Raw genomic sequence first — 72089 nt, forward strand, 5'->3', positions numbered from 1 at the left:
CCATCGACCTCATTCAGTCATCAATCTCTCCAGTCTCTCGGGCTCTCAATGTCATAAAAAATCAGTCCAAAAATAAAGATGTGATGTATCAATAAATGGTAGTAGAGACTGAGATATGATATGCATATGAATGCGTATAACTGAGTATGTAATGCAATGAAAGCAGATAACTCAACAGTAGAAATGACCTCAGTGGGTCCCAACAGGATAAGCATGTAGCCTAGACATGGATTCTAATATGGATCACAACTCAATAGCTCAAGTACGTAGAAATTTTATGGTTACATATAGGATCAGGTAACTACACAGTATCACAGAAATAACGGAGTCACAATTCATATGGACGCCCGTCACCTAACATGTCCGTCACCTCAACACCAATTACATAATAAGTAATTCGGGGTTTCATACCCTCAGCGCCACGTTTAGAAGTGTTACTTACCTCGAACAAGCCAATTCCAATACCGAGCAAGCCAAATGATGCTTCAAAATGCCATCACGTGCGTACCGGCCTCTGAACGAATCAAAATTAGCCAAAAGCAACTCAAATATATCAAATAACGCTCAAGGAAACAATTCCAAATGATAACGATTGAATCCTTAAACAAAAGCCCAAAATCGGCCAAACAGTCAAAACCCGGATCTGCACCTCGGAACCCAACAAAACTCACAAAATTCGACAACACATTCAATTACGAGTCCAACCATACTAGTTTCACTCAAATCCGACATCGATTCGATATTCAAAACTTAAAAATTAACATTATGAAACTTTAGCCTAAAACTCCAAATTTTCTCTTTAAAATTCATCAACCAATTGTCAAAATGAAGATAGATTCATGAAATAAGATCAAAACCAAGTGTAGAATACTTACCCCAATCCATGTGATGAAAATTACTTCAAAAGTCGCCTCAATCCGAGTCCCACATCTCAAAATATGAAGAAAGAACCAAAACTCTCGATTTATAGCTTCTGCCCAGCAGTTTCCGCATTTGCGGACAAATGAGCCACTTCTGCGACAAGACTTCTACTTCTGCGGAGAGGCACTGGAGAAATGGACCTCGCACCTGCGGTAAAATATCCGCTCCTATGACATCGCAGATGCGACACAAGGACTCACATCTGCGTTAACGCCCGCTCTAGCACTCAAATTCCGCATATGCGCGCACGCAGGTGCGCTACAAAAATCCGCTTTTGCGGTCTTCCTCACCCAGATCTCACCTCTCATCTGCGATGACACTGCCTCTTTTGTGGCTCCGCACCTCCGTCCGTGACTCCGCAGGTGCGGTTACACCAGAACTTCTGCCAACCAGCCTTAGCCAAAATTTCCAAAATGCTTCGAACCTCGTCTGAAACTCACCCGAGCCCCTCGGGACCCTGTCCAGATATATCAACAAGTCCCATAACATAACACGGACCTACTCGAGGCCTCAAATCACACTTAATAACATCGAAACGACGAATCGCTCCTCAATTCAAACTTGATGAACTTTTTACTTTTCAACTTCCATAGCTCGTGCCAAAACATAGCAAACCAACCATGAATTAACCCAAATTTTGCACACAAGTTCGAAATGACATAACGAAGCTATTCCAATTCCTAGAACCATAATCCAAATCTGATATCAAAACTCCACTCCCGGTCCAACTTTCCAAAAATCCAACTTCCGCCATTTCAAGCCAAATTCAACTACGGACCTCCAAATCACAATCCAAACACGCTCCTAAGTCCAAAATCACCCAACGGAGGTAACGGAACCATCAAAACTTCAATGTGAGGTCATATACTAAAAAGTCAAACTTGGTCAACTCTTCCAATTTAAAACTTCCTAGTTGAGAATCATTCTTCCAAATCAATTCCGAATAACCTGAAAATAAAAACCGACGATTCATACAAGTCATAATACATCATACGGAGCTACTCATGTCCGTAAACTACCGAGCAAAGTGCAAATGCTCAAAACGACCGGTCGGGTCGTTACACTTCAGCTGGCCTTTCGCTCATCTTCTCAGTGAGGGTAAATATAGTCTAGTGATATTTTTTTCACCTGCATACTTTTCTACATTAATTTTTACTTTCTGAAGCATCTGGATATTTCTAAGAACAAGCTTCCCTTTAACTTCTTCTTTAATTAGTCGCTGCATAGCATCCTACTGTATAAGTCAGATAAATTAGTCAAAAGTGGAATAAGAAGGGGGTTTCTAAATATTCCAACATGTTAAAGTGCTGCTTCTACAACAAACAACTAAAAATATTATCCTTTGTAATTGCTTCAATACCATTATATGACATATTAGGTGAACATCTTGAGGTATATAATTTAACAGAATTGATCCATCTCACCCAAGTGTCGCCATAGCAATCTCTAGTCCAATTGGAGTACTTGAAGTGCCGTTTCCAAGACCTAAAGGGTAGGTACCACATAAGAGAATTTGTTGAAATAGTGACTTACTTGCTTAAGACAAGAAGTACATAAAGGTTTTAAGTAGAAAACACCCTATAGAGGAAATATTCCTAAGAAAAAAATTCGCACTACAATCACAGAGTACTTAACATGAAAAAGGTAAATAGATGCAAAAAACAATTATAAATCTGAAAAATCATTTATATCTAATCGTGTTATCATAAAGCTAGACTAATAGGAACTACTCTAACAAAAATACATATGAAAACAAATGGCAAACATTTGAAGCATACTTTTGTAACACAAATATAAAGAACAGAGATATGATGTTTACTAACATTGTCCAGTAGAAGTAAATAATGTACCTTTTGTGGGGTTGTAATGATGGATCAGAACGTTGTGAAAAATCTGTTGAAAAAGAAATACAACAAAATACTGTAAATGGTTTCAGGGCATATGATCAAGGTAATAACTTTGCCCATATATACTTGGTGTTTACATCAAATCATACTAATTTACCATGATTGAATCATAAATCAAGGTAAAAATGTGTATCAAGTAGCTAAAATTACGGTATGGCAGTATTAAAAGTCATTTATATGAACCTCATATTGTATAAGTACATAAAAAAAGTATAACAGCATATACAAAGGAAACAACCAATACCACGAAAAAAGTCCTACTGCGTATGTCAATGCATGCGTTAATAAAGTTATCCCCGTAACTACCAAAAGTAAACTCAATTATAGGTCACTTTGGAGATAATCTAACCTAGATTATAATGTTAGCATTACAGGAAATACAAATTGTGTTGTTGATAAACAGATTTATCATATTTCCAACAAAACATAATTAAAAACAGAGAAAACAAAATTCTAAGAGGGCGCTGGGCTTCCACTCCGCAAGCATATGGAAACAAAAATTCTTATATTTTCTCCTTGAACATTTTACTACATCTTTTACAAAAATCTCCTGCCAACCAATGAAATGGAAAAGTGCATCTGAGAATAAGGTTCATCATCAGCTTCAACTATACATGTGCGTGTTTGGGTATATTTATCATCTAAATAGCTCTTTGTATTGACATTTAACTACCATATTTTACATTAATTTTAATAGTTATTCAGCTGTAGTGACATTATGCTAAGGTATGTATATATGAGCACAAAATATTAGTGGGTTGAAGTAGTAACTAAACCAAATTCAATATAGTTTCAGAATCTAGAAGATAAATGCCATCAGTCAGAGATTTTGGGATGCTTTTCTTAATGTTGTTGAGTACAATGATGTAGATAGATAATTTTAGTTTCAACGATTTCACTCTCTAGAAGAGGTATGAAAGTTTCACGGATACTTGCCTGGGAGAAAAGGAAATGGAAATCTTACCCAATTTACGTCAAGAGCTTCTTTTAGCACCTTCAAGTTACTTCTTTTCCACTAATAGTGGGGTTTAGCCGCAAAAATAAAATAAATTCAACCATAATACGCCAAAGTATATAGCTAACAATTGCTTGTTCCCTTTCTGTAATGATGTGAAAATTTAACATGGCTTCCTGGAAATTAAAATAGCACATTCACTAAATTCGTATGAATGCATACATAAGGCAAGACTTTTATATCAGCAATCTAGATTATGCAATAACTTTATAGTGAACTCCACACTATGACCTCATAAGAGACGGCACATATATCACCCAACGAACAGATTCAAGAATTGAGTAGAGGACAAAAACTATATTCATACCTAAAACTTGTACATTCTTTGTTATGAGAAAAAGAATAGCATTTTCATACACAAAGTTGCAGTTGTGTACTAATTGACATGCATCGTGGCTAACTTCTTCTCAAACTGATCAGATGTCCATTCTGCAACAATAAGTTGCAAAAACATTCTGAGTCATGATTGATATAGAAATGGACTCTTAGAAAATAAGAAGAAAGATATGGAAGACAAAAATCTTTGCTTCTAGATAATTGAAAAGTGTTAAGGAGCTTCAGCTATGGCAGAAGAAGATTCTAGAAGAAGAGAAATAGAGAGAGAAATCAATAGCATTTCCGTGTATTAAGGAGAAATGAACTGAAAACTAATAATCTCTCTACACAACTATTAACATATCTATTATATATATACTACAACTAACCACTAACTAACTTCCAACTAATCTGACAGTTGCTCTGTTGTTCCAATGTATTAAGTCTATATGACTCCTTGTAAGATCTTCTCCATCACAAAATGGCAATCGATGTTTATGTGTTTGGTTCTTTCATGAAAAATAGGATGAGCTGCAATTTGGATAGCAGCCTTACTGTCACAGAATAGTCGAGTAGGCAGTGAAACTTCAACTCCTAGTTCTTTAAAAAGTCCAGTCAGCCATACAACCTCAGCTACAGTGGCTGCCATGCTTCGAAATTCTGCTTCAGCAGAACTTCTGGAGATTGTTCTCTGTTTTTTGGATTTCCGGGAAATCAAGGCTTCTCCAAACTTCACCAGATATCATATCCTGTGACAGACCTTCTTGTCTCTACACAGGATCCCCAGTCTGAGTCAGGGGCGGCCCAACCTCATCGGAGGCCTAAAGCAAAATCTTAATAAGAGGCCTTAATATATATATATATATATATATATATATATAATGAACATCGTTTTTAAAAAAATTAGACAAGTGAGGATGTAGAATTAAAAAAAATGAGAACTTAGTTTTATAAAATACAGAAAATTAAATGAATTTAATGTTGATTGTATCACAACTGAAATGGGAGAACCCAGAAAACATAAGTGACTCCTTTTTTTTAGTAAGTCCCTTTCTATATTTGGTAACAATTCAACTTTAGATTTTTCTTTTTACCATTAATGAGATGATTTCTAGCCCAAAAACTTCTATGATTTGTTTAAGATTACAAGTTTCAAAAGCCTTCCTTTATTTTATAAAATCCATGTCCAGTCAAACACTTTCATATAAATTGGGACGGAGAGAGTATAATTTATGTAAGAAAAATAAATAATAAGTTAGATTATTAGATATAGTTACGTGACCAACTAATGAATAGAGAAATATAATTAAGTAAAAAAGTAAAATAAGATTGACGAAAAACTATTTTAGTTATATTAATTAGAGGAAGAAATTGAGTTATTAAAAATTAATATGACAATAAAGAAATAAATTTATCAATAATAAAAGATAATTATATAAATAATATACTACTATATATAAAGAATACTAGTAATTTTGGGGCCCTTAAATTTTTGGGGCCTAAAGCAAGTGTTTTCACTTGCTTTAGGGTTTGGCCGCCCCTGGTCTGAGTCACAGTAGGCAACTAACTGTTGACACTTCCCTGCTGGCACAAACAAACCAATTCCTGGTGCTGTTTTGATGTACCTAATTACTCTCAAGGCAACTACCATATGCGATACTTTTGGTGCATGCATATGTTGACTGAGTACTTGTACTACAAAGGCTATATCAGGCCTTGTAGAGTCAAGTATAGTAACCTTCCAACTAGTCTCTGAAACTTTCCTTTGTCATCAAGTTCTGCATCATCAGTAGCACTCTTACCACCATGTATCAGCTGATCAAACTCAACATAGATGAGTTTGTGATTGAATTCTAAAGGTGTAGTTGTTGGCTTGCCTCCTGCTAAGCCTGATTCAGACACCAATTCTAGAGCAAACTTCCTTTGACACATAATTATGCCCTTCTGAGATCTAGAAAATTCAATGACCAGAAAGTATTTTAACTGTCCTAGGTCCTTCATCTTGAACCTATCTTCCAAATCTTTCCTAATTTGCTTAATAAGGGATAAATTGCTTCCAGTCACCAATAGACCATCAACATATACTAATATGATCAGCAACTCATGTCCAACCTTTTGTGTAAACAAAGAGTAGTCAAAGTGGCTTTGCACACCCATATCTACTAGTGCTTCAGTCAATTTCAGGTTCCAATGTCTAGGTGCCCGTTTCAAGCCATATAAGGACTTGTGCAGTCTGCAAACCTTAGTACACTCCCCTAGCTTGAAAAACCATCAGGCACTGTCATGTAGACTTCTTCCAACAAATCACCTTGAAAAAAGGATTATGAACATCCATCTGAAATATAAACCAATCTGATGCAACAGCTAGTGCAATGAAAGCCCTCACAGTGACCATTTTGGAAACTGGTGAGAAAGTTTCAGTGTAGTCTAGCCCCTCCTGCTGACTATATCCTTTTACAACTAATCTAGCTTTGTACCTCTCCACTTCTCATGTGGACTTGTACTTGACTTTGAACACCTACTTGCAGCCTATAAGAGTCTTTTCTGGTGGAAGATCTACCACTGACCATGTGTTATTTTCCTCAAGAGCTGCAATTTCAGTCTGCATTTCATCAATCCACTTAGGATATCTACTGGTTTCAGAGAAAGACCTAGGCTCCAAAATAGCAGAATAGGCAGCAATAGAAGCCTGATAAGTTGGGAAAAGATTGTTGTAGCCTACATAGTTGGCAATTGGATATTGACAGGCACCCTTCTGAGGTTGAACTACAAAGTATTTCAGCCACACATGTGGCTTTGTGGTTCTTGAAGTCTTCCTAAGTTCCACCACGGAAGTAGATGGCAAGGTAGATGGAGAGACTTGTGAAGGTGACAAGTCAGTAGTTGAGTGATCTTCAGAATAGTTGAATATAGGATCTTCAACAGAAGCTAAAGTAGGAGAGTTGATTGCAGAAGTAGGAGTTGTATCTTGATGTAAAGGTTGAGATGAAGTCTCAACAAATTTCAGCATAGGAAATAGAATGGAAGAATCAGAAGTCATGTGTTTGAAGGGGAATACCTCCTTCTTAAATACAACATGCTTACTGACAAAGAAAACCTTAGAATGTAGATCATAAAGAATATACCCTGTTTGGGAGGAGGAATACCGCATATGAACTGATGGTATAGCTCTAGGACTGAATTTGTTACATTTCTTCACATTGGTTGCATAGCACAGGCTACCAAAGACCTTGAGATGTTGTAGAGAAGGTGACCTGTGAAATAGCTGTTTAAATAGAGATTTACCTTGTAACACCACAGTGGGCAATTTGTTCAAGAGATAGACAACAGTGGATACGTAGGCCCCCCCAGAATTTTAAGGGCACAAAAGCCTGAAATCTCAAAGCCTTTGCCATGTCTAAAATGGATTTGTGCCTCCTTTCAACAACCCCATTCTGTTGGGGTGTATAGATACAAGAGCTTTGATGCATAATTCCTTGTTCCTTCAACAAGATGAATATTTGTTCATTGAAAAACTCTATTCCATTATCAGTTCTAAGGCATTTTACTCCACTACCAAATTAAGTTTTGACCAGTATTAGGAAGTCTTTTATCACAACTAGAGAATCAGCTTTAGTGTGCATAAGATAGATCCAAGTGTATCTAGAATGATCATAAACTAGGGTTAAGAAATACCTTTTACCATCATAATTTGGTATCCTATAAGGCCCCCACACATTAGCATGTACAATATCAAATGCAGCACTAGAACAAGTCAGACTATGAGAGAAAGGTAGCCTTGATTGTTTAGCAATAGGACAAACAGTACAGTGATGACCTTCTAGTTTTAGACTAGGAACACCATCTAGCTTTTGCAAGACTTTTAATGGAGCATGTCCTAATCTTCTGTGCCACAAAGAGGACACAGAGCAAGACTGTTCAGTAGCTAGACTACCACATTTATTGAATGCATCAGAAGTGATATTTACAGTTGGAAAAGAAGTAAAAATTTGCTTATGAAGCACTTGCTGTCCAGACACTGGTCTTCCATTTGCCTTCAGAATATAGAGTCCAAATTCTTCTTTACCAATCCCCAATACCTTCTCACTTGAGAGATCCTGAACGATACAAAAATAAGGATAGAAAGCTACTAAACATTGTAACTCATTTGTGATCTTTGAAATTGAGAGTAAATTATATTTGAAATCTGGAATATGAAGGATATTCTGAACTGGATTATCCTTGAAAAATGATGCAACTCCTTTATGTGTAATAGCTACTTGCTTTCTAGTAGGTAAGTGTACCTTGTTCTTATCATTCCAGTTAACTCCTCATAATAATCTAATAAATCCAGACTATGGACCATATGATTAGAAGCATATGTATCTACTATCCAATTCTGGTCTATAAGATATGACACAAGTGCATAAGCAATACATGTTGTCCCTGCAGTTGCAGCATTTGCTACAAGTTCAGCCTCTTGTCCTTTGTTTAGTAGCTGAAGGATATGATTGTACTGCTCCTGAGTGAAGAAGTGAGCTGGTGAAGCATGTGGATCTGATTGATTGTGTGACTGAGGAATTTGATTTCCAGCAATTGTAACACTATTTTCATGAGTATTGGAAGGACCTTCTCTCTTTCTATTTTTGAAATCTGGAAGATAACCATGCAGTTTGTAACAGTTGTCTTTGGTATGCCCTTTGCCTTTGCAGTACTCACAGTAAATCCCAGATTTTCCAAATGAATTCCTAGGCTTAAAACCTCTATTGTAGTTATTAGTATTGAATCCTCCATTGTTGTTGTAACCTCCATTATAGTTACTATTGTATGGCTTATTGCTCATCATTGATGCAGCTTCATTATTATCAGTTAAGGAAGAAGCACCTTTCCCATGCATTCTTTGACTCTCCACATTGATAATCATGGCATTGGCTTGATTTATGTTAGGCAATGTCCTAGTCATTAAAACCTTATTCTTAGCATTCTCATAGGACTCATCCAAACCAGTCAAAAATTGATATAGTTTCTACAGCTGATAACGTTCAGTATGCCTCTTAGATTCAGGACATCCACAAGTAGGTGGAGGATCTAGAGTTTCATACTCATCCCACAACTCTCTAAGTCTAGAGAAATATACAGAAACATAAGAGATTCCCTGAGTTAAGGTGGCAATCTCTTTATGCAGATAGCAGGCCCTAGAAGTAGGGTTGCTTATCGGGCAGATCGGGTGGTTATTTACTCTTAACAGTTCGGCTTATTAATTATCGGTATTTAAATGTATTAATCCGCTAGCTACCCAATAAGATATCAGGCGGATTGGTATCGGTTTAGCTATTATCGGGCAGTTATCGAGCGGTTTATCGGCCTATTTAAATCTGTATTACATAGGCCTATTTTGGTCCTTCGTGTTAGTAGTAAATACCATCAAAAAGCCAGTTTACTTGCGCATTTCGTCATTCTTTAGTTTTCTCTCAAGGCACCTGGTTCTAGTGATTGGATTTTCTACATTACATTATTTTGGCTTGTGCATTTTGTAGGTTGCCTTCAAAACCAAAGTATTCCACCCAAACATCAACAGTAATGGTAGTATTTGTCTTGACATCCTAAAAGAATAATGGAGTCCCGCCCTTGCTATATCCAAGGTAAAGTATTGCATATGGATAAGTGGAAGGAATATTTAATATACATATGGATCAAAATATATAAATATAAAAATTCTTAACGGGCTAACGGGTTAACCGATAAGAAAATTGAATAATTCGCCCCCAAACCGATAAGCCGTTAATAATAAAATTTTAATTTGTTCACCACTCGTTAATCCGATAACCCGATACCAATAAGTCATTAAGCTACTTTTGCGATTCGATTTTCGGTTTCGGTTTGGTTTTGAACACTCCTACCTAGAAGCGTTGACCTTATCAAACCTTTCTCTAAGATCCTCCCACACTCTGTGAGCATCGGATGCATAGATCACTATACTAATTAGACTAGGCGATACTGTATTCATTATCCAAGCTAAAACAATAGCATTGCACCTGTCCCACAGCTCATGTAGGCTAGAATCATACATCTCCCTACGACATGTACCCAGCACAAAACCTAGCTTATTTTTACCATGCAATACAATTTTCAATGATCGACTCCAAACTGAATAGTTCTCAGAACCTTGAAGTTGAACAGAGATGAGTACTAAACCTTGAGTGCCAGACGTATGGATGTAGAGAGGATGATTGTGATCAACTTGATCAACAGACTGAGGAATCGACTGAGTATCAGCTATCTCTTCATTAATCGATATTTTGCAGCTGGAAATTTCCTTCAAACTTCTCAAATTAAAGGTGTATACTCAGAGAAATCAGTAAAATCAACAATTGAGGTGAAATCTCAAAATTAACACTAGCTTGCTGAAAGTACTTTGAATTGAGCAATTGACTCAGAAATTGACTCTAACTCGTGCTTAACAGAAGAATTCCGTCACAGCTGAGCTAAACGAGACCGGAAACCAGAGCTCTGATACCATGTTAAGGAGCTTCAGCTATGGCGAAAGAAGATTCTAGAAGAAGAGAAACACACAGAGAGAAAGCAATAGCATTTCTGTGAATTAAGGAGAAATGAACTTAAAACTAATAATCTCTCTATACTACTACTAACATATCTACTGTATATATATACTACAACTAACCACTAACTAACTGTATTTACATATATAGCTGGGACCCACTTCTCTTAACAAAAAGAAAATACATGATTCCAAATAAAATAGATATGACTCTAGCTGATGAAATGCGTAGCTATTTGCAGCCTGATGAACACCTTCATTACTATTTTATTTCTTAGTTAACAGTGAAAACTCTCAAATCGATACAAGTTTCATTTTTTCCAACTTCCTTAAAAAGCCCTTGAATCCTCTTGCATAGAATATAGGTGCATCTCTCAGACCATCAATGACAACTTCACGAACCCAAGAACCAACAGAACCTTCGTTATTATAACAATAACCATCCTAAGCTTAAAAAGATGTCTAGATAACCTCATTGTCAATGAAAAGAAATAGAGATATATATGCATTTTCAATAATTTTCTGACACGAATAAAACTTCACACACTGATGCAAATGCTTTTGACAGCAAGCATCCGCGTTGTGGCATCTCTACACTATAAAGCATAATTGTCCATCAAAGAAGAAATATGCAGCTTCATTCCTCATCAGAATGTAGTCAAAGTAGAAGAGGCACCTCTTAAAACCTCAATTCCAAGCTTCAGAAAAATATGTGAACGATCATTTAGCTAGAAACTTAAGTCGTTGCTCCCCTTAGCCACAAGATGAGTAGGAGTAAAGCACTTTACAACTCACTATTCAATTTATTAACATTGAGTAAGTGCCAATATCAATAGGTTAACATGATTTTATATCACCTCTTCCACTCCCTGCGACCTTATATTCCCAATGATTGCACTAAAGAAAAAGGTTAAATAAGATGTTTCATTATTTAGAGATTGTTATAAAGATAATTCAATTTCTACATTAATGATATTAAAGTAACTACTCATGTAAGGCCCTCGGTGCATCAGTTTGCAAATATTATAACAGTTACCACCATGCATGTGAAAATCCAGTAATAAAATGTCCAAGCGAGCAGAGAAGCCACCATATACCCACCAAAGGGTGCAACTAAAAAAAAGCAAGAACTATAGAAAAACTCCTTCTTAAGTTCCAGCAGAAATATTGAAACCAAAATTTTGCACTTTCTAACTTGACGATTACATCTTATTATTCATTTCCTTTTTATTTTACTGGCTGATACAAAAGAGTCTAAAGATAGGTGAAGGTATGTCACGACCCAAAACTCGACTTGTCATTATGGCACCTGTCATAGTACTAGGCAAGTCGATATCTCACACATACCAATATTTTTAAAGCTCAAATATGCAGAAATAAGTTTAAATAATTAAGAATTTCATAAAAACCGGATATGAACCTCGAAACTCAATACAAAATTCTCCCAAAAGATCTGGGTGTCACGGAGTACATGAGCATCTACATATCAACACAGTCTAACCAATAGGACACTGCCTAGGAAAGTAGAACAGTAAAAACAAGACTAAAAGATATAGGATGAGAGTCAAGGTATGCGGACGCCAAGGCAGCTATCTCGATGATCTCCGAACTGATGTGTAACGATCCGACCGGTCGCTTTGCATTTTAGATCCCCGTTCCTCTAAATAAGACTCCCCGTATATACTTTTACTGTTTTATAACTTGTCGGGATGGTTAGTTCGGGTTTGAAAGGGTTCGGGTTGTAATCGGAACACTTAGTTCTATTGGCTTAAAAAGGGTTAAGCGTGACTTGGGTCAACATTTTTAGTAAACGACATCGAAACTGTGATTTGACGGTCCCAATAGATTTGTATGATGATTTTGGACTTGGGCATATGTTCGGATCGGGTTTTAGATGACCCGGGAGCATTTCGACGCATAAAGTTAAAAGTTGGCGCATTGAAGGTTTTAAAGTTCTTTAAATTTGTTTTGAAGTAGTTTTTGGTGTTATTGAGGTCCGCTTGGGATTCCAAGCCTGGAAATAGCTCCGTATGGTGATTAAAACTTGCACGCAAAATTTGGTATCATTCCGAGTAGTTTAAGTATGATTCGGCGCCTTCGGGGTGAGTTGGAAGAACTTGAAATTCATAAGTTGATTCTATTTGGTTTTGGGTTGTGATTCTTAGTTTTGATGTTGTTTTCAATGTTTTGAGAGGTCGAGCAAGTTTGTTTTATGTTTATAAACTTGCTGGTATGTTTGGGCGAGGTCCTAGGGCCTCGGGTGCTATTCGGACGATGCGTGGATCAAGTTTGGACTTGAAAGAACTACTGGTGCACCAGTTCTGGTGCGTCCGCACCTATGAGATTTTGGCCGCATGTGCGAGCTTTTGACTGCAGAAGCGGCCTGGCGTGGACTGCCCAGTAGCCGCAGAAGAGAAGCAGGAACTGCACCTGCGAAGGCGCATGTGCGAGGAAGTGGATCGCAGAAGCGGGGAGGGTTGCAGGTGCGACGCGTGTGCCGCAGAAGCGAGGCTTTGCCCGTAGAAGCGACGGAGGCAGACCTAGGTGTGGTCCACACCTACGAGGTTTTTTCCAAAGAAGCAGAGTCGCAGGTGCGATAGTGGAATCGCAGGTGCGAAAACCGCTGGGCAGTGAAGTTCATTTAAGTCGAGGACTTATGCTACTTTGGCTCATTTCTTTCATCTCTTGGGCGATTTTTGAGCTCTTTGAAGAGGAGTTTTCACCTAGCTATTGGAGGTAAGTAATTTCTACCAAATGTAAGCTAAATATATAGATTATGGGTAAATGTTAACATGTAAAATTATGAAAACTATAGGTTTAGTTGAAAAACCTAGGTTTTGATAAAAATGAGATTTAACCACGAAAATGATTATGGAATTGGCTGAAAATTATATATTTGAGTTCTTGAGGTTATGGGTAATATTTATCTTTAAATATTTTTGAAATCCGGGCACGTGGGCCCGGGGCGAATTTTAGGAATCTTCCAATTTGAGTTGGGTAATTACCCCAATAGTTAAATTATGAACTTTTGAGTATATATTGATTTATTTATATAATATTTGGCTAGTTTCGGGTTGTTTCGCACCAAGTTGAGGATTTAGAGCAGATTTGTGAACCGAAAGTGAGCTTGAGAACGAGTTAAGTCTCTTCCCTAACCTTGTAAGAGGGAACTCATACCCTTAGGTGTATTTTTGTTGTGAATTACTTGTGTGTGGAGTTACGTACGCACTAGTTGACGAGGGTCCGTGCGTATTTATATTCCATGAGATGTCCGGACAGTTTTAGATTTACATCATGCTTTAATTGTACTGTCATGTTTGTTATGCATATTAATTATTTTAAATGGAGCTGAGACTGGATATTTTAAAAAGTTGAAAACTTCCAAGTTAAATTTCTTATTTTGGGGAAAGAATTGAAGAATACTTAATAACTCTGAGAAATCCATGTCCTCTCGCGTCGCAAATACTTCCGCGAGCGAGGTAAACTTCACTATTCTCAGGGGAGTGGGTCGTTCGCCTCGGCAGTATAATAGATGATCTATGGTTCATGCCGTTCGACCCTCGGTAGTGCACACAGTGTTTTGGATCGGGGTGTACGACTTCGGCATAAATCGTGCGTGATAATACTCGAAACCCGGTTACATTTGATATTATGTTATGGCTTGAGAGGTATAATTTATTTAATGACCGAAAGTGATTTGGAATTAGTATGTGTTAGATGGAGATTTTGGAATTTATTATCAGTTAAAGAATCATTTATTCCCTGCTTGCTATTGTGTTATTATTATTATTTCTATATTCCATGTATATTTAGAACTTCTGGATTTTATTATTGTCCCATAGTAAATGTCAATGTCGACCCCTCGTCATTACTTCTTCGAGGTTAGACTGAATACTTACTGGGTATATGTTATTTATGTACTCACGCTACACTTCTGCACTAATCATGCAGGATCTAAGGCAGGTGCATCTGGCAATCATTCCAGCGCGCACCCTCGATACCCCGAGGTGTAGTGGTGAGCTGCTTTCCCAGTCCGTTCTGCAGCACTGATGGTAGGCTATAATCTCATGTTTTAGTCGATTATTACATTCCAATTTACCGCATTTTAGTTGAGTTTGAGCTTTAATCGCTAGTGGTTTGCACTAATGGTGTATTTTATGCCTTCTAGGAGTAATTCCGAGCTATGTAGATATTATAGAATGAATTCAAGTAATTTGGAGCTTTGAAGTCTGAGTAAAAGCCCAAGGAATTAAGCTGGAATCGTGTTCGGGGATCAACAGATGATAGTGCAACGAAACGAAGAATCGAGCAGGCATATTGTGCACTGTCTAGTAAACTACACATAACCTTTCTCTCAGAACTCCATTTGGTCTCCACAATATATTGCTGGAAAGCTAATTCAAAGGGCTACAACTTTCATGTTTTACGTGTTTTCAAATTCCCAATAGAACAGGGTGAAACGGGCGCAGCACGTGCGCGGCCGCGCACTGACCGCGCATATGGGGCAAAAAGTGTGAAAAGTGTGCGGCCAAGTGCGCGGGCACCCTTCCAGGTGCGCGGCCGCACACGTCCTGTCCGGGAAAAGTGTCCTTTTTCGCGTAGGAGAATGTTTAATTGTTTGGCCCCGACCCTACTTGGTATATATACATAGAAAAATGGTATTTTGAGGACTTTTGACATAATTTAGACCTAAGGAGTCTAAGGAGAAGTTGGAGAAGGAAGAGCATGAGGAATCCATCGTTCAATCCCAACTCAAGACAAGGGTTTGGATAGTTTTATGTTTTTCTTTACTTTATACTTAATTGTGATGAATTACTCCATGTCTATGGAGTAGTTCTCTTTAGGGTTTGATGGATTTGGTGTTTTGAGAATTGTTTGTGGATATTAACTCTAGTTTTTATGTATTGAATTGTTTTGGGTAATTTTATTGTTGCATATATATTCACTTGTTTATGTAATCGAAAGGAGAATAATTTGTCATGTTTTGCATTATCTTATTGGTTGAATTCATTGATTCTTGTTAATAATTGAAAGAGGCTAGTTGAATTAATGTTTAGACCTAGTTAGGAGGATAATCGAAAGAGGTTCTCCTAAGGATCAATCCACTACGAATTCTTGCATATCTTCACCAAGATTAACTTAGTTCATATCGTAAGGTTGATATTTAATCGAAAGAAGAGTTTCTACTGAACGTTCGAACTAATAATAGAGTGAATTCGAGAGACTCACTTGAACCATAGAGTTAAGTAACTAGAGTTAATTCCCGAACAAGTATCTTACACCTATCCAATCAACCTATGTTTTCTCCCATTGATATCGTCTTTGCTTACTTTTGTTGCGATTGTCATTAGCCAATAATTTAGACTTTTAGTTAATTTTAGTTTTAATCGCACAAATCTAAATTAGCGATCATCTTGGATAGCAATTAAACTAGAAGCTACGAAAACACTATTGAAATCCAATCCCTGTGGATATGATATTTTCTATACTATATTCGACTAGCGAGTATAATTTTGTGTTGTGTTTTTAACTCGTCAAGCACCCGGAGTCTCTCTTTTGCATTTACTTTCGGTCAACTATATTTCAGACAGTAGTTTAGTATTTTGTATATTCTACTAGTGGCTCATACACTTATGACACCAGGTCTTGAAAATATGCTAGTAGACATTTAATGGCTTTTGAGTATTTATTTGACCACACTTGTTCTTTTATTTGTCTACGCTTTATTTTATTATAAATTTTACCTCTTACTTACTTAGTAAATAAAAAAAATCAACTATTTCAAAATTATTAAAAAGAATAAATACATGGCTAGTTCATTGTTGGCTTGCCTAGCGGCGACGTTGGGCGTAATCATGACCTATAGGAAAAATTGGGTCGTGACACTGATGAAATGTCACGAATCAGCAACCGTTGTGCCCTAGATCTGCACATAAAGTATAGGGTATAGCGTGAGTACAACCAACTCAATAAGTAACAAGTTTAAGATGTGGTCTGAAAGCAGTGACGAGCTGAAAAACATACTGTAAAAATACTGAATTTAGCAATGCAGAAAAATAGACACACTTCCAAGTTCAACAGTTAAGTTCAGCACCGGTAAAATAGGCCAAATGTGACTGATAATAAGAATATGACATCTCCATATCTACATGCCAAGGTGAATGCCGTATGTGATGCAACACAATGTAATCCCAAGTGGTCACTCTCTCAGAGCGCTCAATCTGACCAACTCAATACTCGCTCACCACACTTAGTCACTCAGCACTATATATAGCCATAAGGCTCGTTGCGGCACGCAACCCGATCCACACATGTATAGCCCTAAAGCTCATTGCGGTGTGTAACCCGATCCACACACACACACACACACACACACACACACACACACACACACACACACACACACACACACACATATATATATATATATATATATATATATATATATATATATATCACAGACGACGCTCAGGCCCCAACTCAGTCACTTAATCTCTCCAGTCTCTCAGGCTCATATATATATATATATATATATATATATATATATATATATATATATATATATATATATATATATATATATATATATATATCACAGACGACGCTCAGGCCCCAACTCAGTCACTTAATCTCTCCAGTCTCTCAGGCTCATAACGCTCATAGTAAGCATCCCTAATCAATGATTCGAGATGTGTCAATATACAATAACAGAGACTGAGATATTATATGAAATGATGAATGCGACGGAGTACATAACTGCAATTAAACAAATAACTCAACAGCAAGGAACGACCACTGTGGGTCCCAATAGTACCCGCATATAGCCTAAACATGATTCCTAGCATGAATCACAGCTCAAGTCCTCTAACACATAGAGTACAACAAAATGTTCAGATAAGATGGCTACGCAGTTCTAGGAAAATGACTAAATCACAATTTCTGCGGGGCACGCCCATACGCCCGTAACCTAGCATGCGCGTCAGCTCAACATCAATCACATAGCACGTAATTCGGGATTTCATGTCCTCATAACCAACTTTAGAAGTGTTACTTACCTCAAATCGTGTAAATATCTACTCCAACACGCCCTTGCCTCGCGAAACGGCCTCCGAATTCCCCAAATCTAGCCATAAACAGTTCGATACAATCAACACGAGCTAAAGGAATCAGGTTCATAAGAAAACACTAAGTTCTGAATCAAATTCAAAAAGTCAATTCAAAAATAGGCCCCGAGGCCCACGTCTCAGAATCCAATAAAAGTCACAAAATCTGAAAGCTCATTCAACCATGAGTCCAACCATAACAAATTCACTAAAATACAACACCAAATCGACACCCAAATCCCCAATTTAAACTCTCCAAATCCCTAACCTCAAACTCCAAAATTACACCTCAAAACCACACAAATCTAGGTGGGAAAATCAACGGGGAAATATAATTATTGAATAAATTTAAACACAAGTGACTTACCTTAAGAAACCCCTAGAAAATCCCGAGCTTGAAATGTTCAAAATGATGAAAATTATGGAACCCTCGTTTTAATATGCACTGCCAGTGGTTTCGCTTCTGCGGTCCATTTAGCCGCATCTGTGGCACCGCTTTTGTGGTTACAAATTAATCTGCATCTGCGGAGGTCACTTAAGGTCCATACATCCCGCTTCTGCGGTCCCAAATCCCGCTCCTGCGGGTGCGCTTCTGCGGACCAACCTCCCCAAGTCTTTTTCCGCTTCTGCGATAAGCCACCCGCATCTGCGTGATCGCAGGTGCGGTATTTTCCCTCGCACCGGCACAACTACCTCCACTCACCCAAAAACGCATCTGTGACCCCATGGCCGCTTCTGCATCTCCGCACCTGCGGCCTATCCCTCGAAGGTGCGGTTGCACCAGACCTGACCACACTAGCTCCTCCAAAACTCCGAAATCCAATCCGATTTCGATCTGAATCACCCCCGAGGCCACCGGGATTTCAACCAAACATATCAACAAGTCCTAAAACACGATATGAACTTGGTCGAGCCTTCAAATCATATCAAACAACACTAAAATCATGAATCGCGCATCTATTCAAGTCTAATGAACTTTTAAACTTCTAATTTTTACATTCGATACCAAAACCTATCAAATCACGTCTGATTGACTCCAAATTTTGCACGCAAGTCACAAATAACACCACGGACCTACTCCAACTCCCGAAACTCCAATCCATGCCCGGTAACCACAAAGTTCACTCTCGGTCAAACTTATAAATTTTCAACTTTCGCCATTTCAAGCCTAATTTAACTACGGACCTCCAAATCACAATCCGAACACGCTCCAAAGTCCAAAATCACCCAACGGAGCTAACGAAACCATCAAAACTCCATTCTAGAGTCGTTTACACATAATTTAAAATTACCCTCAAATTGGAGTTGCATTAGAGCTCAAGAGCAAAAACAAAACAGAATGAATTTCGTAACGAGGGGGTAAGTTATACCAAAAATCTCAGAGGACAAAATTACTTAATTTTCAATAACATAGGAGCAAATTTGACCATTTTCCCAATATATCACATGCGATTGGGGTGTTCAAATTAAATGAGAGATGAATGGACTATAGATGGGAGTAGGGAGTTGTAAGATTATATTTTTGTTTAGCCGGGGAAGCTGTAAAAGCTGAGAAGTTGTAGTTAGTATTCTTCCAATTTATGTGAACCTATTTCCATTTTTATTCGTTTAAAAAAGAATAACCCCTTTCTAAATTTGAAAATAATTTAACTTAAACTTTCAATTCTACCCTTAGTAAGAAGTTTTTATAATCCCGTACTCTGGCATATTTAAAACCACAAATTTTAAAAGAAGTAGTATAACTTATTTAGGACTACAAGTTTTAAAAATTTTTATTTTTTTCTTAAATTCCATAGTCCATATCTAGTCAAATGAGATTACATAAATTGAAACAGAAGGAGTATTATTTAGTGAGAAAATTGGTTTCTTCTCGTTTTTCACTCAATGGAGAAATCAATAAAATTTAAAGATGTTCCTTCTTTCCTTCCCAATTTTTAAGGATTTTTTTCACTTTTAGCCCGTGCTAGAACTATTTATATTCGGTAGCAGAAAACATATATAAAATATTAGAATAATTTTTGTATATAATATACATAACATGTGTGTATATATATAAAATAAATATATATATCTATATTTTTGTTTATTATTTTGAGAGCGATACAGTGTCATTTTAATATACTTACTTCCTCTACACCTTTTTCGTGCTGTTTCTGTCCTTTACACGCTTTTAGTTACTCTCTGCTGCTGCAGCTGTTGCTGCTGCATATTTCTTGTATTTTTGCACTACCAAAAGATCACTGAAACAAAATCACCATCTTTCTGTCTTAAAATCTTTGCTTAATAGACAAAGAAAACCTTTCTCTCTAGCTGCTAGCACCATTTTTTCTGTCTAGCAAGATCATTCAAAACCACAATTATTTTGAATCCTTGTCAATCCTCACACATAGGAAGAAACAAAGGAGAAAATTAGAGGTTTGAAGAAAAAAGTGAAAACAATATAGTATCTACAAGGTTAAGCTTGGCTCGAAGAAGATCTCTTCTACAACCAGCAGCAGCAGCTAGCACTTCATCTCCAACACAAGAATATTCTTTCAAGAAGAAAAAAAGGACTTCTATGAAAGTTTGTGGCCTTTGCAGTAAGTTTTTTTTACTACTACTTCCATTATAAATTTTATGTATATGCAAAGATATGTACTTTCGATTTTAGTGGAAGTAAATATCGGTTCTTTGTCCTTCATTTTTGAGAAAGGAACTGAAAAAAGGGGGAGCAAAATTGGTTCTTTATCCTTCATTTTGTTTACCCTTAAATCGGATAACAATTAAATTTTTACGCGATTTTAAGGATATGCGGTTTGATTCAACATAAATAATCAAGAATATTAGATAAACGAGTTAAAGACAAAATAAACGATCAAACCAGTTGTAATATTATGGCCTAGACCGAAAGATTGAATAGTGACCTCGTCCTAGATTGGACCCTTGGTTCGAGCCCAGTTTTGAATGAAGAACAAAACAGTTAAATAAGAACTTTAGCAATAATTAAAAGGCAGAAAAATAAACTTGTATTACTTTGATTTGCGTATTAGACTGTGTTATAAAAGAAAAACTTTTTCTTTATATAATGAGTTTCATCATCCCTAGTATAAATCTAAAAAAGGTAAAAATATTTCTTTCTCCTTAATTACTGATCTATAACCGAGATCGAGCGAGATCCGTGTCATGATATCTGGTTAGGTGCGAATATCACGGCCTTCTATCCGTCATGTGTAACCGTTTACCGTGTTTCCCGAGGTCTTAGAACTTGTTCTGGGTTCGGGACGCGTTGCTTTATCATACCCGATGATGAACACATCGTTCACTTTTAAGGGATCTCGATACGAAGGGCTCCCAGGTTCGATTTCAATCTCGTACGTCCATGCCCTTCTTATGTTTTCTTCACCGGGAAATCGGGGTATGCATTATACCCGATTTTACCCGTATACACATTTCACAGATTACTGAGAACTTAGGAGTTAAGTATTCTTTCTTAGATAAAGTGTTGGATGAAGAAAATTAATTATACTAAGATATATGCAAATTCTTGGTTGTAATAGGAAGGTACGATAAGTGGAGTTTGATTAAGCTTTTACAATTTGGCATTGAATCAAAGAGGATCCGTATATGCTGGAAAATGATAAGCGTATATTTGGAAAAGGAGAAAGTTGAGGCAATAACTCTACCTCTTTTTTGCTAACAGTATGTTCAGTCTGTTTTTTTAACTAATTTTTGTTAGGTTTCGTGAATGGGCGTGAATGGGAAATGAAAGAGGCACCTTTTGAATTGCACCTCTTCATCTCACCCTTTCATTGTCTATAAATTTTAGAGACTTAGCCTCATTTTCATACAAGGAAAAAACCCAGAAATTCTCCCTGTCTTCTTTGCATTATTTTTCCAAAACAAAATATAAGTGTCATGTGTGATTTGTTCCATCTTATTGCGTTCGCTGAAACACTGGGGTTTGAGATACCGCTACACCAGTGTGGATAATCTGTTCTATCCTGGGAGGAAATAATCCTAAACCTCGGGTACTAGAAAAGGATTAAATTCCTTAAGGACACACTGTGTATTCAGTGAGCTCGGATTTAATTTTGTTCTTCCCACGCGTTTTTGTTTCTTTTTATTTTACAAAGTTTTCTGGTTTCGAACACAAATTACAAACAATCTTAAGGAACTTAACAATTTATTTTCTGTGTTTATCTTAACATCTGACTTTTGAAAATGAGAAAGAGAATTCTTATTGCAAAAAGGTGACTGATCGAGAGTAAAATTGAAGAAATACGTATGCCTACTTTGTCGAAACAACGGAACGAGTTGGTCCAGAAAATATGGGAGACTCAGGTTCGACTGCATCATGAGAATATTTTCTTTTAATTTTGCATTATGAAATATGTATTAAGAGATGCAGATATCACTCAAAGGTGGTCATTAGTTTGTCTTGAATAATGGATCATCAAAGAAAGTTGGGAATTGCAAACAAGGAAATCTCGTCTGTTTCTCCCTTTGGTCTTTTGACTATTATGAAAATTAATTAGTAGAAAAAAAAAGGGAAGGAAAGGTGAAATCCTTATAATTGACTGGGAAGACGTTGGTTGAAATCATGAAGACATGGCAACAGTGATGCAGAAAATGCTCTTAAATGTTGAAATATCTCATCACTGGCTTAGAAAAATGATTGGTTATCAATTGTGATGGCCTGTTTCGTTTTGGGGTGTCTGACAATTTAAATTTGTTAGAATTTGTAACCACCCTGAAATATTCGTAGGGATCTTGGCACTGTTGTTATCAGTTACTGAAGTCTTCATGGCTTTGCAACATATTGGACCAAAGGATTGACCTTGTTCGTTTATGGCTTACTTTAAGTTATCATTAAAGTGGATCAAAGTCTCCTATTTAATCCCGTTACACAATGATTAAAAAGAAAGGCAACATAAATGAACAATGAACATTTGAACGTGTGGATTCACTAGTTGGACTGTACAAGTGTTGCAGCGGTTCATAAGATTTGCATCGTTCTGGTAAATTTCCAAAGGAATTCTGAAAGGAGCATTGCTCTCGGTACATGAATATCAAAGTCTTTGTGGGACTAACTCAATGTCTTCAACAGAAAGTGACAACTATACCGGGTTATGCTTTCTTTACTTTATTTTTGATTTTCTACCCTGTGTAATTTATGAAACTAAGCTTTTGAATGTTAGGGTAGAGGTTTATTATGTGATGATCTCAAAATATATCCTATTTGCATGCTAGGAATAGGATAACATATTATTGAAGGAAAATTGTTATTCCGTATACCAAATAGAATTGATTTGTCAGTATATAATTGGTTAGCATGCATAAAAATATGTGATGGTTTATTTTCAAGGTATGTAAGATGTGAATTAGGCTTACATTAATACTTGAAAATTGTTTTGAGATCATAAATATAATATATGTAAAGATGAACATATATGTGTTTGATTAGAGAAAGAGATCAAACTGTTTAAAGTGTTATAATGGTTTAGTTGAAAAATCATTTGGAAAGGGAATTAAAATTCTCGTGATTTTCTACAGCCATTATGGAGAATAAAATCTTCGTGATTTTCTACTCCTGCTTCGAGATCAAAATTTGCATGATTTTTTACTCGTTCGTGGAGATTAAAGTCTTCGTGACTTTTTACTCATTTGTGGGAAATTAAAGTCTAAGTGACTTTATGCTCGTTTTGGAGATTAAAATCTTAGTGATTTTCTACTCCAATTCATTATTCAGTTTGAAGATTAAAAACTTCACCATTTATTAAATTTGATTGTGTCACATATTATTCGGTTTGAAGATTAATAAACTTCACCGTTTATTAATTCTGAATGTGTCATATTGGTTTGAAGATTAAAATTTTTACCATTTATTAATTCTGGCTCTGTCGTGACACAAACAATAGTTCTTGTGGTTGGCTCAACAACGTAATAGGGGCATCGAATATGAATCTCATTTTGAAGAAATATATTTGGAATATGAAATTATTCACCAAACGACCGCCCCTTAGTCACCGCAATCTAATGAAATTGCAGAAAGAAAGAATAGAACGTCAAAGGAGACGATGAATGCCTAGTTGATAAGTTCTGGTTTACCCAAAACTTGTGGGGGGAAGCTATGCTTACAACTAACAGCTAACCGAAAACGCATTCGCGTTTCCCATAGCAAGACATAATCCATTCAGTATGAAAAATGGAAAGGAAGAAAACCCAACTTGAAATATTTCCAAGTGTGGGGGGTATTTGGGTAAAGTGCAAGTTCTTAAACTCAAAAGGATACAAATTGGATCGAAAACCATTGATTCCGTTTTCATAAGATATGCAACAAATAGTAAGGCATATCGTTTTCTGATTCATAAATCAGAAAATAGCGACATTCATATTAATATGGTAATCGAATCAGATAATGTTGAATTCTTTGAGAATATGCATCCGTATAAAAAGGAATGTGAGTCGTCTAGTGAAATATCTAAGCGAACTTGGGAAGAAGCAAAGGAAAGTACGTTGAATTAGGAAAATCCAAGACATAGTAAACGTCAAAGGATAACTATTTCATTTGGACCAGATTTTGTGACTTTCTTATTGGAAAATAAGCCTCGAACATTTAAAGAAGCTATGTCTTTTTCGTAATCATTTTTTTGGAAAGAGGCAGTCAATAGTGAAATAGAATCCATATTGAACAACTATACATAGGAATTGATTGATCTTCCTCCTAGGAATAAACCATTGGGTTCTAAATGGATCTTTAAGAGGAAAATAAAGGATGATGACACTATTGATAAATATAAGTCAAGACTTATTGTCAAAGGGTATAGACAATAAAAAGATCTTGACTATTTTAACACGTACTCTTCGGTTATGAGTATTACGTACATATGGATGTTAGTAGCATTGGCTATGGTGTATGGTCTTGAAATCTATTAAATGGATGTGAGGACAAAATAATATTATCAAATGGTTTCAAAATTAATGAGTGTAAACAAATGTGTTTACATTAAGAATACCTCAAATCATATAATCGTTATTTGATTATATGTAGATGATATGTTGATGAAATATTTAAAATGTGGGGGCTTTTAGCTTATACATGACAAAAGTCAATGTTAGATGTAATGTCTAAATGATATAATTTTTGAACCCTACCCATCCTTAATGGATATTGATATGATAGTCGGTGAGTTTATTACTTGTTCAGTCTTAGTGATGACTAGTGATGAAACTACACATTCGAAAATTGCTTATGTGCCGTTCCAGAAATGATTTGTTCTTTTTTAAACATTTATAATGTTTAGCTCTTTTATGAAAGGGTGTCACCTGTAAGGCTGTGACTTTTCATGAAAAGTGTGTTTGTATGTTTTGTATAAACATGACCGTTCATGAACGAATGTATTAATACGTTGGTCTATAATAAGGTGAATCAACCGATGAACATGACCAAAATTCATTGCAAGTTGGATTTATTTCATGAATGAAGGTTCTATAATTTGCATATCATATAGGCGTATGAATAAATAACATACAAATACTTGAAATGACAGAGTGATTAATAAATGTGTTATATATTAAAAGGTTGTGGCCACAACTGATGACAATCATTCCAGCTGTTGTTATAATATATTATTGCTACATTAAGTGTAGTCAATAATCTGATATGCAATAGAATGTCGAGACGTATTAGTCTACGACATAAGGAAGTTCGCATTGAAATGTCAAGACAATAAAATGAGTTTTGGGATATTTAAAATATATGCATGACTATGTATTGCGCTATAATAATTATCTTGCTGGTATTGAAGGGTATAGTGATGCAAATTGAATCACCGGATAAACCTAAAATAAATCTACAAGTGGATATATTTTTAGAAACAGTGGAGGACCAGTGTCTTGAAAATCATTCAAACAAACATGCATTACCACTCTACAATGAAGGATGAGTTTATAACCTTAGACAAGGCCGGTGAAGAAGCTGGATGGCTCCGAAATTTCTTGAAGAAATTCCATCTTAGCCCAAAATATTGGCACATATATGCATGCATTGTAATGGTCAAGCGGCAATAGGCAGGGCTGGGAGCATTATGTATAATAGAAAATCTTGTCATATACGACGAAGACATAAAACCGTTCGGCAACTACTCTCTGGGGGAATTATCATAATTGACTACGTAAAGTCAAGCGATAATGTGTCGGATCCACTTACAAAAGGCCTAACTAGAGAGGTAGTTGAAAGATCATCGATGGGAATGGGACTATGGCTGAGGACAAGTCACTGTGGCGGTAACTCTACCTAGAAGACTGGAGATCCCAAGATCTAGGTTCAAGGAGATCAAACAAAGTCATTTGTGACAGTTCAACATTGTCAAATAAAAGTTTGGTTCATTCTCGTGATGAGACAATGTTCAGTACCAAGGATAAAGCGTAAAGGCTTTTTAATAGTTTTTAAGTTTGATACGGGGTATATCAAATTGTTTATCTACAGGATAACACATTTAGGAATCATCTATGTAAGTGTAAAGTGTTAGCCGCTTCAAGGCGAATTTTGTAAGTCCAATTCTCTATGCACTTATGAAACCAGGCGGTGTTCATGGCTTAAACGAACACAACAATGAGAACCAAAGGCAGTTAAGGGTTGATTGTGTAACTTATGGTTGTCTAGGTATACACCAAAGCTCGACGGTTCAAAGATATCAAATCTACCGATTGATCGAGTATATCCGATATATGTTCGCTACGAAAAGTTCAAAGGGAAACCTACTTATCCAGATGCGATTAATTCTTACTTGCGAATCACACAAGTTTTTTGCATGTTTTTTTAAACATATTGCCATTCCCCATTCATGTTGGGGATTGTTAGGTTTCGTGAATAGGTGTGAATGGGAAATGGAAGAGGCACCTTTTGAATTGCACCTCTTCATCTCACCCTTTTATTGTCTATAAATTTTAGAGGCTTAGCCTCATTTTCATACATGGAAAAAATTCAGAAATTCTCCCAGTCTTCTTTGCATTATTTTTCCAAAACAAAATATAAGTGTCATGTGTGATTTGCTCCGCCTTATTGCGTTCGCTGAAACACTGGGGTTTGAGGTACCGCTACACCAGTGTGGATAATCCGTTCTATCCTTGGAGGAAATAATCCTAAACCTCGGGTACTAGAAGGGGATTAAGTTCCTTAGGGACAAACTGTAAATTCAATGGGCAAGGATTTAATTTTGTTCTTCCTATGCATTTCTGTTTCTCCTTTACTTTACAAACTTTTCTGGTTTCGAACACAGATTACAAACAATTTTGTCGTACAGATTCTGTGTCTTGCATTGTTTTTGTCATAAGGGAACATTAGCCCATTCTCTGCAAATATTTCTTTGGTTTTTACTAGTCTTATCTGATTCATTATTTCTTTCAATATCTTAAACTAAACTTTTCTTAATGTTAAAGCGCCCAGGAAAACTCTAGCAGTTGCCTCACCTCATGTCCCACCGGTGGGATCAAATGGAGATACTCCTTTGCAGAAACTTTCGCCGCGCATTCATATTGCTCCAAAGATAGTTCCCTCACTTCCTGTGCCACCATTGGGTTCAAATGGAGATCATACTCCTTTGCAAAAGTTTCGACGAGCTCTATTGGGCTGCCATTGGGCTCAACCATAGATGCCTCTGTGCCAATTCCTTGTGATGAAGAGGACGAACAAAGAGAGACGAATTTAAAGCTGAATCCTTTATCGAGACTGAAGAAACCGCCAAAGACAAATTATACATCCCAAATCATTGATGAGGAATTAAAGAAAGTAATTATCAAAGTCGAGGCTTTGTTAGTGAACAAGCTGCTTACTTCTTAGAATGTTGATCACATGGTCGATCAGGCCAATAATACCTTTACCTATTTGAATGGGCTTCGTGTTGACTATGTCTCTTTTTATAGAGATGTCACTGGATATATTTCGTCTCGCTACAATATGCAAATTGCAGAAAGAGAAGAAAGCGTGTTGTCTTTATCAGTATTGGTGAAAAATCATGAAAATGTTGTACTTAATGCAATTGATCGTGTCAAGGATATTGGTCACACTAAAAAAGAACGCGAGAAAGTTTGGAGAGGCAAATAGAAGATCTGAAGCAAAAGCTAGCAAATATCAAACACGACGTAGAGCGTCTGAAACAGATTGAAATAAAATGTAAAGAAGTTCATGAAGTTGCAAAAGCCAAGGATCAAGAACTTGGAATTCAGTTGGAATCAGCTCAAGCAAAGCAAAAGGAATTTGAGCAGCGCAAGAATGAAGCTCGACGAGGAATTAAATCCACCAGCCTACGCCTACAAGTCTATAAATCTTGATGATTTCAGTTAGTTGGATTTTTGGAATTTTGGAATTTTGGTTTTTTCTAGCAGCAAACAGGTTGTTTCTTGGCCCTTTCCCGGACCCCGCGCATAGTGGGAGCTTAGTGCACCGGCCTGTCTTTTTTAAACAGGTTGTTTCTTCGTTCAGTTTATTGGCATGTTGTATATCCTCCTCAAGTTTTCAGGGACTTTATCTTTAGATTCTCCTTAGGGGTCGTTTGGTATGATGGATAAACAAAATTTCGGGATAAAAGTTTAGTATTGCCTTATCTCTTGTTTGGTTACTAATCCCGGGATAAGTTATCCTAGGACTAAAAATAGTATCGGGATAACTTATACCTGTCAGAGGGTGAAATAATAATCTCAGGATATGTTATCCCACGATAAGCAATAAAATTGATAATCCCAGGATTAATACAACATACCAAACAATCAATAAGAAATAATACAAGAATAACTAATTTCAACATAATTAACCCCAGTATAATGAATATCAGCATAACTAATCCCAACATAACTCATCTTTAAAATGTTTTGATACTCATCTTCAAAAATCCAGTTAAATGTATAACTAAACAATGTTTTGAAATTGAGTTTCGAAAAAGAGGACAAAATTTGTATGGACAAACTGGTCCTTATTCTGTGTTCGGAAATGAAATTCTAATCAAGCGTTGGATAAAATAATCTCGAGTTTTATATCCGGGTTATTTTTTCTAGCCCCTATAACCTTTTCTAGTTTCAGTTCAAATCTCCTTACAGTTTTTTGCAGAGCTCGGTTGAGGAAATCTGAAAACTTGACCATTGCTATGATCATAGCCGTTGAATATCCCCTAAAAAAATAAAGATAAATCAGAGATGAAATTACTCTGATAATTTCCAGTTGTATCATTTACTACAGGCTGACTTAAACTTCTTCTTTTCCATTTCGAGCTACATCTTGATTCTTGATACTGTGTACTGTAATGCAGATTTGACATCTTCCTTTTTTTTTGTTTTTTGTACATAGCTTGTCTGATACTACTATAATAAGATTATATTATTACATTGAGAAATTTTGACAATATTTGCTACATCTACATGTGATATCTTTTTATTTTTATTTTTATTTTTTAAATTTTTCTGCGGTAGGAATTAGGAGCAGTCAAATGTCCTACACTTAAAAATAATCATACCTCTTCTTTTTTCTTGGTATGTTTCCTGTCCTTTTCCCACACTTAATTACTTCCCTGGCTATTACTAGTGTTCTTGAACAAAGAACAGTGAAACAAATTTTACCATTCTTGTCATTTCCATCATCTTTTCTACCAAGAAGAAAAAAATTCATTTCTAGTCCCTTTTTTTTGGCTTAAAAAGAACCCTTTTATAATCTTTGCATCTAGGGAAGTAAAAAATGATGGGAAAAAACTCTAATTCAGAACTACCACCTGGTTTTGCTACACCTTTGGCCAAGACTGTGCCTAGAAGTATTAATCCTCCCTGTTTCAAAAGTACTGCAACTGCAGTTACTACTGCTGCTACCACTTCAATACCAATTTCTGATCAGAGTGAGAAATGCAATATGCATGATCAGTGCCAAGGTGAAACTACTTTTTCTGTTAACCGAGGGCGAGGTCTCCCTCGGAAACAGACACCAGTTTCAGCAGAAGGTGAGCTTCCTCTTCACCCACTGCCTACTGTTGCCTCATTGACTATAATACTACTTGTTTACATTCTGTTTTGGTTCAAAGTTTGTTTTCTTTCTCCTTTTCTTGTTGGTTGGGGGTGTGTGAGTTAATATTACAGTACAGTAATTTTTTTAATTCCTATCTAAATGATAAAAGTTTTCGGTCATCTTACTGTCTTGTTGTTATTAATGCTTCTTTTTCATGGCTTCTTATTGTTGTTTCTTGTTGTTCTTTTTTCAATTACTGTTGTGCCTATGCTTTCCTAAGTTGAGGGTCCGTTGGAAACAACATCTCTATCATTACAAGGTATAAGATATGGTAAGGTCTGCGTACATATTACCCTCTCCCATACCCCACTATATACTGGGTATGATGTTGTTGTTGTTATCTGAATGATAAAAGACCAATATCTCGTTGTTGTAGTTGGAAAGTGTAAAGCTTTGATATGAAAAGGAAAAAAAGGGAAATAAGAGAGAATGAAATATTTGAAACCACAGAAGTGTAAGTTCCACTGTTAGCTCTATTTTTTAAAGCAAGTTTTCAGTGAGTTCTAAGTTTAGTTAAAACTTTAAAGCATATATCAAGTTCTAATTTTTAAGTATACATCTTCTAAAACTAAAGATTTAGTTTGTTATAAGTTCTAAATTAAAACATGCATATTGTAAACTAAAACCTTAATAACTTCTCAGTTCTCATTAAGTTTTAAGTAAAGCATGTATCTGTCAATAAATTTCTAGTAAGTTTTTATAAGTTCTGACTTTAAAGCATGAATCGTTTTGAACTAATAGAGATTCTGTAATTTTTCAATAACTTCAACTATAAAGCTTATATTATTCTTTGACTGAAGATTTACTCATAAGTTATTCAACTAGTTCTATCTTTAAAACATCCTGCAGCTTAATTCTTAAACTAAAGCTTCGGAAAGTTCTTAACTGTTAAGCATACATCTTTTTCGTTACTTTTCCCGATTTATTAAACTAAATCATTTTGATGTTGTTGATGTTGAAGCGCCATCGATGGCAACGAAAGAAACTCCAGCGGTTTCACTGCCTCCTGTGCCACCATTGGGCTCGAGCGTAGATGCGCCTCTACTGATTACAGATGAATAACAAAGAGAGACAAAGATAAATCTGAATCCATTATTAATGCTGAATCCACCCCCAAATCCGCGTCTTTGGAATGAATGTTCTTCCAACATTCATGAAGAATCAAAGACCATAATCTCTCATATTAAGTCTGTTTTGGTGTTCCAACTCACCTCTGGAAGCATCAAAAATGTTGAAGACACGGCTAAGTGCGCCAATAATGCCTTCTTCAGCTTGGATATTCTTGACGCGGATTATACTTCTTTCTACAAGGATGTCAATGATTTCATTGCATATCACTTTGATTTGCTCACAACAAAGAGACAGAGAGAGATGCAATCTTTTCCAGAGCTGAAGACAGGATATGAAGATGCTATAAGTCGTGCAAAGGGTCATAAAGATGAGATCTTTGGTACTCAAGACGATATGGTGATGGTCATGAAAAAGAAGAAAACTTTTGAAAGGCAAAAGTTGGAGGCAATGGAACTGATTGGTAGGCTAAAACAATGGGTGGATGTTCTTAAACAGAATGAAGAGGCACTGAAACATAAGAAACAAAAATGCGTCGCAGACCATGTGATTGCAAGCCTTAAGGTGCAAAACCTTCATACCCAAGTGGAGGCAGCTAAAGATGTACTTAGGGAAATTGATCAGCGTGAAAATGCAGCTCGCAATGGCATTGAGTCCGCCACCTGTCGCCTGAAGTCCTTACAATCTTGACTTAATCTTTAGATACAGTGTACACTATTTATCTATTAGTGTACTTCTGGTGTTTATCTTGAACTTATTAGCATACTGAAATGTTAATATTAGTAGTTCTGTTTTTTGCTTTCTTTAATGTATGGCTTCTTTTTCCTTTGAAAGATTGTTGCTCTTGAAGTCCATCCGGAGAAACACTTGCTACAGCAGATTCATGTGAACATGACTGTAGCTTCACTCATTTGCATGAGAATTTAGGTGCATTATGTTAGGATCGGGAACTCGGATAGTGCGGAATTTAGACAAATAATATTATAATGATAATAACAAAGACAATGCAAGTTGATAATAACGACCATTAAAGCAAATAAAGAAAACATCAATTTAACGTGGTTCGGTCAGTGTAACCTACGTCCACAAGCGGAGAGGAGCAATTTCACTATACCAATAAGAGTACAAAATTAGAGTAAATACTCTAACTAATCCCAAATACCTCCGAGAGAAGAACCTCACAAAATCACTCCGGAGAAAGGGGATCACACAAATATTTTCCAACACTCAACTCTCTTACAAAATACTCTCAATTACTAAAGGAGGAGAAGAAACAAGAAATGAAGACTCAAGTCTTGTTGGTGTGTATAGAATGAGCTAGAATCAGCTCAATTTATAACCAAAGGAATTTGAGTTTCTTGGTATACAATTGGCCAACAAGGCCTAGAATGAGAGGACATAATATGTCCAACAAGGTCACTGAGGAAAGGCCACGAAGAAGCCAACAAGGCTAATAATCATTGGCCAAAAGTAGGCCCCATATATTACAAATCTCCACCTTGGACTAGTTTTGGTTGATATAGTAAACTTGCTTCACCTTATTAGGAAAATCCCCAACGGGAAAATTCATTCTTCATAAATGCCAATCAAGTTCACGCAAAGCTTGAACTTGACAACTGGAAGAGGTTTCGTAAACATGTCAGGGGGATTGTCTCTAGTGTTGATCTTCTGAACAGAGACTTTTCCTTCAACAATGGTTTCTCGGATGAAGTGATATTTGATATCAATGTGCTTCGGCATCTCATGATACATCTGATCTTTAGTCAAGTGAATGACACTTTGACTATCACAGAAAATGGTAATACCACTTTGGTGTGAACCGAGTTCAGTAAATAGACCCTTCAACCATAAGGCTTCTTTGATCGCCTCGGTCACTGCCATATATTCTGCTTCGGTAGTAGATAAAGATACTACATGCTATAATGTATCTTTCCAACTGATAGCGTAACCACCAATGCAAAATACATAGCATGTTAGTGATCTTCATTTTTTAAGATCACCTGCATAATTTGAGTCTACAAAACCAACCAAAGTGTTAGTATGTTTCCCAAATTCCAAACATGTGTTTGAAGTATCTCGCAAGTAACTGAGAATCCATTTCACAGCCTACCAATCTGCTTTACCAAGGCAAGCCATAAACTGGCTTACCATGCTCACAACCTGTGAAATGTCTGGACGTGTACAAACTATTGCATACATAATACTGGCGACTGCACTTGAATAAGGAACTTGTTCCATGTACCTCTCTTCTTCCTCTGACTGCAGGGACTGAGCATCTCATAATTTAAAATGAGCAGCAAGAGGGGTACTAACTGGTTTAGCATCTTTCATACCAAACCTCTCCAAGTACTTCTTCTGGGTCAGGAATAGACTGCTGGCTTTTCGATCTCTTTTAAGCTCCATGCCAAGGATTTTCTTAGCTGCTCCCAAATCTTTCATCTCAATTCACTTTTCAGATGACTTTTCAAATTGTGAATTTCTGTTAAATCCTTAGCAGTAATGAGTAGGTTATCAACATAAAGTAATAAGTACACAAATGAACCATCATTTAACTTCTGAAAGTAAACGCAACTATCATACATACTCCTCGAATAACCATAACCCAACATAAAGGAATCAAACCTTTTGTACCATTGTCGTGTAGACTGCTTTAATCCGTACACGGATTTCTTCAACAAGCAAACATGATCTTCTTTTCCTTCAATTTCAAATCATTCGGGTTGATGCATGTATATTAGTTCCTCAAGTTCGCCATGTATGAAAGTTATATTAGTATCAAGTTGTTCTAATTCCAAATCATACATGGAAACCAAGGCAAGCAAGACACAAATCGAGCTATGTTTAACAACATGTGAGAAAATATCATTAAAATTAACTCCTTGTACCCGACTATAGCCCTCTGCAACTAATCGTACCTTATACCTCGCATCTTCAACCCCTGGAATGCCATTCCTTTTTTTGAAGACCCATTTGTAACCAACAATTCTTTTTCCTGATGGCGGCTTCACAAGAGACCAAGTGCCATTCTTGTGGAGAGACTCAATTTCTTCTTTAATTGCAATCAGCCACTTGGCTGAGTCAGCACTAGAAAAAGCTTCTGAATATTTTGATGGTTCTCCAATTTCTTCAGTTTCCTATGCAACTGAAAAAGCAACCGCAACATTATCTCCAAACCTTAATGGTTGTTTACTTTCTCTTATTGGTCTATGTTTGGTTATAGAATACTCCTCTTCTTCTGGTTCAACTTCAGGAGTCTCAGCTTTAGGAATTTCAGCTTCTGGCTCAACTTTTGGAGTTTCAACTGTATTTTGGTCCAAAGTTGATAAGCGTGGCTCAGAAGGAATGCCAATATCAACCTCCGCCTGCTTCTGTGTACTCTTTCCTTTATCTGTATTACAAGAACTAGAAAACTCTTTTCTAGAATGTAACATTGAGGTTTCATCAAAGGATACATCTCTGCTAATTATAAATTTTAGTACTGTGGGATCAGGATACCATTGTCGGTATCCTTTCACCCCAGATGCATACCCAAGAAAAATACACTTTTTAGCCCTTGGCTCTAATTTACCATCATTTACATGCATGTATGCAGGGCAACAAAATATCTTTAAATCAGTATATTTAGCAGGTACTCCTGACCACATTTCCTCTAGAATCTTAAAGTTCAAAGGTGCAGAAGGAGCTCGGTTGACAATATAACAAGCTGTAGAGATAGCTTCTGCCCAAAAGACGTTTGTCAACCCAACATTTGAAATCATGCAACGAGTCCTTTCCAAAAGTGTTCTATCATCCTTTCTGCCACACCATTTTGCTGAGGTGTCATTCTCACAGTACGATGTCGAGCAATTCCTTCATTCTTGCAAAATTTGTTGAATTCATTATTACAAAATTCCAAGCCATTATCTATTCTAAGCCGCTTAACCTGTTTTTTTGTTTTTTTCTCAATCAAAACTTTCCATTGTTTGAAATTTAAGAAAATATCACTTTTATTTTTCAGGAAATAAATCCAAACTTTCCTTGAAAAATCATCAATGAAAGTTAACATATACTTGGCACCTCCTTTTGATGAGGTACGTGAAGGACCCCAAAGATCTGAATGAATGTAATCCAAAGTCCCTTTTGTTCTATGAATCACTGGAGATTTGAAGCTGACTCTTTTCTTCTTCCCGAACACATAATGTTCACAGAACTCTATATTTTCGGTACTTTGGCTACATAAGAGACCTCTTTTGCTGAGGATGGAAAAACGTTTTTCACTCATATACCCCAATCGCATATGCCACAATTCGGTGATATCAGAATTTGATTTAACGGATGTTAAAACTGCAGCAATGCATGTAACAATAGATCCCAATAGAGTATACAACATACCAAATCTACGTACTTTCATGATCATAAGAGCACCATGAGAAACTTTCAGAACTCCACCTTCACCTGTGTACTTACACCCAAGAGATTCTAGAGTGCCCAAAGAGATGAGACCTTTCTCCAGGTCAGGAACATGTCTAACATTGGTGAGAGTTCTCACCACACTATTGTGCATTTTGATTTGGACTGTACCTTTACCAATAACATTGCAGGCAACATTGTTGCCCATCAAGACAACTCCACCTTCAACAGATTCATATGTGGTAAACAAATCCAGATTGGGACACATATGATAAGAATAACCCTAATCTAAAATTCACTCATTTTTAGATTTAAAACTATTATTAGTTGCTAAAAAAATAGTTCATTCAGTCTCATCAACAGCTACACTTGCTTCGGCAGTGTCAGTATTTTTATGCTCATTTTTCTTTTCTGTATGCTTTTCTTTAATTTTTAATTTAAAGCATTGAGAAATAATGTGGCTTTTTTTATGGCAGTATTTGCACATGACATTTTTGTATCTGGATTTTGACATTGATTTAGGTCTCTCACTACTTGAATCTTTCTTATTGGATCTACCTCTTATGAACAAGCCTTCCCCTTGGTTCACACTAGTTTCCCCAGTAATATCTCTATCTATTTGTTCTTTTGATTTCAAAATAGATTTGATATCTTTATAAGAGATATTATTCTTTCCATAAAGCATAGTATCTCTTATATGTTTAAACGACTGGGGTAAGGAAACAAGCAATAATACGGCTTGATCCTCATCTTTGATTTCAATATCTATGTTACTTAAATCCATAAGAAGAGAATCAAAAGTATCAAGATGTGTAATATAGAGGTACCTTCAGCCATACGAAAAGTGCAGAGCTTTTGCTTTAGGTAAAGCCTGTTTTCTACTGTTCTTTTCATATACACGATTTTCAGCTTTTTCCATATGCCTTTGGCTGAGCTTTCTGCAATAACTTCACGCAAAACCTTATTTGAGAGATTTAAAATGATACCTGCTTTTGCCTTTTTGTCAATGACAGCAAACTCCCTGTCCGTCATTTTATCCGGCTTCTTTTCCTTTCCTTGGAGTGCCAAATCTAAGCCATCCTGAATTAGGATAGCTTCCATCTTTAATTGCCACATTTTGAAGTTTGCACTTCGATCAAATTTATCAACATAAGTCTTTGTTAAAGTCATATTGACTACTGAAACAAACCCTATTAGATCAGGCTCTGATACCAATTTGTTAGGATCAGGAACTCGTGTGGTGCGGAATTTAGCCAAATAATATTATAATAACAATAATAAAGACAATGCAAGTTGATAACAACAACAATTAAAGCATATAAATAAGACACTAATTTAACGTGGTTCGGCCAGTGTGACCTACGTCCACAAGCGGAGAGGAACAAATTCACTATAACAACAAGAGTACAAAAGGGCGTACAAAATTAGAGTAAATACTCTAATTAATCCCAAATACCCCCGAGAGAATAACCTCACAAGATCACTCCAAGGAAAGGGGATCACACAAGTGTTTCCCAACACTCAACCCTCTTACAAAATACTCTCAATTACTAAAGAAGGAAAAGAAACAAGAAATGAAGATTCAAGTCTTGTTTGTGTGTTTAGAATGAGCTAGAATCAGCTCAATTTATAGCCAAATAAATTTGAGTTGCTTGGTATAAAATTGGCCAACAAGGCCTAGAATGCACTAAGAAAAGGCCATGAAGAAGCCAACAAGGCTAATAATCATTGGCCAAAAGTAGGCCACATATATTACACATTAGTTAAATCATTTTGATTGTATCAAGTTATCCTCACTGCCGAAGATCTACATCTGCCCTGTATGTTGCATGGAAGGAGAGGATTTTGTATCAATATCAACAAGCAGCGAAGAGAAGGTTGTTGGTAGCAAACATGAGGTACCTCAAACGCCTTCTCCGCAACACGAAGAAGGAAGAAGGAAATCAAGAAAAAATAAATGGGAGAGAGTGGTAGCTATGGATGTATCAAGAAGTTTTAGTAACATTGAACAATTGTTTTGGAAAAATAGGAAACCTTACAGACGAGTAGCTCATAGGCGAAAACATTATGATAGCTTGTCTCCCTTCATTTTTGTACAAAATACTTGATTATGTGTAGATACTCTTTTCCCTCTATTTTATTTATTCAATTGATTCTCTAATTTTGAGCTTTTCTCCTCATTTAAATACTTATCGGCTATATTGCTCGGACTCTTCGAAAATATTGTCGGGTGCGTGATGGATTGTCCAAAAGTAATGTATTTTTGGAGGATCCGACACAGGTGCGGCAACATTTTGGAGAGTCCGCGCAACATAGCTTATCGACACTCTGCGTTTACATCAAATCATACTAGAATTCATGAACCGCAGCATACGGCCCATGATCTCCTAGAATCCCGACGCGGATATGAAATTCACCAGGGCTGGCTTTGTTGCAGGCACCTCTCCCTACTTCTCAATAATAAGATCCTCTACTGGATCCACTGGTGGAATAGTTGGAGCAACTCTGGGATGTCCTCTTCCTCTACCGTGAGCTGGAAGCCCTCCCTCCGCCTCTGCCTCTAGCAACAGGGGGAGCAGCTCCTCCATGGTCTGGAATATCCGCTACGCACGTTCTCACCATATGTTAGAGAATAAGAGAAAGATACTTAGTTCCACATCAACTGCACGAAAGGAGATAAAGAAAGAGTAGTTTCCTAACACCCTATAGCCTCCCAAAAATAAGTACGGACGTCTCTCCACCAATCCGCAAGACTTTATTAGGCATGCTCATAACTTGTGAGACCTACGTGAACCTAATGCTCTGATACCATGTTGTCACGACCCAATTCTCTTAGAGTCCGTGATGGCACCCAACGCCGCCGCTAGGCAACCCAACAGTGAACTAACCCCGTAATCTCCCTTTTTGGTTTTACTAGATTTCCAACTAATTAAACTTTCCTTAATTAAAAGATTTAAGAAACAACAGGTTTAAATAAGTAAAACGAAAGCAGCTGAGTGCAATCATTACCATAGTAATAATACAAAACCACAGGTCTACTAGTGTGTGCCAAGACCTGGTGTCACAAGTGTATGAGCACTAATAGATTATACAAAATTCTAGCTACTGTCTGAAATAAAAATAGATAGAATAAATGCAAAGGAGAGACTCTAGGTGCTGCGGAACGGCTCAGGAAGCAACTCACCACTAGGACTCCAGGTAACGCCAGATGCACCTGCCTCAGATCCTGCACGGTCAGTGCAGACGTGTAGCGTGAGTACATAAACAACATGTACCCAGTAAGTATCAAGTCTAACGTCGAAGAAGTAGTGACAAGGGGTCGACATCGACACTTACTATGGGCTAACAATAATAATACAGAAAAGTTTAAAAAGCATGGGATATGTAATAATAATAATAATAACTCATTAACAAGCAGGAACAAATAATTCTTTCAGAATTTAATAAATTCCAAGTAAATTCCTGTCATTTATAATTGTAGCCTCACAAGTCACAGATTAATATCAAGTATGATTAGGCTCCGAGTATTACTAAGCGCGATTTATGCCGCGGTCGTACAACCTGATCCAGAATAATGTGTACACTGTCGAGGAACGTGCGGCACGATCCATAGATGCATCTATTTTACTGCCGAGACGTTCGGCCCGCTCCACAAGAAATGAGGATACTTTATAAGCATTTGACTTAATCGTTATTATAAGGCTAATACACTATGTAGAACAATTTCCATTGACAATCAAGTAATCCGCTCTAAATTCAAACAAGTGAAATTCGGTCTCTTACAATTCTTTTATCAAGTTCCAATATGATTTAGACAATTTAATTAACAAGTAGGCCATAAACGTTACATGTATTTCATGCTTTGGGTCCTAAACTACCCAGACATAAGCATAATTAGTAGCTACGCACGGACTCTCGTCACCTTGAGCGTACGTAGCCCCCACAATTAGAAGCAAATATTAATTTAAATCACCTATGGGATAAATTCCCTCTTACAAGGTTAGGCAAGAAACTTACCTCGTCTCAAAGCTCACTTTTCCGCATCAGATTCACTCCTAAGCCTCAACTCGTTGCCGAACAATCCGAAACTAGTCAAATGTTATATAAATTAATCAATACATGCTCAAAAGTTCATATTCTAACTATTAGAGTGATTACCTAACCCCAATAGAAAGATTCCTAAAATTCACCCCCGGACCCACGTGCCCGGATTGCGGAAACTTTCAAAGATAAATGTTACACATAACCTTACGAACTCAAATATATAATTTTCACTCAATTCCATAACCATTTTTGTGGTTAAATCCCATTTTTATCAAAACTTAGGTTTTTCATTTAAACCCATAATTTTCACTATTTTATATGTTGCAATCTACCCATAATCTATGTATTAAACTCACATTGGATAGGAATTACTTACCTTCAAAAGCTAGTTGAAACCCCCTTCTTTAAAGCTCCAGAATTGCCCAAGAGAGTAATAAATGAGCTCAAAATAGCCTAAGTCCCGATTTAAAACAAGACACTGCCCAGATGGCCCTTCTTCGCGAATGCGGAATCGCGTTCGCGAGGCAAAGGGCCCAGGCCCAGAAAACTTGGCCATCGCGAATGCGACCAGGGCCTCGCGAACGCGAAGGCTTACCTGCCCTGCCCTACGCGAACGCTAGGGCACCTTCGCGAACGCGAAGAACAACCGTGCCACCCTCACCCAGCTTGCCTTACCATTCGCGAACGCGGACCCTATCACACAAACGTGAAGCACAAAAATTCCCCCAACCCAATTCCTTCATCGTGAACGTGAGGGTCCTTCCGCGTTCGCTAAGAAGGAAACCAAAACTCAAAAATCTGGTTTTTTTCCAACTTAGCTCCGGGTGGTTCGAAACACACCCGAGCTACTCGGGACTCCGTCCAAATGCACCAATAAGTGGATAAGTATAATACGGACCTGCTCAAACTCACGAAACGCGTAAAATAACAACAAAACTAAGAATCGCTCCCCAAAACTCAATTGAATCAATCTATGAACTTCAAGTTTCCAAATCGCTCTAAATGCGCCGAATCATACTTAAACTACTCGGAATGACACCAAATTTTGCGTGCAAGTCTTAAATCACCATACATAACTATTCCCCTGCTCAAAATCCCAAACGGACCTTGATAACACCAAATCCTACTTCAAATCAAATTTAAAGAACTCTAAAACCTCCAATGTGGCAACTTTCACTATTAAGCGCCGAAACGTTTTCATATCATCCAAAACCCGATCCGAACATATGCCCAAGTCCGAAATCATCATACAAACCTATTGAAACCGTCAAATCTAGATTCCGAGGTCGTTTACTTAAACTGTTGACCAAAGTCAAACTTAGCCTTTTAAAGCCAAACTAAGGAACCAAGTGTTCCGATTTCAACCCGAACCTTTCCAAATCCCGAACTAACCATCCCCGCAAGTCATAAAATAGTAAAAGCACATACGAAAAGTCTTATTTAGAGGAACATGGATCTAGAAAGAAAAAAACGACCAGTCAGACATTACATGTCCGCTTCTGCTAGTTCAAGCCAGCTTCTACCTAGCTCCCTTTCCAGTCGCTTCTACAATGGTTTTCTCGCTTCTGCGATCAAATTCTCGCAGAAGAGGTTGCACCAATTGCTCTCCAGAAATAGCAAAAATTCCAGCAGCTTCAACAAGTCGCAAACGATCCGAACCCCGTCTGAAACTCATCCGAGCCACTTGGGACCTTAACCAAATATACTAACACGTCTTAATCTACAATATGAACTTAGTCGAGGCCTCAAACCACGTCAAACAATGCTGAAATTATAAGTCGCACCTCGAATCGAATTATGAGTTTTCAAATCTTCCACTTCTACAATTTGCGTCGAAACATATTAAATCAATCTAGAATGACTTCAAAGTTTGCACACAAGTCATAAATGATATAATGGAGTTCCAATTTCCAGAATCGAATTTTCACCCCGATATCAATAAAGTCAACTCCGGTCAAACTTTCTAAAAATCTTCCATTTTTTAACTTTCGCCAAAATGCGTCAAATTGTCCTACGGATTTCCAAATCCAAATACGGACATACACCTAAGTCCAAAATTACCACACGAAGCTATTGACATTGTCAAAATCCCATTCCTGTGTCATTTGCTCTAAAGTCAAACTCCGGTCAACTCTTTTCATTTAAGCTTCAAAAATAAGTCTTATTCTTCAAATTAAATTCTGAATCTTCCGAAAACCAAACTCAACCGCACACTCAAGTCATAATACATATTACGAAGTTGCTCGAGAACTTCAGTCGCTGAACGGAGCGTTAGTTCTTAAAATGACAAGTCGGGTCGTTACATATGCAATGTCAGATTTAATAATTTGAAACTTATGATCGGAATAAGAAAAATAACCCCAATTCCAACAAACATCTATGACCAGAAGATAATAGACCATAATATATCATAAATATTAGGTCGTCAGTCTGATGAAATTCTAAAATACAGAGCACAGAGGTATCCTTAGGTAGCAAATGTTGATACCCAATTTTTTTCTCATATTTAAAAAATAAAATAAATAAATAAATAAAATATATATATATATATATATATATATATATATATATATATATATATATATATATATATATATATATACACACACACAATAGTATATTTGCATTATAATTTAGTTTATAAACCTATACAAGCTTTGTTTCATAATTGTTCATAATTTTTAAAGGCTTTAAATCAATTTCTTTCTGCATTTTATTGTATAAATATCCAATAATTATCCTTCAAATTATTTTTACGATGATTTAATCATCCAAACTTATTATTTACAACAACATGTATATTTTTAAATATTTTACTGCATGTTTTTATAATTACATTTGCATTTTTAGGCTAATTGTACATTTTAGCAATAATAGCCCATATTCATGTATAATTACATTATTTATGCAAAACAATAACTTTTTATATTTCATAATTTAAGTTATTATTTTTTAATCATTTTAGTGCACAAGTAATATTTTTGTTATTTATTAATTACTTTTATAAATATTTTTTTTGCTAAAATATTGGGTATTTAAAAACTAGCCGACTCTTGAACTTATTTTTGGACAAAACAAAGGCCCAAAGCCTAATACACTAGCCCAAACAAACCCCAGCCCAAACCAAATTAACCCAACCCCTAACCCGGTCGTGACCCGTTTCTAATAGCCCGACCCAACTACCCTTTAATCGTCGTCGTTGATCTCTGAAATCAACCCATATCAAACCCTTCCCTTTAAACTAACCCAAACCCCAACCCTAATCCCATTCTACCCCTTCCCGCCGCCCTAATATCCCTCGCCTCCCTTCTCCCTCCTAAGAACCCTAGCCTCCGCCCCCTAAGTCCTCTCATAATCCCGTCTAATATGGGATGCTATGGCTACTACTTGCCATATATGACCTCCTCCGGGTATTGGTTACTCTCCTATACTGCTTGCCTAAACAAGGCAAGCATATCTCCACAAGATTGAACCAAAATAGGTTCAAATCACTGATCGTTCTGCTATTCTATCTATGTTCATCCTTTGTTCTATTGTGAGTACGAATATTTGTGCATTTTTTGTTGATTCTTATTTTTCCTAAAAAAACTAGGGTTTACAGATCTCTTCAAATCGAACCAAAATTGGTTCGATTCTCTGATTTTGAGTATTATTTGTGTCTATATTCGTCCTATGCTACCATTTCTGTGTATATTCCATTGATATTTATTTTTCCTAAAAACTAGGGTTTACCGGCTTATTCTCCTAATTTGATTTTAAATTGATTTATGTGTTCTTCTTTCCTTTTATGGTCTGATTGTTTGTATTTTCTTACTTATGTGCTGATTTTTACCACTATATAAATCCATTTTCTTTCCCCTTTTTGGACAGACAAAAAGTAGCTAAAAAACTCTCACTAAAATTGAGGTTTCTACTTTGTATTTGTTTACTATTATGTTCTGTTTGGATCTTGGCCGGCTGAAAGCCAAGGCCACCGGATTTCTACTTTTCTGACCATCTCTTGGGTGTGAGCACTGCCCTGGGTTCTTGAAACCCTTGTGAACTTGACACATTTGAGACTCTAGGCCCTTACTGTTGTTCTTTTCTTATTTATTGAACAATCACTAATTAGTTTCTAAACCCTCGCAATGTTTATTCTCTTATGTTAGCATGTTCTTTGAAACTGCACGACTTAATGTATTCCCTTGACTCTCTTTATGTGTGATTTTGCCTATAATTGCTAGCCTAATAATGTCTTTGCACCTAACTTAGTTAATTTAGACATAATGAAGCATGTTTAGTTTGGTGTTGTTGATAATTCGAATGTTCTGCCTTGATTATATAATTTAATCCATGTTCTCTGCCTAATTCTAAACTTCTAGTGATTAATTGATGTTATTGGCATGCCTTAACTTGTTTAAGACCTTTACTCTAAGTGTAGTATGCTCCTATGACTATGGTTGCCACTCTATGTGTTCTTGCCATGTCCAATTCTGCACCTCTAACAACCTGTTATCCTTTAAACTAATCCTCCTTGACTGATACCCTCTATGATATCTAATCCTGTTTGTATTATACTGTGTAATCTTGAGTTTGGTATAATCTGATCCTTTAAGTTCTACACTGGTTGCATTACTTGGTTTTACTAGTCTAATGCCCTTGCCTGTTGACTTTGCAATCCCAGGCTCTTTGTTTCTTATCATATGACACCCTGCCCAATGTGTTAGTTTGCTTATTGAGTTCATTATGTGATTATCTTATAGTGTTTGCAAATGCTTTTCCAAATCTATTACTATTTTTCATTGATTGTTTCTTGTTATGAGTCTAATTCTGGGCCGGCTGAAAGCCAAGGCCCCCCTCCCCTAAATCTTCTCTAAGGTTCTTTAGGCCACTTTTTCCTAATTGTTCAACTCTGCCCCTCCCTTTTCACCTACTAAATAAACCAATTGTTTGTGTAAATGGATGTTGATCAGCTCTAGCTACTGGGTTTTGGCTATTTTGTGTAAATGAAGAATGTTTTTCTCGGTTTGATTGGCTATGATTTCTGGGCTGTGGTGAAGCCTGTTGGATATGTAATTGAAGGCCTGGCTGGGCTGGGTATACTTTGATCTGTTTTAGGCCCACTATAGTTATTTTGTAACTTTATAATTTATTTTATTCATTGGGCCATTAATAATGTTGTAATAACAATTGGGGTGTTAGTAAAATTGGGAAAATGGGTCTATTATAATGTTTGCTTGAAACGAGTAGAAATCCTGCCTATAGATTTTTAATTTGCTCAAACATGTTCTGCTACCATGTGTTGCTAGATATCTTGCCTATAGGTGTTAATTTGCTCAAACATAATCAGTTTCAATCGCTAATCATTAGAAATCCTGCCTATAGGGTAATACCACTCGCCTTAATGTGTTAATATTGAACTTTCAAACACTGTTTCATTGCTTAACTCTGCCGCTATTAGAAAGCATGCCTATAGGATCAAACTGGGTAATTCTGAGTATTTTCAATAGTTATCACTGCCAACTACTGCGCAAATCACCTAGAAATCATGTCTATAGGTTTAACCACTTGTAATCTGTAATTTCAACAATCAGCTCGCAATACCAGATTCCCTAAAATGTAAAGTTGTTTAGAAATCACGTCTATAAAGGTAACATATTGCATCTAAAATTGCCTGTATGTTCGAATCCCAAGGTCACATAGAAACCATGTCTATAGGGCCTAATGGCATTAATTTGCCTCAAACCTGAAATTGTCTAACATTTAATGTGAAAGTTTGTTCGCGTGCATTTGTTTTCTAAGTGTGGAGGCTAACTTGAGCCCTTAATTGCTTTTACATGAAGTCCAACTTGTTTTGTATGTCGCCTAGTTTTATCATTTCTAAGCAGCCTAAGCTAAGTCTCGAAACCATCCAAAATAGAGGTCCAAACGCCTCCTGGGCCATAGGCATGGGACGGGTAGTGCACGCATAGGGCACAATTTAGAATCAACTAGTGCACTTTAGGTAAAAACTCAAAGATAGTAATCGGGTAGCAGGAGATGATAGTCTGTGCCCGCTGAATAATATGAGTAACACCCCACCTCGAGGGAGTTACGAAGTATTATTTATGTTGCACGGGGTGATCCTTTAGGATAAAAAACTTAGGACCCCCACATCTTGTCTTTAAACCAATTATCTGTGTTTACTCAAGGACTTTCTAATAATGATTTGTTTTTCAAACTTCTTGTTTTTCTCTCTAACTATTTAACTAATTCATATAATTCAAGTTCGGGTAGGACCCATAGTTGTGGACCTCGAAGAGTGCCTAACACCTTCTCTTCGAGGTAATTTGAGCCCTTACCCGATCTTTGGTGACGCAAACTGTTTAAACCAGAGTTATTTGCAAATAGGTGCCCTAACGCACCTCAAACCCGTTAGGTGGCGACTCTCTCTTTTAACACCTTCCTTTAAAAGAGTTGTCACGTGTCGAAACCCGATTTCGCGAGAAAGAGGGGCGCGACAGCATGGCGACTCTGCGGGGGATATTTTTAGGCTCTTACCATAGCGAACTTGGTCTATATGAATTAGTCTTCTTTGATGAATGTGTTTCCTTGTTCTTTATCGTTACATGAACATCCCGCTTCCATTTTCCCTTTTTATGGCTACATGCACACCCTTTCCCATATTTCCCTCTATTTTAAATTTGTATTAATATGCAAATCTTAGCTTAATTTGGTTACAATGTGCGTTTTCCATTATTTTCTAGTCATGTTCACTTGCTCCGAATCATTTTTAAATTTGCTACATCATGTCCCTCCCTACCCCTACCCCCTTGCTTGCTTTATTATAATTCTTTCACATTGCGCGAACTAACTTCTTCCTTGTTTTCCTTTCTTTTTATGTCTTTACACTGCATTTAATACTGTGTTTATTGTCTTCATCATGCAAGATACAACGTGTTGTTTTATCTTTACATAAAGCATGATCCACATCATATTTCACTCGTGCGTAATTGATACCATAGCGGCGCTTGATGAGTGTCCGCGCTCTTCCTACATCACCCTTTTAAATTTGGAAAAGCTTATTTATGGTAAAACTAGTCGATCAGCGGTGCAATCGACGGTTCCGTGCCTTCCCCTCTCAATTTGTCCACTTGAGCGTACCGGTCTAGACTCTTCTAGAAAACCCCACTCGAATATTAACTGTGTATGCATCATGTCTAAACCTAGTATGGGATAGAAAGTTGTCCGCGTAATAACTCTCTTATGCAAGCCTTGTCCAAAGCCCGCCGGGATTTCCTTACATCCCAATGGGTACAATTATGATATATGCATTATTTGGAGAAAACATGCCGATATGCTAATCATTAATGTGTAAATAGTCGAATCTGAAGGGGAAAAGGGATAACTTTATTTGTTTTGCAGAAATGAGGCTCGAAGTCCTCAGGTTCAGCATGGTTCAAAGTATCCCACCTTTGTTGCTAAATTGGTGGGAAAATCTCTCGCCAAGTGACAAAAGTCATGTGAAAAGAGTTCTCGGGAATTTACCTTCTTTGTTAGATATTCAACCGAACAATGTGTTAATTGAGGCTTCCACCATGTTTTGGGATGAGAAGAGGGCCGTCTTCCATTTTGGTGATATAGAAATGACTCCTCTTCTAGAGGAAATAGGAGGCTTCGCTGGGCTCCCATGGGATAGCCCTGGCTTGTTGGTATCGAAAAATCATACTTCTCGAGGTTTCCTAAAAATGACGGGTTTCAGTAAAAATGATGAGTTAGGCTGTCTGAAGAAATATTACATACATTCGACTTCCTTTACGAGCGTTATGGTCACATCAAGTCATATCGTCTTTACCATGATGAATTTGCCATCACTTCTTTGAGTTGGACTCACCGCCGGGTTTTTGTATTCATTGTCTGTTTTCTGGGGATGCTGATATTCCCGATACAAGGAGAAAGGATCCACACTCGCCTAGCTATGGTCACTAAGACCCTAATGGAAGGAATTGAGGGGCAAACTTACACTATTGTCCCAATGATCGTGGCTGAGATGTACCGAGCCTTAGACCATTGCAAAAAGGGATATAGGCATTTGGAGGGTTGCAATCTGTCGCTGCAAATATGGTTGTTCGTACACCGTGAGAGAGGACAATACCGTCAAGAATTTCCGCGACGACCATTGAATGACCACATAGCTTATCATCATCCGAAGAGAATGACTTTTATCCCAGACAGGTTTGCACAACTGCAAAACGCTGTGAGCTGGGTACATTTCTTTAGCAATTTGACTAATGACAAGGTACATTGGATGTTCGAGTGGTTCCCTAGCAGTTAATTCATCATCAGGTCGAGAGATGTTCCCCATCTAGTGCTAATCGGATTAAGGGGAATCTATCCTTATGCTCCTATCAGATTCACGAGGCAAGCTGGGAGAAAACAGGTTATACCACGAGTTTCCAAAATGGTTCATTACAAAGCAGACTTCCAAGGGAATGCCATTCCATTCAAGTTCGAGGCACATCACATGTGGCATGAAAAGATTATTGTGGAGAAAGATACCATCGAGCAAGACAGGTATCATGCCAGTCATGTGTACTTCTACCCATAAAGGTTGGTCGATGACATAGTAGGAGAGGTCAAGCCAGGGGTTGATTTGAGAAATAGGGTCATAGACGACGTTGCTGAAGCACAAGTCAAATACAGGAGGTTGCGCAAAAGGGTCTTTGAATCTGAGGACAGGCATTTGGAACAACATAAAGTGGACATGGAAGCAATCAATGAATGGAGGGGAATCATTGCTAAATCAACAGAAAGGTTGGAGTATTTGGAGTAGAGTTTGATGGAACTTTAGGGAAATATGAGAAAAAGGGTCTCGGATTGTCAGAATGCAGAGGGTAATGAATGAGGACATCTAGCAAGGGCGTATCTACTGTTAGACATGCGCGACCTGGGGAATCTGATTGACGGGGCTAAGAAGGCCAGCCTTGGAGAAGGTCCCTCTGGGACCGAGTAGATTAAGAATGATGTTTTCTAGATTCGTTTTAGAATTTGATTGTAATAAGGAAAATGCCACTACTGACTCTTTATAATTATTGTCGTTTTAGTAGAGATTTGGTCTATTTATCATATTAATGAAATGACGCAGTTATCGGCATTGAGTTTTCTCCAAAGCTATATGTCGCTAGGCCTACCTCAGGAATGATGAGGTCCCCAAATTAGGACGTGAATTTATAATTCCACAATACATGTTTAAATATCGTAAATAATCTTTTAATACTCCTTACTGACTTGTTTACCTTTTGTTTTTCCTCTTTTCTTTGTTTATTCCCATCCCCTAAGGTTGTTTCGTGCCTACAGGCATCATCAACATATCATACCAGATCCAGAGGTCCTCCTCCACCTCCTCCCCCAAGTGATCCCAAGAACAAAGGAAAAGCTAAGATGGACGATATGAGTAGTATCAGGAAAGACAACGCTGCGCATGTCGAGAATGTCGAAACTTTAGATGGTCGAAGTACTCCGGCGCAGAATGACTTGGTTTTACGGTTAGAGCAAAAGATACTAGAGTTACAAGGGGAACTTGAGCAGGTCCGTATTCCCTTACCCTGAATGTTCCCGACATCAACCAACAAAACGCCCAAAACCCAACACCTCCTCAAAACACACAAAACCAGCACCCGCAAAATCCTCCTGCACCTCATCAATACGCCATGCCTCCCCAAAATTGTAATCCTCCACCAGTACCAACTCCTCCACAGCATCATCATCATCCGACCCAATACCCACAAACTACCACCTACCACACTCCTCAAATTGCACCACAACCTACTCATGATCCCTAAAACTCAACGAATGATCACCACTACACCCAAATCCCTAGAGTCTACAAAAGTAACCCCATATACGTGGAAACCTTACCCACACTTCACAACAAACCCCGTATATATCGGAATTTGCCGAGAAGGACCTGCTCATCATGAACATGGTGAAAGAACTTAAGAAGCTTACAAGTCGAGTCCAAGGTATTGACGGTGGTAAAGGCATCAAAGGTTTAAACTTTGAGGATTTATGTATTCAACCGGACGTAGAACTGCCAGAGGGTTACAAATCTCCTAAGTTCGAAATGTTCGGCGAGACAGGTGATCCAAAGGTACATCTAAGGACGTATTGTGACAAGCTCGTAGGGGTTGGTAAATATGAAAGAATCCGCATGAAGCTGTTCATGAGGAGACTCACTGGAGACGCCCTATCTAGGTACATCAGTCAAAATCCAAAGAAGTGGATTAATTGGGTAAGCATGGCGTCAGATTTTATGGATCGGTTCAGATTCAACATAGAGAATGCACCAGACGTTTTCTATATCCAGAATCTTAAGAAGAAGCCGACAGAAACTTTCCGCGAGTATGCTACTCGATGGAGATCAGAGGCTGCAAAAGTAAGGCCAGCATTGGAAGAAGAAAAAATGAACAAATTCCTTTTCCGGGCCCAGGATACGCAATATTATGAGAGGTTGATGGTTATTAAAAATCAAAAATTCTCCGACATCATCAAATTGGGAGAAAGAGTAGAATAGGGAATCAAAAGCGGGATGGTAACAAATTTTGAGGCACTCCAGGCTACGAACAAAGCCTTACAGTCGAGGGGGTAAACGTGATAGAAACTGATGAAGAATGGGACCCGGAGGGGTCAATTGGGCTCATTAGAGGAGAGGATGATCCCAAAATGCCTCCAGTCACTCTCACGTCTATTGTGGTACAGATACAATCACCGATTGAAGTTGAGGTAGCCGTACTGACTCCGTTCGAAGTTGAAGTAACAACGCCCTCAGCTGCACTGACTCCGTTCGAAGTAGAAGTGACCACACCATTCACTGTAACGGTAGCACCCACATTATCCTTTTATTCCAATGCAGTGCCGTGGGACTATACTACAGAAGCGAGAAGGAAAGGAAAAGGGAAAATGGAAGAAACTGGTGCAGCACAAGGTATGACCAGAACCGGTAGGGTTTACATGCCCGAGCATTTGGGGGGAACAAGTAAAGAAGCCGCTTCCAGGCAGCCTATCATTGAAACCCCCCTGGATGATTTTTGGAGAAAGGTGCAACCAAGGGAGTATTATGTGGTTGTTCATTTGAACAAAACCCCTGCTCAGATATCCATTCTATCACTACTACAGAATTCTAAGGCACATAGGAACGCATTGATGAAAGTGTTGAATGAGGCTTATGTACCCAACAACATTACCAGTGGAGAGATGGACAACATGGAAGGACAGGTATTGGAGAGCCATAAGATCACTTTCCACGAAGATGAATTGCCACCAGAAGGGTTGAGCCATAACAGGGCATTGCATATCACAGTACAATGTGAAGACAAATTCATTACCAGGGTCTTGATAGAAGGGGGTTCAAGTCTCAACATCTGCCCGTTGACTACTTTGAAGAGGTTAGGTAAAGGTTTGCATGAGATACGAGCAGGAACTATGAACATAAAAGCGTTCGATGGGTCTCAAAGGGCCACAATCGGAGAAACCAACCTCTGCTTACAAATGGGTCCAACTTGGTTTGATGTTGAATTCCAAGTGCTCGACATATCCGTCTCATACAATCTGCTATTGTGATGACCTTGGATACATGCCGCTGGGGCTGTAGCGTCTACTCTGCATCAAGATGTGAAGTTCGAATGGAATCATCAGGAGGTGATCATTCATGGAGACAGGAGTAACCCTATTTACACTAACCAGACTGTCCTGGTTGTGGAGAATAGAAGGAATTTAGGGGGAGAGACTTACCATCACATTGAGTGTGTTAACGCGATAGAGAAGGACAAATGGTGGAGTTGCAAAACAGAAAGCATATTGGCATGGACAGGGTATGAACCGGCAAGGGTCTCAGCAAGAATCTCCAAGGGATCACCAAATTAATACAGTTAAAATGTCACGGCACGACCTTTGGATTGGGATATCAATACACCTGGCACGAGTATCAGAATTGGTCACCACCATGGCGTGGTCCTTATTACCCTCTCGAGCAGCCGATACCACATTTGAGCCAATCCTTCCATCAGGCCGATATGATGTGGGGATCCGAAGAAGGTGAAGCACTAGCTGGTTTAATGAATCTATTCTTGGAAGATGAAGACATGGACTGTAGTGTAATAGTTGAGGAGGAGGAGGATAAAGGCCTCGTCATCCAGACAGTGGAGAAGGGAGCTATTCTCAGGAACTGGACTGCCACACCATCAAGGGCCCGCCGAGTTCCGGGGTAGCCTGGCTACTAGTGTCATTTATTTTGAAAACAATTCTTATGAGTATTTTTAAAACATTTTTAGTATTTTGTTTTGAAACATTTGTTTGAATCATTAAAAATCACTTTTGTTTGATATCTTGATAATTATCAATGGTTTGCTATTTTATTATTTATTACTATTCTCTACATTTTTCTCTCTACAATATTACTATTTCTTATCGCGATGAACCAACAACTGTGATATGTAATAAGACAACGCAACATAAGGATAGAGACTCGAAAGAAATAAAAGAAGAGGATATAATACCAGAGGAAATTGTTAGAGAAGTTGAAGATTTTGAGAACAAGCCTAAGTCCAACCTGGGTGAAACTGAGATAGTTAACTTGGGAGATTCCGAAACAGTCAAAGAAACTCGCATAAGCATTCACCTGTCACCATCAGAGAAAGAACAATACACCCGTTTCCTGATAGAATATGAAGACATTTTTCACATGGTCTTATGATGATATGACTAGTTTGAGCACGTCCATAGTGGCTCATAAACTACCCACCAACCCAATGTGTCCGCCAGTAAAGAAGAAGCTCAGAAAGTTCAAGCCAGATATGAGTCTAAAAATCAAAGAAGAAGTCACCAAGCAGATCAAAGCTAACGTTCTCAGAGTGGTTGAATATCCAACTTGGTTGGCTAATATCGTGCCAGTTCCGAAGAAGGATGGGAAAGTTAGAGTATACGTCAATTATCGGGACCTAAACAGAGTAAGTCCCAAAGATGATTTTTCGTTACCTAACATACACATACTGATCGACAACTGCGCCAAGCATGAACTCCAATCCTTTGTGGATTTCTTCGCGGGATATCATCAAATCTGGATAGATGAAGAGGATGCCGAAAAGACAGCTTTTATTTCACCGTGAGGGGTGTACTGCTATAAAATGATGCCATTTAGTCTAAAGAATGCTGAGGCCACTTATATGAGGGCCATGACAACTATTTTCCACGACATGATACACAAGGAGATAGAGGTATATGTGGATGACGTCATCATAAAATCCAAGAAAAGTACAAATCACATCGCAGACTTGAGAAAATTCTTTGATCGGCTTCGGAGGTACAATTTGAAATTGAATCCTGCAAAATATGCCTTCGGGGTCCCCGCAGGAAAGTTGTTAAGATTCATCGTCAGCCGCCGAGGAATTGAACTAGACCCATCAAAGGTCAAGGCTATCCAGGATTTGCCACCTCCAAAGAATAAGAAAAAAGTGATGAGCTTCTAGGGACGTCTTAATTCTATCAGCCACTTCATAGCATAATCAACCGTGATCTGTGAGCCAATTTTCAAAATGTTAAAGAAGGATGCCGCAACCAGTTGGATTGAAGACTGCCAGAAAGCTTTTGAGAGAAACAAAGAATATTTGTCCACACCGCCAGTCCTGGATCCGCCAGAACCTGGTAGACCACTGCTACTCTTTCTCTCTGTATTAGATGGGGCTTTCGGTTATGTCTTAGGACAACACGATGAGACGGGAAGGAAAGAACATGCCATATACTATCTGAGTAAGAAGTTCACACCCTACGAAGCACGATATTCTTTGCTGGAATGCACCTGCTGTGCTTTGACATGGATAGCCCAGAAACTGAGGAACTACTTCTGTGCATATACCACATATCTCATATCAAGGATGGATCCTCTGAAGTACATCTTCCAGAAACCTATGCCTACAGGGAAGCTGGCAAAATGGCAGATATTGTTGAGTGAATTTGACATCGTCTATGTGACTCAGAAGGCGGTTAAATGACAAGCATTAATGGATCATCTTGCGGAAAATCCTGTAGGAGGAGAATACGAACTACTAAAAATGTATTTTCCTGATGAAGAAGTATCATTCGTAGGAGAAGATATCGCCGAAGCTGACGACGGATGGAGAATGCTTTTCGATGGAGGCGCAAACTTCAAAGGAGCGGGTATTGGAGCCATTTTGGTTTCAGAAATAGGTCAACATTATCTGGTATCCGCGAAACTCAGATTTTTCGTGCATCAATAATATGGCAGAATATGAGGCTTGCATATTGGGGCTCAATTTGGCCGTTGACATGAATATCCAGGAATTACTGGTAATTGGTGATTCAGATCTTCTGGTACATCAGGTGCAGGGAGAATGGGCTACAAAGAATACCAAGATATTACCATATCTATATCATGTGCAAGAAATGATGAAGAGGTTCACGAAGATAGAGTTTAGACATGTCCCGAGAATCCAGAATGAGTTTGCAGATGCATTGGCCACTTTGTCCTCCATGATACAGCATCCGGACAAGAATTTCATCGATCTTATTCCGGTAAGGATTCATAATCAGCCAGCTTACTGTGCTCATGTTGAAGAGGAAGAAGACGGGAATCCATGGTTCCATGATATCAAGGAGTAATTGGCAAAAGGAGAGTACTCGGAGCATGCAAATCATACTAAAAAATGCACGCTCCGAAGATTGTCCAACCATTTCTTCCAAAGTGGAGGATTTCTGTACAGAAGGTCTCCAGAACTAGGGTTATTACGGTGTGTTGACACCAAGGAAGCTTCCAAACTGCTCGAAGAGATACACTCTGGAACTTGCGAACCACACATGAATGATTTCGTTTTAGCCAAGAAGATACTGAGGGCAGGTTATTTTTGGATGACTATGGAAACAAACCGCATAAGGTATGTCCAAAAATGTCATCAGTGCCAAATACACGCATATATATATGATACGGGTGCCACCAAATGAACTCAATGCAACGAGTGCACCTTGGCCTTTTGCCGCTTGGGGAATGGACGTCATTGGACCAATCGAGCCTGCCGCTTCAAACGGGTACAGGTTCATTTAAGTGGCCATAGACTACATCACAAAATGGGTCGAAGCTGCATCCTACAAAGCTGTAACCAAGAAAGTCGTCGCAGATTTTGTTAGAGATCGTATTGTTTGCTGATTCGGGGTTCCAGAGTCCATCATCACCGACAACGCCGCTAATCTCAACAGTGACCAAATGAAAGCTATGTGCGAGACCTTAAAAATCAAGCACAAGAATTCCACAGCATATAGGCCTCAAATGAATGAAGCCGTGGAGGCCACAAACAAGAATATCAAGAAAATACTGAGGAAGATGGTAGACAACCACAAGCAATGGCACGAGAAGTTACCATTTGCCTTATTGAGGTACCGTACCACAGTTCGCACATCAACCGGGGCAACTCCCTATCTGCTGGTCTATGGTACCGCAGCTGTCATTCCTGCCGAGGTTAAAATTCCTTCTTTAAGAATTATACAAGAAGCTGAACTTAGTGATGCAGAACGGATAAGAAGCCGCTATGAACAATTAGCTCTCATTGACGGGAAAAGAATGAATGCAATGTGTCATGGTCAACTCTATCAGAATAGGATGTCCAGAGCTTTCAACAAAAGGGTCAAACCTAGACAGTTTGCACCGGGGCAGCTGGTACTGAAATGGATCTTCCCGCATCAAGATGAAGCCTAAGGGAAATTTTTGCCCAATTGGCAAGGGCCCTACATGGTTCACAGAGTACTAACAGGAGGAACACTCATACTCGCAGAAATGGACGAGAGGTTTGGCCAAAGCCTATCAATTCAGACGCAGTCAAAAGATATTATGTTTAGAATGTTTGCATTTCTTCATCTGATGTAATTGAACTACGCTAGACCTAATTTCCGTTTAAGAGGGGATACGTAGGCAGCCCTATGGGTTTGGTCACAATTCAATAAAAATTTTATTTTTCCCACAACCAGAAGCTGGGGCAGAATTTTGAGGAGGACCCTTAAAATTCCGGAGCAAGTCCAGCCAACTTCATCATATGCAGAACGGTCAGAGAATCGCCTAAGTAAACTAGGGCAGAATTTTGAGGAGGACCCTCAAAATTCAAAGGAAGTCGCAATGTCTCTAAAGTGTCACAGTCATTGGTTCATCTAATTTATCCGATATTGAATACTAATGTATTTTAAATAACTACATTCATCATATGCACATACATTTTTGAAAACTTTATTTTTATGAAACAGCCAGATGCTACTCGTGGTAACTCAAGCAGGACTTCGATACAGAGCAAAGAAAAGCAGGCAGGCGGAGGCACGAACCAACCTTCCCCCGTAAAACTCATGATCGTCCTTTGGGTGCAGGAACAAGAAATATTCTCAAATTCGGGCACACCTCAAAATCACTATCTTCATAACAACAAAGCTGCCAAGCGCAAACACATTTCCAGCTAAGAAATACTCTGCTACTACTTATTATTTGTTCATTGCATGAGACTAAGCATTGTCTCCGTCTTGCATAAGGCTAAGCTTTGCCTCCTTAATTGCATAAGGCTAAGAACTGCCTTCCCCTGCATGAGACTAAGAATTGTCTCCACCTTTGCATGAGGTTAAGCCCTGCCTCCTCAATTGCATAAGGCTAAGCACTGCCTTCCCCTGCATGAGACTAAGCATTGTCTCTATTTTGCACGAGGCTCAGACCTGCCTCCTCAATTACATAAGGCTAAGCACTGCCTTCCCCTGCATGAGACTAAGCATTGTCTCCACCTTTGCATGAGGCTAAGCCATGCCTCCTCAATTGCATAAGGCTAAGCATTGCCTTCCCCTGCATGATACTAAGCATTGTCTCTTGCTTGCATGAGGCTAAGACCTACCTCGCCTTCCCCTGCACGAGACTAAGCATTGTCTCCCATCTTGCATAAGGCTAAGCCTTGCTTCCTCCTTGCATGAGACTAAGCATTGTCTCCCATTTCGCATGAGGCTAAGCATTTCCTCCCTAATTGCATAAGGCTAAGCTCTGCCTTTCCTTGCATAACACCAAATGCTATGCTACTTGAAATCTAGCATTATTTTCTATTTTTCTCATGGCTAAGCTCTTCCCCCGATCTTACACAAGACTAAGCTCTGTCTTGTTTCGCTTCACATATGACCAAACAACATGTCTTTGCATCTCATGGGCTGAAACATCTCCATTCTATCCAAAGGCATTATAGTCCGAAGGCATCATCCTCATAGCCAGAAGACACCATGACATGGCCTGAGGATATCTCAATATTGCACATCATTATTCAAAGGCGTCATAGTTCAGAGGAACCATTTTCATGGCTCGAGAACATCATTTCATGGCCTGCAAATCCCTTATCACGCAATTCATAGCCCAGGACATCATGGTCTAAGGACATCATCCCCATCGTCCAAAGACATCTGTCATGGTCCAAAGGGAATTTTCATCATGTTTAAATTATCTCAATATACACCTGCATGCATTGTATTTAAGTTTTGCAGGTAATCCAGGAGGTAGCCGTTCTCCCAACGGGAGCAATCTTCGCTCCAGTTTCCGTTCAATATTCACACCCTGTAACTACCTCAAATATAGCCAACCACCATCTGTTACCCATTTCCACTTGATTACTGTTCAAATACTAATAACCGGTTCAAAGTACATTCATTCACAACTCCGATGTCGTCCTATCTAGAAGAACCTGTCCATTCATACAACAACTCCATCAGCTCAGTTCACCGCTGGACCCAGAACTACACATGGCCTGGTTCCCATAAAACCAGGGATCAGAAACCGGAGTTCGGCCTCCATTTTGCAAATCAACCCATTCGGTCAAAAGCGGTCATCATTTCTTTACCCGACAACTCTTTCATCATTCCCGGGTAAAGAGGGGCAGCTGTTGATACCCAATTTTCCCTCATATTTTAAAATATATATATACTTTCAAAATAGTATATTTGCATTATCATTTAACTTATAAACCTATGCAAACTTGTTTTCATAATTTTCCATTTTTTAAAAGTCTTTAAATCAATTTCTTTCTACATTTTATTGTATAATTATCCAATAATTATCCTTCAAATTATTTTTATGATGATTTAATCATCAAAACTTATCATTTACACCAACCTATATGTTTTTAAATATTTTACTGCATTTGTTGTATAATTACATTTGCATTTTTAGGCTAATTGCACAGTTTTGCAATAATAGCCCATATTCATGTATAATTACATTATTTATGCAAAAAAAACTTTTTATATTTTTAAATTGTAAGTTATTATTTTTTAATCATTTTAGTGCACAAGTAATATTTTTGTTATTTATTAATTACTTTTATAAATTATTATTTGTTTGCTAAAATATTGGGTATTTAAAAACTAGCCCACTCTTGAAATTATTTTCAGACCAAACAAAGGCCCAAAGCCTAATACACTAGCCCAAACAACCCCCAGCCCAAACCAAATTAACCCAACCCCTAACCCGGTCGTGACTCGTTTCTAATAACCCGACCCAACTACCCTTTAATCGTGGCCATTGATCTCTGAGATCAACGGCCCATATCAAACCCTCCCCTTTAAACTAACCCAAACCCCAACCCTAATCCCATTCTCCCCCGTCGACAGCCCTAATATCCCTCACCTCCCTTCTCCCTCCTAAGAACCCTAGCCGCCGCCCCCTAAATCCTCTCATAATCCCATCTAATATGGGATTCTATGGCTACTACTTGCCATATATGACCTCCTCCGGATGTTGGTTACTCTCCTATACTGCTTGCCTAAACATGGCAAGTAGATCTCCACAATATCACACCAAAATAGGTCCAAATCACTGATCTTTCTGCTATTTTGTCTACGTTCATCTTTTGTTCTATTGTGAGTATGAATATTTGTGCATTTTTTGTTGATTCTTATTTTTCCTAAAAAAAACTAGGGTTTACAGATCTCTTCAAATCGAACCAAAATTGGTTCGATTCTCTGATTTTGAGTATTATTTGTGTCTATATTCGTCCTATGCTACCATTTCTATGTATATTCCGTTGATATTTATTTTTCCTTAAAACTAGGGTTTACCGGCTTATTCTCCTAATTTGATTTTAAAATGATTTATGTGTTCTTCTTGCCTTTTATGGTCTGATTGTTTGTATTTCCTTACTTATGTGCTAATTTTTACCACTATATAAACCCATTCCCTTTCCCCTTTTTGGACAGACAAAAAGTCACTAAAAACTCTCACTAAAATTGAGGTTTCTACTCTGTATTTGTTTACTATTCTGTTATGTTTTGCTCTTGGCCAGCTGAAAGACAAGGCCATCAGATTTCTACTTTTATGACCATCTCTTGGGTGTGAGCACTGCCTTGGGTTCTTGAAACCCTTGGGAACTTGACACATTTAAGACTCTAGGCCCTTACGGTTGTTCTTTTATTGTTTATTGAACAATCACTGGTTAGTTTCTAAATCCTCGCAATGTTTATTCTCTTATGTTAGCATGTTCTGCCTTGATTATATGGTTCAATCCATGTTCTCTTCCTAATTCAGATCTTCTAGTGATTAATTGATGTTATTAGCATGCCTTAACTTGTTTAAGACCTTTACTCTAAGTGTAGTATGCTCCTATGACTATGGTTGCCACTCTATGTGTTCTTGCCATATCCAATTCTGCACCTCTAGAAACCTGTTATCCTTTAAAATAATCCTCCTTGACTGATACACTCTATGATATCTAATCATATTTGTATTATACTGTGTAATCCTGAGTTTGGTATAATCTGATCCTTTAAGTTCTACACTAGTTGCATTACTTGGTTTTACTAGTCTAATGCCCTTGCATGTTGACTTTGCAATCCCAGGCTCTTTGTTTCTTATCATATGACACCCTGCCCAATATGTTAGTTTGCTTCTTGAGTTCATTATATGATTATCTTATAGTGTTTGCAAATGCTTTTCCAAACCTATTACTATTTTTCATTGATTAGTTCTTGTTATGAGTCTAATTCTAGGCCAGCTGAAAGCCAAAGCCCCCTCCCCTAATCTTCTCTATCAACCTCCCTAGTGTGAGCACTGCTCGGGGTACATTTTGAGACCCTTGTGAACTCTGGCACACTAGGGTCTAAGGTTCTTTGGGCCACTTTGTCCTAATAGTTCAACTCTGCCCCTTCTTTTTCACCTACTAAATAAACCAATTGGTTTGTGTAAATGGTTGTTGATCAGCTATGGCTACTGGGTTTTGGCTATTTTGTGCAAATGAAGATTATTTTTCTGGGTTTGATTGGCTATGACTTCTGGGCTGTGGTGAAGCCTGTTGGATATGTAATTGAAGGCCTGGCTGGGCTGGGTATACTTTGGGCCTGTCTTAGGCCCACTATAGTTATTTTGTAACTTTGTAATTTATTTCATTCATTGGGCATGTAATTATGTTGTAATAACAATTGGGGTGTTTGTAAAATTGAGAAAATGGGTCTATTATAATGTTTGCTTAAACAAGTAGAAATCCTGCCTATAGGTTTTTAATTTGCTCAAACATGTTCTGCTACCATGTATTGTTAGATATCCTGCCTATAGGTGTTAATTTGCTCGAACATATTTTGCTCCTATGTATTGTTAGAAATCCTACCTTTAGGGTAATACCACTCGCCTTAATGTGTTAATATTGAACTTTCAAACCACTGTTTCATTGCCTAACTCTGCCGCTATTAGAAAGCATGCCTATAGGATCAAACTTGGTAATTCTGAGTATTTTCAATAGTTATCACTGAACTGCGCAAATCACCTAGAAATCATGTCTATAGGTTTAACCATTTATAATCTGTAATTTCAACAATCAGCTCGCAATACCAGATTCCCTAAAATGTAAAGTTGTTCAGAAATCACGTCTATAAAGGTAGTATCTTGCATCTGAAACTGCCTGTATGTTCGAATCCCAAGGTCATATGAAAACCATGTCTATAGGGCCTAATTACTTTAATTTGCCTCAATCCTGAAATTGTCCAATGTTTAATGTGAAAATTTGTTTGCGTGCATTTCTTGTCTAAGTATGGAGGCTAACTTGAGCCCTTATTTGCTTTTACATGAAGTCCATCTTATTTTGTATGTCGCCTAGTTTTATCATTTCTTAGCAGCCTAAGCTAAGTCTCGAAACCATCCAAAATAGAGGTCCAAACGCCTCCTGGGCTATTAGCATGGGACGGGTAGTGCACGCATAGGTCACGGTTTAGAATCAATTAGTGCGCTTTAGGTAAAAACTCAAAGATAGTAATCAGGTAGCAGGAGATGATAGTCTTTGCCTGCTGAATAATATGAGTAACACCCCACCTCGAGAGAGTTACGAAGTATTATTTATATTGCACGGGGTAATCCTTTAGGCTAAAAAACTTAGGACCCCCTATCTTGTCTTTAAACCAATTATCTGTGTTTACTCAAGGACTTTCTAATAATAATTTGTTTTTCAAACTTCTTATTTTTCTCTCTGACTATTTGACTAATTCATATAATTCAAGTTCGGTAGGGACCCACAGTTTTGGACCTCGAAAAGTGCCTAACACCTTCTCTTCAAGGTAATTTGAGCCCTTACCCGATCCTTGGTGATGCAAACTAGATAAACCAGAGAAATTTGCAAATAGGTGCCCTAACACACCTCAAACCCGTTAGGTGGTGACTTTCTCTTTTAACACCTTCCTTTAAAAGAGTTGTCACGTATCGAAACCCGATTTCGCGAGAAAGAGGGGCGCGACAGCAAATATATCCACTCACGCCATATAAGATATGGTTATACACAACCCAATCGATCTTGAACATGCACATGAATGAATTCCTCTACAAACTCCCAAATCACAAATGTAAGAAATGATTTTCTTTTTTAGGATTTAGCAAAGTTGACAAGTTTTGAGCACCAATACAATGCTTGTTGGGTTTATTAAGACGATTACACCCAAAATTGAAGCTTGATTCTTGTCTGATGCCGCCGAAAACCACTGTGGTCAAGGGGGTTGAGAGAAAGTGAGAATAGAGAATAGATGAAACAGAAAATGGCAAAAACAATTGGTGAAATAAGGTTTTTCAAACCTTATAGGTGACCCACAAGTTTTGAAAATGTTAAAAAGGCCCCAACCACTTTAAGCCACTCATTTGGAAATTTTTCAATCCAAAAGAAATTGAAAAATAAAATAGGAGGTGGCCAATTTAAGTTTTTTGAGGTCTTCTTAACAATTTCTCTCTCTCGAGAGAATACTAGTAAAAGTTTCCACTCGCTAGACCTTTGCAATAGACCCCAACGTCCATGATCACTTTTATCTCTTCGCCACACTATTCTTCTTCTTTTGGTTTGAAGTTTGGTATAGAATATGAGTGAACTTAAATTCAATGCATCATTGGCCTGAAGTTCAGATGCCACAGTTTGTACTTCAGATTAATTGTTATGTTCAAAATTGTTGCAACCGAACTCTGTATCAATACCCTGAAGTTCGAACAGTTGCACGTGAACTTCAAACTAATCCTGCTCTTGAACTTCAAATCAATGGTCTATTGTTTGAACTGCAATGAGTATATGTCTTCCATACATATTCGATATAATAATTCGAATGTCACAGTAAGAAACTAGAAGTTATTGCTAGGTTAAAACTTTTGTTGATGAACTCAAGTTTTTTGTTGATAACAACCATGAAAATATTTCCTATTTTTTTGGGTGAAGCCATCACATGAAATTAGGAGTTTAGAGAATTAAGTTATGAGCATCACGAAAACAAAAATGTGTAAGTGCTAACCCTGACCATATAAGCATTCAGTTTCTTTTATAAAACTTTTTAGGACAAAGCTTCGTTACCTTTTCTTATCGTTTTATTGTGCAGTTAATCTAATATGGTTGATCTTACGATGCCAAATTGCTATTATGTACACTTCGTTTATAATTATATGGAAGCGATTGCGATACATTTTATATTTTTTCTTCAGTAAACAACATATATTATATTTGTAGATCTTTTAAAACAAGGAATAAAATATAAACAGTGGCATAAAAAAGGGCTATCCAAGAATATCAGCCGAAAAATTCATGAAATAAAATTAGAATATCATACTTAGGTGGCATTCTCGACTTGAAAAGGGTTGGTAGACTTTGTATACGGTCGAAACCGGGTTCGTCTATTGTGTGACTAATCGAGACTGAAACATGATATGTTAGAGCTCGATCTCAAGTTATATCGAACCGAGGTGCGAAGTTACATCGTTGAGCTCGTGACCTCAAGACCGAACAAGATCGAGACATAACAAGATCGAGGAAAATTTGCCAATCCAACTAACAGAAGGACGAAATATCCGTGATCGGTTGAAGATCACGGCAGAAATCCCAACACGTATCAAGGAGAGGCCGATTAATTAGAAAAAGCATGAGATATTTTACCTTGTATAGAATTGTATCAAGAGTAGGACTCCCCTACTATATAAAGGGGGTCTGATCATGTGTAACACATTGCAATAAGCAGCACAAAGCAATATACTATCGTTTCTAATTCTCATCATCTTGTTATTCTGTTTATACATCAGTTGAAGCATTTCTTGGTTCGAGGGTGATCGAACTCGAAGGCTAAGGTTGTTCAATTCGTGTGGTTTGCATCTATTCTTTTATCGTCAATTTCAATATCAATCTGTTTTCTTAATTTGTATCACGTTGAATCACGTATCCTTAAAATCGAGTATAAATTCAATTGTTATATGATTTTGAGAGTAAATAGACTTCAAGGTGGGTCAGCTAAACCTCCCTTATGAAGTCTCTATTAATCATATTCACTGCACACTTCATCATATGTAATATGCTAATTTCCGTTTTTGTTCATACATAATTGTGTGCTTTTATGCATGTGTATTGTTACGGTCTCAAATTGCTCGTATGGCGCCCATAGTCCCACCTAACTACAAGCCAGACTTCTCTTATCCCAGATTTCTTGGCACGATCTTGTGCTTGTGACAAAGCTTGCCTCCGAGGCTTAGCTTCTCCCCTTCTCCTGTGCCGAAGGCGGACCTACATATAAGACTGAGGGTGCACCAGCACCCGCGGCTTCGGAAAGTTTCAGTATATATGTATAGATTTACATCTAGGAACTCCAATATATAAGAGTTGGCACTCGCCATCATAAGTGAGGAAGGGGGTCACTGCTAGAGGAAGACCCTATTAAGAATTTTGTGCATCTTGAGTTTGAATTTTTTAAGAACCAAAGCTTTAAATTTCAATTTTGTTTCAATAATAGGGAACTCATCTTCTCCTTATTCCTTTTGTGCTCTTCTTGTTTTCTTGTTTTTTTCTTTTCTCAAGCTGCGGAAGCTCTATTTTTGTCTTTTCTTGTTTTATTCTTTTTAATGACCGAGCCCTTTTGTTATTTTCAGATTATTCCATTTTACCCACAACACCCTCTTATATTGAAGAGAAAGAGATAGACGACCCCTTACATTTTTGTAGGAAAATGATTAAATTCATTAGGATTGAGATGGGAAAAAAATTAAATTTAAAGGTCTACTTTTTAAGTAAAAAAAGCATATATCAAAATTGAATTATTCTTTTAATCAACTTACCAAAATTAATATATGCACTTCCTTGACTTGTTTGAACCTTTTTGGGATTCCATTTAATATTTGTGTATAAAGAGATAGTATTTTTAATGGTACAGGCTAACTAAATAACATAAATTAATCAAAATTCAACTATCCAACAAAATGCACACCCTTGTGGTTTTTACACGACGAGTGATAGATTTACATCAAAGACGATGCACCATGACTTTTAAATCTTGGGTCCATCTCTGTCTGTGTCTCCCTTTTGATGTCAAGGTTTCAGCCTTGTCTTGCTGTCAGATATACATGTGGCACTTTTTATTAATTCTTGCTTGTGTTTCAAAGTTATGAGTCTCTATTAGTATACATTTTTACTTTGAATATCAAAATATAAAATATGCATGTATTATAAGTTTTAGTTTTAGTTATCCACCCTCGAGTCAGCTGATATCTAGCTTTAGAATATGAAAACTCATTGAGGAAAATTATAAATAAATGACATATTATTATTTATATAATTAGTGGTATTATTTAATTTTTAAGCTCTGCTCCAAGTTGTCATAATTATTACTCCCTCCATTCCAATTTATGTGAACATGTTTGACTGAGCACGGAGTTTAAGAAAAAATAAAGACTTTTTGAATTTGTGGTCCTAAACAAGTCCAAAAGGGGTCCAAAATATATGTGTGATTTTAAAAGTTTCTCATTAAGGATAGAGTTGGAAGTTTAAGCTAAATTATTTCCAAATTTAGGAATGGGTCATTCTTTTTGGAACGGACCAAGAAGGAAATAGGTTCACATAAACTGGAACGGAGGGAGTAAATTATTTCGTTTGATTGGTTTGTCTATATAAACAGAAAAGACGAATAGCCTAAATCGAAAAAGTTCAAAATATGATTAAACCAAACCCAAAATAGTTAGTACCCGGAACCTCCAAATTCTAGATCCGTCTCTGATTCTAATAGTAGTTGATTGTTCTTGTTGGTATGTACTAGGGATTGAGTGATAAAATCATTTTTCATTTACTAATTAATATATTGGTGTGCACCGTTTTAACCACCTCCTTAACCTATGGCCTAATCAATCTTTCATGATGTCATGCATGGGTTGCTTTCCGATCTTACCCCATGACTCCTTGGATGTGCTCCATAGCACCCTAATAAGCCTCTTGGCACCGAGTGTCATGGAGGATGTTCCCGTGGTCTTGGCTGCACCAAGCAACTAGTGTGCATGTGCCTATATTGCCCCACCGATAATTTGTGCCCACGCATGACATCTAAAGAAGAAGATGCCCCACTGTCAGCAGTCAACGCCAGCCCGCATCTTGCGCCTACAACAAGATGCCCCTCATGTCATGTTGTTTCTCCCATAGCGCACACGCAAGTATACGTGGTCGTACAAGTAATAAAATGATAAGTAGAGTGTCAAACCCACAGAGACTTGTATCAGCTACACACTAAATTCAACAATATTGTTATTCAGTCGAGCCAATTCGAGTTCAAGAGTTTAATTATACTAAACTATAATTTTAAGTAGTAACTAAATTATCAAGCAGCAAAACGGTTGTTGTGTATTCAGTAGAGACAATATTCTAGGGTTGTGATCGATTCACAAATCCTATTGTGTTCTAGTTAACTCTCCCTTTCATACAATTAACTCATGGTTGCTAATTAATCGAACAATTGCCCTCACAGCCTCCTCCCAAGTACTACTTGCCTATTCAAAATAGATTAACGCCTATATTCCTATGAAGTCAATCTATTAAGAATGCATTAAGATTATGATATTTAGTTAAGCACGATGACTAGGTATATTCTTATCCTAACCAGAAATCCCCCCCCCTCCCTGAGAGTTAAGATCGTGCTCTCTTCAATTCTTCTCTAATCTAAACATGATTTTTCCAAGCATAGCATAGATAGTCAATAGAACCTAACTGCTGGCCGGACAATTAAGCAATTAATCACAGAGGTGAAGAAACAACCATATATTGGTGAATTGCAATCAAGGTTAAGTCAACGTTAAACAACAATATTCATGGCTAAATCACAACCCCAAAACTATGGGTTTTAGCCACTCATGATAGTATCAAACAAATTCATAAGTGTTAGATAATTGAAAGTACTAAGAAAGGATGAAGAAATCCGAGATACCCTTGCTCCTGAATGCTCCTCGTGTGTCTGTAGGTCTAAAGTGTGTCCAAACTTCATAAAATAACACTTTTCCATATATTTATACTAAGTAGGGTAGGACCTAGACGAAATCACCATTTCCTAACAGATATAGGAAAACTTTCAAACTTAACGCTTTCCATGCATCGCCCAGTGTGTCGCACTAATGCTTTTTCCTATCATACCTCAAAAAACTTAGTCTCTGAACTTTTGAAATTTCTGACAAAACTTAGCACTAATGCGTCGCACAGTGCCTCGCACTAGTGCATTTCTTAAGTAGTTGCTTCTTCCTTCAATTTTGACGTCCAGAATTGATCCTCGACCCTCGAACACGATCCCGGCTTAATACCTTGGGCTTTTACTAAGACTTCAAAGCTCCACAAAGCTCGAATTACTTCCACAATATCTACATAACTCAGAATCGCTCCTGCAAGACATAAAATACACAATAAGTGCAAAATACAAGAGATTAAAGCTCAACACAATAAAAGTGCAGTAAATTAGAGTGCGATAAGCGACTAAAATACGGAATTATAGCCTACCATCAACACCTCACACTTAAATCATTGCTCGTCCTCGAGCAATCAAACTACACTTTATATAGACACAACCTTTTTAAACAATCCTCCTAACTCATTACACCAAGAATATTTAAAATAGACTAGGCACAATAGTGTAACATCATCACCTCAAGATTTGACTCACAAGCACAATGTATTTTTCACAACCCTCTCACTTACTCTAACATAGAGGTCAAGCATTACATTTCCTTTATGAATCAAGTGCCCTCATGCAACAAAAGAGAGTAGTTCCACACTCAATAAAATTTAAGATCAATTAGGAACTCAAGATAGAAAGAATTCTCTCACTCTCAGAAACAACATTCATATGCCACAAAAGATGCACCATAGGCTTGCCCGCAGTGTACTGCTCTACTAATCTAGCTCATTCAGTCTAAGATCAAGTAGGATTTTAATTGGTTGTAATGTAGGCTACGGGTCAGGTAGGATATATTTGTATATAAGAGTGACTACACCTCCCTAAGAACTTTAATACATACACTTTAACATTTAAAATCCCACACTTATATCAAACCATAACTCCACCTTCACATCAATGTAAATTAACTCCCTACTTCTTTAAGCACAATTACATCAAGAGTCATCACTGTCGAGGAATAGTTTTCACAACAATACAATTATGTTTTTCTTTCTTTTTCAATTCAAGTGGCTCTTACTTTTTCAAAATAGTGCACCTTTCTCATTATTTCATTAGTTCCACTCAAAAGCCAAACCAACCACCCCACACTTTAACTTTTACAAAGTTCATTACAATTCAAATGCTCGTGAGAGGTGAAAAGGTTCAAACAAATGGTTAATTCAAACAAATGGGTAAGGCTTGTAATGTGGTTGCCAAAGAAATTGGGTAAGACTTGTAATATGGTTGCCAAAGAAACAGGATTATCGGCTCAAGGGGGTTAACTACGATACATCTCAATTAGGCGGGTAAAATATGTATATATATGGCTCAACAAAGAAATGCCTATATCACTTCCAAGACTGAACAAAACTACTATTTCGCTTTGCAAACACACGGGGCAAGTTCTAGACATCAAATGCAATGATCAGAATAACACACAAAACTCACACACACATGGCACATAACTCACTCAGGATTGGACTCATCAAGATACTCTAGTCAAAGAAGCTAAGCAAAGTTAAGATCATACAATTTAAGGTACTTATACAAGAGTCAAAAATTGAGCCTAAGCATCACAACCAAAGTACTCACTATTCTCAAGGCATAACAAAGTCAAGAGATATTTCTTAAATTCCAATCATAGCACACTGGCTCCTACTCCTAAAATAAATAAAACTAACAACACCCGGTTCAAACAAAATCCTTGAAAAAGAACCGCGGTATAAAGAAAAATCAAGGGGGAATTATTACACTGCCTACTGTCATGACCCAAAATCCGCATGTCATGATAGCGCCTAACCACAATTCCCCCCCCCTAGAGTTAAGATCGTGCTCTCTTCAATTCTTCTCTAATCTAAACATGGTTTTTCCAAGCATAGCATAGATAGTTAATAGAACCTAACTGCTGGCCAGACAATTAAGCAATTAATCACAAAGGTGAAGAAATAACCATATATTGGTGAATTGCAATCAAGGTTAAATCAACGTTAAATAACAATATTCATGGCTACATCACAACCCTAGAACTATGGGTTTTAGCCACTCATGATAGTATCAAACAAATTCATAAGTATTGGATAATTGAAAATACTAAGAAAAGATGAAAAAATCTGAAATATCCTTGCTCCCGAATGCTCCTCGTGTGTCTCTAGGTCTAAAGTGTGTCCAAAGTGCATAAAATAACACTTTTCCATGTAGTTATACCAAGTAGGGTAGGACCTAGACGAAATCACCCTTTCCTAGCCGAAATTGGAAAACTTGCAAAGTTAATGCTTTCCATGCATCGCCCAGTGCGTCGCCCAATGCGTCGCACGAATGCTTTTTCCTGTCAGACCACACAAAACCCAGTGTCTGAACTTTGGAAATTTCTGACAAAACTTTGCACTAATGCGCCGCACAGTGCCTCGCACTAGTGCATTTCTTCAGTAGTTGCTTCTTCCTTGAAATTTGACGTCCAGAATTGATCCTCGACTCCCGAACATGATCCCGGCTTAATACCTTGGGCATTTACTCAGATTTCAAAGCTCCACATAGCTCGAATTAGTTCCACAATATCTACATAACTCAGAATCACTCCTACAAGGCATAAAACACACAATAAGTGCAAAACACTAGCGATTAAAGCTCAAACACAATAAAGGTGCAGTAAATTAGAGTCCGATAAGCGACTAAAATACGCAATTATAGCCTAACATTAACACCCCACACTTAAACCATTGCTCATCCTCGAGCAATCAAACGACACTTTATATAGACACAAAATTTTTAAACAATCCTCTTAACTCATTACACCAAGAATATTTAAAATAGACTAGGCACAATAGTGTAACATCATCACCTCAAGATTTGACTTACAAGCACCGTGCATTTTTCACAACCCGCTCACTTACTCTATCATAGAGGTCAAGCATTACCTTTACTTTATGAATCAAGTTCCCTCACACAACAAAAGAGAGTAGTTCCACACTCAATAAAATTTAAGATCAATTAGGAACTCAAGATAGAAAGAATTCTCTCACTCTCAGAAACAACATTCATATGCCACAAAAGATGCACCATAGGCTTGCCCGCAGTGTACTGCTCTACTAATCTAGCTCATTCAGTCTATGATCAAGTAGGATTTTAATTAGTTGTAATGTAGGCCGCGGGTCGGGTAAGATACATTGGATATAAGAGTGACTACATCTCCCTAAGCACGTTAATACATACACTTTAACATTTAAAACCCCACACTTATGTCAAACCATAACTCCACCTTCACATCAATGTATATTAACTCCATACTTCTTTAAGCACAATTACATCAAGAGTCATCACTATTAAGGAATATTGTTCACAACAATATAACTATTTTTTTCTTTCTTTTTCAATTCAAGTGGCTCTTACTTTTTCAAAATAGTGCACCTTTCTCATTATTTCATTAGTTCCACTCAAAAGCCAAACCAACCACCCCACACTTTAACTTTTACAAAGTTCATTACAATTCAAATGCTCGTGAGAGGTGAAAAGGTTCAAACAAATGGTTAATTCAAACAAATGGGTAAGGCTTGTAATGTGGTTACCAAAGAAATACGATTACATGCTCAAAGGGTTAACTACGATACATAACAATTAAGGGGTTAACTACGATACATAACAATTAGGCGGGTAATATATATATATATATCTGGCTCAACAAAGAAATGCCTATATCACTTCCAAGACTGAACAAAACTACTATTTCGCTTTGCAAACACACGGGGCAAGTTCTAGACATCAAATGCAATGATCAGAATAACACACAAACCTCACACAAACATGGCACATAACTCACTCAGGATTGGACTCATCAAGACGCTCTAGTCAAAGCAGTTAAGCAAAGTTAAGATCATACAATTTAAGGTACTTATACAAGAGTCAAAAACTAAGCCTAAGCGTCACAACCAAAGTACTCACTATTCTCAAGGCATAACAAAGTAAAGAGATATTGCTTCAATTCCAATCAGATCACACTGGCTCCTACTCCTAAAATAAATACAACTAACTACACTCGGTTCAAACAAAATCCTTGAAAAAGAACTGCGGTATAAAGAAAACCAAGGGGGAATTATTACACTACCTACTGTCACGACCCAAAATCCGCATGTTGTGATGGCGCCTAGCTCAATACTAGGCAAGCCGTGATAATTAGGGATTTTAAACTATTATTTTCTCTCTTTTACTTGTGTTTTAGGCCAAAAATGCTTGAAGGTATTCCCGGAAACTAATGAAATATGCTTGCTTGCAGGAATTGTTCAAAATTATCCAAAGGAATCAAAATCAACTTACAAAGGAGTCAAAAGTTGAACAAAAACCAAGGCTGGGAAATAGGTCTGATGTACGAACCACACAAATATTATGCGGCCGCGATCATAATTATGCGGTCCGCGAGAGGGCGATTCAGAGTGTGTCATTTTGGGATAAATGATGAGCACGGACCACACCAGAAATATGCGGCCGCGAAACCACCTGTGCGACCACAATTGAAATTACGCGGACCGCGATGACTGAGATTCAGAGAGCTGACAACTTGAGCAAAAGAGAGAAGTGCGGACCGCACCAGAATTGTGCGGCCACGGAAGTCCCTTGTGCGGCCACGATCAAAATTATGCGGTTCGCAAGATGAAGAATCAGAGAGTTGATTTCAAGCCAAACTCAAGCAAGTGCGGACCACATCACTTTTATACGGCCGCATAATCTGGAGCGCGACCGCACTTAGAATTATGCGGTTCGCGAAAGTTTAGCTCAAACTATATCCAAAAGAGAAGAACGCGGACTACATCAGAATTATGCGGCTGCGAAAGCAAGAGTGCGGACGCACTCAGAATTACGCGTCCGCACAACCTCCGCAGGGGATTTTTTGTCAGATATTTTCAGCTTAGTATAAATAGAACTTTTTGTCATTTTTAGATTATGTTATGTTTGGTATGAGCACCTAAGACGACTGAGTTTCCTGTTTTTGGAAATTTTGTACTAGATTCACTTCTTAACATTAGATTTTAATTTCATAAATTAATATTATGGATTTTATCTTCATTTCATCTTTAATTTATGTTATTTCCATGAGTAGCTAAACCCATAGCTAGGGTAGTTACCCAACCCTAGTGTGGGTATTTAATGGGTGTTTGATTTTAGGGCTTGAATGTGAATGGGTTAGTGATATTTAGCCTAGTTCTTGCTAGAACTCAAGAATTAATGGTTGCAAACATTGATTGATGCCTTTATTACTTAGTCTCTACTTGATAAAGAGGGACTAAGTTTAGGAAAACTAGGCTAACAAAGAATTGGGGTGAACTCAAGGAATTGATAGCTCCAACTAAAGGGTTAAACCTAGAGATAGTAATACCCAACTTGAGCTAATATCACTTGATTTGCATGAATACCTATTTGGGGGAGCAAGCAAACAAATGTCACCGAGGATGCACTGTGGTTAGGGCTGTTTTCCTTTTCTCTACGGGGAAAGGCTTTGGATTGGATAGATAGATTGCCCAATTATTCCATCCATACTTGGGATGAGTTGTTCGAGAAGTTTATTGACAAATTCTTCTCTCCGGGGCACATGGCTACACTAAGGGGATGAAATTTTAGCTTTCAAACAAGAGCCCAATGAGCTATTGCACGATATTTGGGAAAGATATCGCACCATGGTCAAAGAATGCCCGGACAATGATATGACCGAGGCCATGATCCAATAGATCTTCTATAGGGGGATCAACACAACAAATCAGTATGTGGTAAATCAACTTGCTGGGGGTAACTTGATGAACACGCCTTATTCTGAAGCTTGTGAAATATTAGATGAGATGGCGGACACCTCTTCGGCGTGGCA

The 72089-nt window shown here is 37.7% G+C and overlaps 2 protein-coding genes across 2 annotated transcripts; one reads left to right on the forward strand and one right to left on the reverse strand.

Moving 5' to 3' along the window:
- Window positions 1-6676: 6676 nt before the first annotated feature.
- On the reverse strand, window positions 6677-9100 carry LOC107772461 (uncharacterized). The gene is made up of 3 exons (XM_075245882.1): window positions 8501-9100; window positions 7834-8255; window positions 6677-7412 (listed from the first exon to the last, which is right to left on the reverse strand). The coding sequence occupies exons 1-3, from the start codon at window positions 9098-9100 to the stop codon at window positions 6677-6679; spliced, it is 1758 nt and encodes a 585-aa protein (XP_075101983.1).
- Window positions 9101-29096: 19996 nt separating this feature from the next.
- On the forward strand, window positions 29097-31788 carry LOC142177497 (uncharacterized). Its single transcript, XM_075246435.1, has 2 exons — window positions 29097-29759; window positions 30786-31788. The coding sequence occupies exon 2, from the start codon at window positions 30923-30925 to the stop codon at window positions 31580-31582; it is 660 nt and encodes a 219-aa protein (XP_075102536.1). The 5' UTR covers window positions 29097-29759; window positions 30786-30922; the 3' UTR covers window positions 31583-31788.
- Window positions 31789-72089: the final 40301 nt, after the last annotated feature.

This window comes from Nicotiana tabacum, chromosome 23, assembly GCF_000715075.1.
Source record: "Nicotiana tabacum cultivar K326 chromosome 23, ASM71507v2, whole genome shotgun sequence".
Classification (NCBI taxonomy): Eukaryota; Viridiplantae; Streptophyta; class Magnoliopsida; order Solanales; family Solanaceae; genus Nicotiana; species Nicotiana tabacum.

Coding starts and splice junctions, on each gene's coding strand:
- LOC107772461 (XM_075245882.1), bottom strand. CDS start 9,100: ATGACTAGGACATTGCCTAACATAAATCAAGCCAATGCCATGATTATC. Junction 8,256..8,500: donor CATATGCTTCTAATCATATG/GTCCATAGTCTG, acceptor TGTATCGTTCAG/GATCTCTCAAGTGAGAAGGT. Junction 7,413..7,833: donor CCAAATTATGATGGTAAAAG/GTATTTCTTAAC, acceptor GCTATTTCACAG/GTCACCTTCTCTACAACATC.
- LOC142177497 (XM_075246435.1), top strand. CDS start 30,923: ATGCTGAATCCACCCCCAAATCCGCGTCTTTGGAATGAATGTTCTTCC.